This window comes from Scardinius erythrophthalmus, assembly GCF_964197995.2.
Source record: "Scardinius erythrophthalmus genome assembly, chromosome: 21".
Taxonomy (NCBI): Eukaryota; Metazoa; Chordata; class Actinopteri; order Cypriniformes; family Leuciscidae; genus Scardinius; species Scardinius erythrophthalmus.
This window is the reverse complement of record NC_138241.1, coordinates 13,829,702-13,896,696: the sequence shown is the minus strand read 5'-3', so window position 1 is coordinate 13,896,696 and position 66,995 is coordinate 13,829,702. Positions and strand designations below refer to the sequence as shown.

The following is a 66,995-nucleotide window of genomic DNA, read 5'->3' as shown; positions in this document are numbered from 1 at the left end:
GAAAAATGCAGCTGTTCCACTGGTAGAAAGTGCAAGAAAGAGAAAATATAATTCCAGTGGCATTTGTAAAGTAATAGATTTTTGCATAAAAGAACAAATTGTGTTACCAAAAATGGTAACCTACAAAACTCTAAGTAGCAGAAACGGTTTTCAATCATAATATAAAAGAACAAATTAAACACTAGTCCAAGTCTTGCCCATTGTCATCTTGCATAAAAACAAAATAATATTTCATTTAGCCCAAAATCACACAACATACTCTAATTTCAACATTTAGGGTACGTTTACGGTATGCTTAAAACGGAGAAGTTTTTCCTTTGAGTTTTCCATGTACCAATGACACCATTCTCAAAACGATCCCCATTTACATGGATCCGCGAAAACGATCAAAAACCCCTGTATTCTGCTGCTAGGCTGTTAGATGGCGATGAAACACTATACACTGAACACGTAATATGCATGTGCATGACGTCATCGTCTTCAGAGATTCACGTTTTTGTTGTTCACAGGGAGATCGTTAAAAAAACCTGGACTTTGAAACTTGTATTCAAAAGTCTGCGTTTTCAGGCACCCAAAACACTGTTGTCGTGTAAACGAACAGCCAAAACACTTACATATTGTTACGTTTTTAGTTGAAAACGGTGTCATGTGAACAGCCCCTTAGGCTGATTCCGAAATTGCATACTTCCCTAATCCCTACCATATGGAAGGCGAAAAAAACAAATTCACAGTACCAATAAAAAAGCAGGCAAAAAATGACCTACTTCTGGCGAGATTCTGAAGTGTGCATACAATGGACATTTACTATCCCATGAGACCACAGGAGAAGACTTGTGAATGGCAGTGATGCGACGCAACTGACGCTGGTAGGTCACATGATAGTGACAACCATAGATATCATATATAAACGCTAGATGTCTTATGGCGCAGTCACTTCCGGCATCACCGTTCGGCCATCTTGTCACAGGCAGGCTTAATGTAAAGTGAATGATCAGCACGCACACAAATCCTCTTATCTCGCTGAAATCTTGACGGATTTACAAACGGTTTGGTTTCTTACAAACGTTATTAACGTGGCTATATTTCCGAATGCTTGAACATGTATGTTATAATTATTCATATGTATGCAGTGTATGTATGCAGTGTCATAAATATATCTCTGACATTTATAACAAACCAAACCGTTTGAAAATCGGTAGAAAATTGAGCAAGTTATGGTTATTTAAAAGTACATGCACCATGTTACGAGTGAGCGAGCTGCCTGTGGCATGATGGCCGCCATGTGCTGACGTTGACCTCCATTGGTCAGCAGCGCGCACGAGACATCTAGCGTTTATATATGATATCTATGGTGACAACATGGTGAATGTAGTACGTCCAGATTACATTCATACTACACACTACATACTACACACATTCTAAAACAAACTTTTTTTGTTGTCGTGAAGTAATTACTTATTCAAAATAAGTATACTACTCAAGAGAGTTTGTGATTTCGGCCACAGACCCCCAAACAGCCCCACGCAAAACATTAGGAACCACTTTAAAATAATGTCAATAACAGTATTTCTGTAATCTCAGCACAAATGGTTTGAGTAAAAATCCCAGTTTTTCATAAGGGGACATTAAGCCTGAAAGGGTGTAAAGGGTGTTTAACACTAAGGGTCATAGAGAGAATGGAAAATAGTTTGGATTTAATACTAAATTAAATATCTAGATTTAGTTTTTGGCACAAATCTGCTAACATTATATGTGGATGATAATATATTTCAACATGATCTCCCGACCAATTCGTACGAATTCGTACAAGTGATAAAAAGGTGGCTAATTCGTATGAATTCGTACGAGTGAGGTCGAATTTGTACGATTTGTCTAAACCCACGTGATGGGTAGGTTTAAGGGCGGGGTCAGGGGTAGGTCATTCGTATGAATTCATACGAATTGGGCAATTCGTAAAAAATGTACGATTTAGCAAAAATCGCACTAATTCGTACGAGTGAGGTCGTATGAATTCGTACGAATTAGCCACCTCGTAGAATTCGTACAAATTGCCGTGAGATCAGGCTGTATATTTCAGTACATAAAAAGAGTGTCACTTACAACAGAGAAGACTGATAACAGTAAAACACTCTCAGGCTAAGTATCTTGTTCCCTGAACAAAGCAAGGCTTTTCAATTCATTAAACTTCAATTAAGGCTCCCAGATGTTCTTTCTTTCTTTCCATTTCATTGTTCATTTGTTGGCTCTATACACTTCAGTGTACACTTTGACCTGCACAACATCATCTGTCACTACAGGCACTGCATACATGTCGAGACCCATTCTTTCTCATAGAAGAACTTCTCAACCCCTACAAGAAACGACCCACAATGGCTCAGCCATCCTTGAACGAAGCCAATTACCTTTCTGAAGACACCTGATGTGATCCCATCGCCAATGAAATTCAAAGTTAGATCACAGCGATTAGATGTGGCATGCATTGCCATAACCCTTTCCCCCATGTGCCCCATTTGACCTTGCTTGCAAGCTCAGGGTTAGTTTGTGGTGTAAAGTGTCCTTTACTGCTGTTCTGATTTTCTGCGGCAGGGTTTATCTGCTCCATTAGGATTTGCTCTCTAGATTAGCATGAATTTGAGATTCGAAATGAGAAAAGCACCTGCTTGGATCTAGTATTCGGTTTAACCTTTAGCAAATCCATGCATCACCTTCTTCTGACAGCACAATACAATGTCCTTGGCAGATTCTCGTGGGCTTTCAGTGTACCAAACAGCTGATGGATGCCATCGTGTCTCCTGCTCTCCCCAAACGCACAATCAGCATTGGCTCTCGTAATGCATGACACTACAGGCCGAATCTATACAGAAGAACCACTGGCAAAATTAGTCCCGCCGGGTCAAAACCAGGAAATGTGACAAAGCCTTTTAAGTTAATTAGTGCACTGTGCTGCAACTAAACTATGTGCTAAAAAGCAATTAATGCATTTGTTTTATTTGAATGAGATGCAATTGATTTTCAGAAGGCGATTTTAGTGATTTAAGTACATTGTGTTGTTCACAAGCAGTGGCAGACAGTATATGAAGTAGAATATTTTTCATCTGCTCTTTATCTGAGGATTTTTATTTTGGGAAACTTTGACTTTTACTTCAATTCATTCCAAAGCACAATATCGTACTTTATCATACATTAAAGTACTTTTACTACACTAGTACTACACCTGAAGAGGAGGACTTATTACTTTTATTGGAGTATTATTTGAATAGGGTATCTGTATTTTACTCAAGTATTTGATTTGTGTATGTCGTCTACCACAAGCTATTGCATATAAATTGAACAAACTACTCATTTAAAGGAACAGTTCACCTAAAATAAAATTTTAACAAAAATTTTGTCAATATGTTGTTGCAAACCTATGTCTTTCTTTCTTCTGTGGATCAAAATAATTTGTTTACTTTAAGGTGTCATTGTTACAGTGTGATTATATATTTAAGTACTGAGTAATATTAGGCAAATACATGTACTTTCTATAGGGTTAGGGTAGGATTAGGATTTGGTTGAGGGTTAGTTGCATGTAATTATGCATAATTTACTGTTATTACTGTGGTAATGACACTGTAAAATAAAGTGTTACCAATAAATTTCTAAATATCTCTCATGACAATAGTGTGTTCATCAGAATTCATGGTTTGTGGATGAATCATTCTTTTAAGACAATTTTTTTCAATGAATCAGTTGATCCAGTTCATAAAATGGTCTGAACGATTCGTTGAGTTCAACTCACTGACTCGATGAAAAGGTTGCGTTAACAGTTCAATGGAGAGGATGATCTTTACTGAATAACAGCTTCATTTTTTTATAATGAATTTCAAGGCATGAAATAAAAGACATACTTTTATGATACTTGTATGGTTCTTTTTGTCACTAAAGTACGGCCAGGATATTCTTTAAAAAATTACCTTATTCAATGTTACGAGGAGGACAGAAAGTCATACAGGTCTACAACGACATGATGGTGTGTAAATAATGTCAAAATGTTCATTTTATGGCAAACTATCCCTTTACGTATTTTGCTCACCTTGTTTGCCCTTCAGTCTACTTAATGCAAAAGCACTGATTAGATTCTTATTTTATAGTATTTCAGCAAGTAAAGCACTCTAAAGTGGACAATGAAATGAGGAATGCCCTTTAATTGCCAAAGATCACAAAACTCCAAAAACGGGTTTAGACTTGTTTTTAATACTCATTCCTGTTTCTTGCACTAATATTTAATCTGCCATTTCGTTCCACTCTCTCTGTCTAAACACCATCATTCACTGTTTTAATTTAAACTATGAATATGTGATTTATTTTCCGATGGCATGGAGCATAAATCTACTTTGCTGTGTGATAACAGAGGTGATGTCCCCTATATTGATCAGGGGCTTAATAGTGTTTGTTCTTTATAGCTGATCACAGGAAATAAGGGGAATATACAGTTTTGAATTAACTTTCTCATGGTATGGAGCTACAATGGAACAACACACACTAATATATGACAGCACTGCATCGAAACCTCAGAGAGGTGACTTTGGTTCAAAATAGCAAACTCTAAGGAGTATTTTTCATAAACAAAAGAAGAAAATAAAAAGACGCAGTAATCGCGGAGAGTATCAGAATCTTAACAATGTCTCAAATTTAAGATTTGCCAAAATACTAAAGTCTGCAATCAAAAGTCAGCGATTTTAATGAGTATCTTCCAAAACCAAATCATGTCTTGGATATTCTCTACTCTTAGGCCTGGTTTCACAGACAGGGCTTAGATTAAGCCAGGATTAGTCCTTAGTTCAAATAGGACATTTAAGAAACTTTCATAAACTTGCCTTAGAAAAAAACATTACTGATGTGCATTATGAAACAAAAGAAATTGCAGTGAGATATTTTAAGATTTCTGTTAAAACAGCTCAAAACAGTCTAGGACTAGCTTAAGCTTTGTCTGTGAAATGGAGGGTTAATGTGTCCCAACAAATGTTTCAGTTTTATTTAAAATGAAGTCTATTTTTATCTTGATACATATCTAAGAAATCCTTTTCTCTCATAAATCGCTAGTAAATTCCAAAATTAATTATGAAGAAATGGCAAGTATAACATAGAATTAAACTTTTTTTTTAATATAATTTCCCCTTCAAACTGACAAGGAGAATGTGTCAGTTGATTTTAAATGCAACTGTCAAAAAAGTATGTCTTAAACGTGCCAGGAATCACCTATTCACGTGTCTAAATTTGGTCATGTTTTTCAAAATTTCCTAGAGATCAGTTTAAAATCTATATCTATGTTTTATATATACAGTGTATATATATATATATATACAGTGTATATATATATATATATATATATATATATATATATATATATATATATATATATATATATATATAGTACAATGGAAATGGTTTATGATTGCTCAATGTCAAGTTCAGTTGGAATTTTTCTTGAATTATTTGAAGGAAAAAAGTTCAGGATTTGAACTATAGAAAAAAAGAAAAAAAAAAACGAGTGCATGACAACCCTAGTCTCCTGAAGCTATGAAATAGCAACCTCTTCTGTGTGTTCCGTTATCTCTAAATCTGAAAAAGAGTCTTTGACAAATACTTTATTTCAGGGGAGATACCTGCTCCATTGAACACTGTATCTATCACTGTAGTGTTATACCATCATGCGCTTGATAAATGGATGAAGAAGGTTTTCTGCCATTGGCCTACAAGCTTCTTAACTTTCCTAATTATCTTTCTCAGTGTTTGTTGCATTGGCTATATTGCCTGAAATCCTGCTTGTTGAGCAAATAAAACACACAAGGCCATCACTCTGCCTCTGCTCTCCATGCTGGTGCTCCGTGGCCTGAGGATCTGTCAAATCAATAAGAGAAATCAAAGAGTGATTCCCACAGTCATGGCACAAGCAAGCTGGTGACGAATAGAAATGTTCCAGATGTCTCAGCACATCAGCATCACAGATAAACCCTGTGTGAAATGCCCTAAAGGTGATGTGTCATTTTTGTTCTATATTAATACAATCACAGCTTAATATGCAGAGACTATAACTAAGCTATTCATATAATTGCCCCAAAAAGATTAACACTGGATCTGTTGGTTAGAGCATCCTGACCAAAGCCCAACACAATACATTTTTAATATATAATAATACCAAATATTTTTTTAAATAAAATGATAATAAACTGTCTGTTTGCTGCTGACCAGTGGAAGAAGGATTGTTAAAGTCACTGTGAAATCAAAATTCATTGACACAATTCTTTTTTTTTTTTTTTTTTTTTTTTTTTATGGAGTATTGCAGTATTTATTATAACTGATTTATCCAAGCACATCATTATTTATTTATTTTAAATTTGTGTGCCCTTAACTTTCATAACTTTCCCTCACTCTGTAATGACATCTCTTCTCTGATGATGTGTTTACTGGCGTGAGGGCGGGACAACCTGTCACTCATATTAGATCGACCAATAGCAAACCACAACCATCTAATCAATTCCCGATGGACAAAATCAAGGCCCGCCCTACATTATTTCTCGTTCGAGAAGCCGTTTCACTCAGATATGTTCAGTAGGTAGACAAACAAAATGCTTATTATCACCGCGTGTAACGCCACCGCAATGATAGGCCGTTAAATACAACGCAGTTACATGTGACATTTGTTTGCGAAATCAACACCAGATGGCACAAAGGAACGTTCGCAATATTCACTCTCAGAAAAAAAGGTACGAAAGCTGTCACTGGGGCTGTACCTTTTCAAAAGGTACACTTTTGTTCCTTTTAGGTACTAATTTGTCCCTTTTAGGTACTAATATGTACCATTAAGGTACCAATATGCACGCTTTAGGTTAGGGTTAGGGTTAGGGTTAGGGTTAGAAATGTACCTTATAAAAAGGTACAGCCCCAGTGACAGCTTCCGTACCTTTTTTTTCTGAGAGTGTTCCTCAGTAAAGGCCGCAGTATAGTTTGTTTGTTTTTACGCGTATGGTAGGGTATGAATACTTTTCAAAGCGAACACGTAGCTTTTCAAAGTATACTCGATTTGAGAGTGTGCGCGAACGCAGCCGGTCGACACGTGCTCTGCAAAGTTCCATGACAAAGAGAATCCATGACAAAGTTTTCTCTAGAAGTTATGATCGGTAAAAATGCCTTTGTATTCTTTTATACTAAAGTTGCTTGCTACTTCATCATTACATTCAACACAAGTGATTGTCAATGCAGGGATCATCTCCGGTATTTTTTGTTGTCTTATATCTTTGTTTTCTACTGCAAAACTATAGCCCAGCCAGTGTTGCCACCTTAGTGCAACCAATTAGTGCAAAACAAATTCAATGCGCATATGCGACCTACGCATACAAAATACGCAGGGTTACAAGAATCAGGCAGTGCGCCTACTATTCTGGTGACGAAATTTGTGTCACATGCTCTGTACTCGGACCCGCGCATACGAGTAAAACTCGAAGTATACTTTGGCCTTAAAGGGATAGTTCACCCAAAAATGAAAATTACCCCATGATATACTCACCCTCAAGTCATCCTAGGTCTATATGACTTTTTTCATTCAGACGAATTCATTAAAAAATAAATTTATAAGTTATATTAAAAAATGTCCTGGCTCTTCCAAGCTTTATAATGACAGTGAATGGAGGATGAGATTTTGAAGCCCAAAAAAGTGCATCCATCCATCATAAACGTACCGTCTGCTGGAAGCTAGTTATTTTAGTTTTTAAAGTTTTAAATATTTTTTTCTTACACAAACGCATCGCTCTGCTTCAGAATGCTTTTATTAACCCCCCGGAGCCATGTGGAGCACTTTTATGATGGATTGATGCACGTTTTTGGGCTTCAAAATCACGTCCTCAATTCACTGCCATTATAAAGCTTGGAAGAGCCAGGACATATATATATATATATATATATATATATATATATATATATATATATATATATATATATATATATATATATATATATATCTCCAATTGTGTTCGTCTGAAATAAGAAAGTCATATACACCTAGGATGGCTTGAGGGTGAGTAAGAATAGAAGATGAGTAGAAAAGCAAGAGTAATAAATAGTTCCCCCAGTTAAATAAAGATAAATTAATGAATTACTAATAATAATAAGAGCAATAATAATAGAGCATCACAACATTTAATCTCAAGTGATTCGTTTTTATATTAATGCTTAATGTTCCAGCTATTTGACAGTCAGTGATGAAGTGTGATTACTGTATATGTCACGCTATGGAAAAAAAGACGGTTGCAACTTCTGTTTCATGCCATCTTTACATTTTTATTGTTGCACTTTGGTGGTGTAGAAATTAAACATGAGTTAGCACAATATGTAATGCATTGAAAAGGGAAGTATGAGCGTAAAATCGTTTTACATAGCACATGTTGGAAGACTCGCTCACGTGCAGGACATGAACAGGTGGGCGGGACAGGACAGATAAATCAGTGCAATTACTGATGGGAACTCGTACCGATGGACCCGCCCTCTGCTAAACCAAACACAACTTGTTGTGTTTAGACAAAGCGGGCTGTCAGCGTGAGGTAAAGAACTTTCTAGCATGTCATCTCTCTACTGATGCCTGCAAATTAATTTTCCATCGATTTGCAGAGGTCTCGGAGAGGAAACGGGGGGATGATGTCCATCTCCGGGGAAAGGGGAGTGTGGTGCGGTAGCAGGCTAGATATCCGTACGGATACCACGGGATGTGAAGTCTGGAGGAGGGAATCCATGACAATGATGAATCATTGTAATATCTGTCTTTCACAGAAGATGAGTAGAAAAGCAAGAGTGTCTACAGAGACCTTTGCTGACCTTTTTATATCAGCACAAGTTTCTTGTGAGAGGACATGCAATTAATACATTACAAGTTTGTCTAGTACACATAATATTCTAATTGACAAGAAATCAAACATTGCATTGACTTTACTTTTGCAAATCTGTCCTTCAAACTTCTTTAGTTCTTCTTTTAGATTATGGGCAATAAATAAATAAATAAGGTCATAAAAACAGTATTGACAATATACCTATTACAATATTTGATAAATCCAAGTATAATAGAATAAAGTTGCAAGACATCAGAAACATAAAAAAACAAGCATACATGTAAATAGTACCAGATAGAACCTTGTAATGGATCTGATAATTATTTTCCACTATGTTTACAAGTATGCATGCTATCATTAATGATGCCTCCAGATTCCTGCCACCTGCCTGCAGGGAATTATCAGCTTTCCGTGTGTATTTTGCTTCGCTTTGCTCTACGTGAATATTCATGCACCGTAACAGCAGCAGTGTGGCCTGCTAGGGAAATTTACTTTCATTTTTTAATTTCAGGATTATTGATCTCGACTCGCTTTATTGCTGTATGACATCCATAATCAGAACAACAGACCGACAGTGGAGATTAATAAGACAGCAGGAGGAAGGAAGGGGAGCGAGGGAGGGGAACTCGAGTCCATCTCTCATAACCTCGCTTTAATTACACATTTCCCTGATCTTGATGGATTCCACTCCATCAGCCATAAATTTGCCTCTTTTTTTTTTTTTTCGCGTGATATCTGTTTGTTTAAGAACACATTAGACTGAGGGGATTTGCCGCAGTTTAAATTAATCAGTTGACTGCTTGTTAAAATCATTAATATGATTATTCCTGAAGTTAAAATAAGGGAATCAGTATGTCAGAAACTACAGTCACCAGCCCAGTCACCTTGGCACACTACATTTCCCATCATCCCTCATGTTCCTGACCTGCCCTCACCTGATCCCCATCTTCTATGCAAATCACCACCTCAGTTCCCTCAGCGTCTGGCCTTAAACAAGGAATATGGACCTATTTATGTGATCTCCAGTGTACTTTCTCCAAGTTTGTTGTTCTCCACAGCGTTACCAACCTGCTATCCATACTCCACCAATATACTGAGGTGTGTGCTCCACTAGACTGCCAACCATCACATCTGTGAGACAAAGACTTTCATTTACATCATTCAACCATCCATCAACTGTCACAACCAATATCATCACCTGTTTGTTTCCTGCACCCACTGTGTGATCCAATGAAGTTTGTTTGGAATAACTACTCTTTTGCTCAGTGAGTATCATCCTGACACAGTGCAAGCTATTGTGCCATGCACTTAAAACATCTACAATTCAAAACTACTGATATAATTTCATAAATTAGGCAGGTAATTACAGGTAATTATTATTTTTTTTTTTCAATTATAAAAATGCAGTAATTTAAGTTTGTATAGAAATATAAACATGCTGAACAAAAGGGAGTGGCTGACCTGTAGCCTTTCTCTTCGCAAATGAAATTTCTTCTATTCCAGGTTAGTATGCAGAGATGACTAATTCATACCCGAAAAGTGTAAGAGGTCATCTTCAGCTTGCTTGTAAAATGCTAGCTCATAAACTGAAGGGAAGCCTTCCAAAGAGTAACCTGCCGGATCTGTTTTCCACTCTCTGCTCACAGTAGCCTGCAGAGGGTTTCTGCTCCCTGTTTAGTTGGTATGCAGAAAATACTGGCTGCAGGAAGCCATGTGTCACTATGCTTAGTGTTTGCATACGGTTAAGCTTATCAGTGCTTAAGATGAATTGAGACGCAGGGCAACAGTACTTTATCTTGGTCAGGAGGGCACGCTTATCTTTGCTGGATAGAAGACATAGCATCAACCCCATCTTAAAACATTTAGGTTTCAAGAACAGGTTCCTTTTATACAGTGTCTATAAAACAATGACTGCTTGAGCTATTTTTAGTACGCTAAAGTAATTTTATAGTTAAATACTCTATATACCCTTAAATAGAATATATATATACACTCACCTAAAGGATTATTAGGAACACCTGTTCAATTTCTCATTAATGCAATTATCTAATCAACCAATCACATGGCAGTTGCTTCAATGCATTTAGGGGTGTGGTCCTGGTCAAGACAATCTCCTGAACTCCAAACTGAATGTCAGAATGGGAAAGAAAGGTGATTTAAGCTATTTTGAGCGTGGCATGGTTGTTGTTGCCAGACGGGCCGGTCTGAGTATTTCACAATCTGCTCAGTTACTGGGATTTTCACGCACAACCATTTCTAGGGTTTACAAGGAATGGTGTGAAAAGGGAAAAACATCCAGTATGCGGCAGTCCTGTGGGCGAAAATGCCTTGTTGATGCTAGAGGTCAGAGGAGAATGGGCCGACTGATTCAAGCTGATAGAAGAGCAACTTTGACTGAAATAACCACTCGTTACAACCGAGGTATGCAGCAAAGCATTTGTGAAGTCACAACACGCACAACCTTGAGGCGGATGGGCTACAACAGCAGAAGACCCCACCGGGTACCACTCATCTCCACTACAAATAGGAAAAAGAGGCTACAATTTGCATGAGCTCACCAAAATTGGACAGTTGAAGACTGGAAAAATGTTGCCTGGTCTGATGAGTCTCGATTTCTGTTGAGTAGAGTCAGAATTTGGCGTAAACAGAATGAGAACATGGATCCATCATGCCTTGTTACCATTGTGCAGGCTGGTGGTGGTGGTGTAATGGTGTGGGGGATGTTTTTTTGGCACATTTTAGGCCCCTTAGTGCCAATTGGCCATCGTTTAAATGCCACGGCCTACCTGAGCTTTGTTTCTGACCATGTCCATCCCTTTATGACCACCATGTACCCATCCTCTGATGGCTACTTCCAGAAGGATAATGCACCATGTCACAAAGCTCGAATCATTTCAAATTGGTTTTTTGAACATGACAATGAGTTCACTGTACTAAAATGGCCCCCACAGTCACCAAATCTCAACCCAATAGAGCATGTTTGGGATGTGGTGGAACGGGAGCTTCGTGCCCTGGATGTGCATCCCACAAATCTCCATCAACTGCAAGATGCTATCCTATCAATATGGGCCAACATTTCTAAAGAATGCTTTCAGCACCTTGTTGAATCAATGCCACATAGAATTAAGGCAGTTCTGAAGGCGAAAGGGGGTCAAACACAGTATTAGTATGGTGTTCCTAATAATCCTTTAGGTGAGTGTATACCCTTAAGCGATTTCTGAGGATACGTTTACACGACAACGATGTACTTAAAACGGAAAAGTTTTTCCTTTGAGTTTTCCGCGTACTGACGACACCATTGTCAAAACGATCCCCATTCACATGGATCCGCAAAAACTACTAAAAAACCCTGTATTCTGCACCATACAATCAATGAACAGATTATGCATGGTCTGTGGACAGGCCATTTTGTGACTGAAACTATAATAAAGGCCTAAACCTTATCAGGCCTGAATGACCTTTGGTATAGTGAGTTATAATAATGTTTGTACCCAGTGTAGTTAATGTAATTGTAATATGTTTGGGCTGGTGGGCACATTGCAAAGTTAATTGAAAGGAAGAGGAAACAGCAGGAGTAATCTGAGGCAGGTGGGGGCAGTGACAGGATCCCGACAATAAAATATTGATATAAGTCATTTGGCAAGGATGGAGGGTTTTAAAGCTGTGTGGTGATGAGCTTTATTTTAATGTGGGAGAGGTCAGTCTGGCAGCAGGACAGAACACAACTCGATCTCACAACCACTCCAAAGAGCAGGGGAGGGGCTAAGAAGACCCCGCCCTCTCAGGGTTTAAGTGACAGCTCCATAATTCTCAATCATACAGTAAATGCACAGCTGGAAATTACAAGGCAATAACAGTAAATCATATACTTGAGATGTCTGATGAATGTGTAAACTGTATAAACTTCCTGGATTAATTTCCTGTCTTCAGTTGGCATCCTTGTTTGTTTACTTTAAAATGATTACCTTTGATTTTCATGGCATAGATTAAACAAGGTGCTAGAAACATTCCTCAGAGGTTTTGGTCCATATTGACATGATAGCATCACGCAGTTGCTGCATATTTGTCGGCTGTACATCCATGATGCGAATCTCTCGTTCCAGCACATCACTATGGTGGTCTATTGGATTGAGATCTGGTGATTGTTGAGGCAATTTGAGTATGGTGAACTCATTGTCATGTTCAAGAAACCAGTTTGAGATGATTTGAGCTTTGTGAAATGGCACGTTATCCTGCTGTTTGTAGCCATCAGAAGATGGGTACACTATGGTCTTAAAGGGATGGACATTGTCAGCAACAATACTCAGGTAGGCTGTGGCGTTTAAACAATGCTCAATTGGTACTAAGTGTGCCAACAAAATAACACACATTACACCACTAGCAGCCTGAACCATTGCTGCTGCAAGGTAAGATGGATCCATGCTTTCATGTTGTTTAAGCCAAATTCTGACCCTAACATCTGAATGTCACATAAGAAATCGAGACTCATCAGACCAGGCAACGCTGAGCCTGTTGCATCAGTTTCCTGTTCTTATATCTGACAGGAGTAGCACCTGGTGTGTTCTTCTGCTGCTGTGGTCCATGTGCTTCAAGGTTCGCTATGTTGTGCGTTCAGAGATGCAGAGATGTCTTTTCTTCAGACCTCGGTTGTAACAAGTGGTTATGAGTTACTGTTGCCTTTCTATCAGCTCGAACCAGTCTGGCAATTCTCCTCTGATCTCTGGATTCAACAAGGCATTTTCCCACATGCAGAACTGCAGCTCACTGGACTTGTTTTCTCTTTTACGGACCCTTCTCTGTAAAGATACCACCTTGGTTGTGTGTGGAAATCCCAGTAGATCAGCAGTTTCTGAAATACTGAGACCAGTTCGTCAGGCACCATGTCATGTTCAAAGTCACATAAATCATATTTCTTCCCCATTCTGATGCTCAGTTTGACCTTCAGCAGATAGTCTTGACCATATTTATGTACCTACAGTAAAAGAATTGAGTTGCTGCCATGTGATTGGCTGATTAGATATTTGCGTTAACAAGCAGTTTTACAAGTGTACCTAATAAACTCACAGGGAGTGTATGTATTATTTTTTTCAAACAGGATTCTCAAAATGCTTTCTGCTCAAACTTAGGCACATAACTTCACTGGGCTGGTCAAGATCTCTATGAATGGCTTCTTTAAAGTTGTCTTTTACATTAAACTGGAATAAGAAAAAGTATTCTATCATCAAAAAATGCACACTTCACCTTTAACATCAAGTGTTAAGTTGAAAAGCCCTTTTCTAAGAAATCTGCCCTTGAAATAATTTGCCATCGATATGCCATCTTGGCTATATCTTCATGCATAGGCACTTTCAATTATGCAGGCCAGTGGAGGGAGACAGAGTGTGACGTTTCCAAAGTTTAAGCCCAGCCTATACAAAACGTGTTCCTACAGGACCCTAGAGGGAACAGTTTCACACTTGAGAGATGGTTAAAGGGGAAATCTCTCCACTGCTGCCGCTTCCATTACTTTTCACTGAGTGAGGTTCGGAGATGAAGTAGGGTTATGAGACAGGACTTTTGGAAGCCTGCGAGAGAGAATATGTCATTTCATATTGCTGTAGTGATGCTTTGGAGGTGACAGACCGTGACTAAAGGAAATACCACCCACTATTCTCTTTACACTTGTGTAGGCTATTTGGGTGTTTCTTTTTCTTTTCAAATAATGTCTCAAAATGTGTGATAGTGGTGAAATCTGTCATTTTAGGGAACATTTAGTCACATCAGAATATTGTTTAGAACACCCATTTGGCAACCAAGCAGAACATCCTAACTGCATAGCAATGACCTGAAAATCACTCTGAACACCATTTATGTAGCAACTGCATAGGTTTGTTTTGACAACCACTAAAATACCCTTACATTCATAACATCAAATTCATAACATATAGAAATCTAATAGTTTAATAAGGGTTTATGTGCATGGCATGTGCATCCAGCACAACGCATCTCTGCTTGCCCTCAGGTGCTTGAATTTTGAATAATTGACCACTAGGTGGAGACATATTTGTAATAATCGTACTTTTAATTTATGCCTCACTGTCAGATCACCAGCAATCACATCTGAAGAAGTATTGATTCTCGGTATGCAAACCAAGTATTGTAGCAATGACTTAAACCATGGTAAAAGCAAACTAAAAGAAAGGAACCAGAATTTAAGTGACTTGCTCAGAGAGATAGTGATTTTTTAAATCAGTGGATCCTAATCCACACCACACACTCAAATATATTTTGCTTGGCGTAACTAGAAATATGTATAGACAAACCAAAAATTATTCAGACACCAGATATAATTTTTGATATTTTTTTACTAGTGGGTGTAGGACACTATAGTTCATTTATGTAAGTGAGGACAGAACAATAAAGGAAACTGTGACATTACATCCACAAATTCTTCATACAGTGGACTACCAGAAAAATTGATAAAAATCTTGGACCAAAAATTATTCAGACACTTTGACCTGACCGTTTTGTTTAAAGGGATAGTTCGGCCAAAAATGATATTTAACCCATGATTTACTCACCCTCAAGCCGTTCGAGATGCATATGCCAATCTTTTTTCAGATGAACACATTTTCAGTTATTTTAGAAAATGTCGGTAACACTTTAGAATACTGTATCTTACTTACTGCATAACTAATAAGGAATTATTGACGAACTAATAGGTAATTCTTTATTAACACTTAAGTCACTACTGTTAACTACAAAGGAAGATGTGTTAACTAATTAGTATGTAATAGAATTGTATGATTGTGTTAAGTTTCAGTTAGTTTATCAATAATTAATGAATTATGTCATAACTCTTGAAGAACTATTATTAATTATCTATTAATTAAGGTTCAAGAAAAATAACTAAGAAGTAACTACTAATGAACAGTCATACACAGTGGTTACTACAATAAACTGTTTTATTGTAGCAGTGGAGTTGTGGATGAAGTACACAAATCAAGTACTTGAGTAAAAGTACAGATAACCCAATAAAATATTACTCCAGTAAAATGATAAACTATTGGCCTATTCATTTTCAAAATTACCTTAGTAAAAGTACAAAGGTAATTACTTGAAAAGTAAAAAGCACTGATCAATGTTTTTTATTTTATTTTCTAGCCAGTTTTAGTCATTCTTCAGCACTAATAAGAAAGATAAGTGCAGACATTTACTAGGCTATATATTGATCTGCAAATAAGCAAACTTTTTATTTAATTAGCAAAATGTATCATAATATATGATAACTTATCTATTTTACAAAGGTTTAGATAATACCGTTAATAATGTGTTTTTTACAGTAAGTTTGATTTGTGTCAGAAGTATGTGGTAATTCTGTATTAATTACTAATGAGTTCCCTATATTCTCACTTTAGAATACGGTTCCAGGTTATAAGTAGCCTAATTCCTGTATAATTATTTGATAATTATTTATTAATTACTAATGGGTTCCCTATATTTTCACTTTAGAATACTGTTCCAGGTTTCAAGTAATTCCTGAAGGATTATCTAATAATTATTTGTTAATTACCAATTAATTTCCTTATATGTTCACTTTAGAATACTGTTTCAGGTTATAAGTAGCCTAATTCCTGGATAATTATTTGATAATTATTTATTAATTACTAATGAGTTCCCTATATTCTCACTTTAGAATACTGTTCCAGGTTCTAAGTAATTCCTGCAGAATTATTTGATAATTATTTATGAATTACTAATAAGTTCCCTATATTTTCAGTTTCCCTCAGTCATTGCCTCAAACATGAATTTACTCAATGGCATTCTATGCTGAGGAAAACAGACACACACAGTACTGTATATAAAATATAAAAACTAATCTGAGGTTAGTTTTGTATGACTGTTCATTGGTAGTTACTTCTTTGTTATTTTTCTTGAACCTTAATTAGTAGATAATTAGTAGTAGTTCTTCAAGAGTTATGACAGAATTCATTATTTATTGATTAACTAACTGTTACTTAACACAATCATAAAAATATATTACATACTGATTAGTTAACACATCTTCCTTAGTAGTTAACAGTAGTGAAGAAGTAGTTAATTAATAATTACCTATTAGTTGTTCAATAATTACTTATTAGTTATGCAGCAAGTAAGATACAGTATTCTAAAGTGTTACCAAAATGTCTTAGAACTTTCAGTGGTTATAATGTGAAGCTATGGGGTCCAAATATTTTCGTTTATAAAGTTTTAAATATGTATATTTTTACGACAAAACCGCACGGATTACCCTCAGAAGGCCTTCGTTTATCCCCCTGGAGCCGGATGGATTACTTTTGTGAAGGATGCATGCACATTTTGGGACTTGAAGGAGGTGGACCCCATAGCTTCACATTATACCAACTGAAAGTTCTAAGACATTTTCTAAAATAACTGAAAATGTGTTCGTCTGAAAAAAGATTGACATATACATCTCGAACGGCTTGAGGGTGAGTAAATCATGGGTTAAATATCATTTTTGGCCGAACTGTCCCTTTAAGTGTTTTTCTTTAATTGCTAATGCAACCTTTTTACACCACAGACTGAACAAAATTAAGCATTGCTTGGTAATTGGTTGAGCTAAATTGGTATTATCTAATTAATTTAACAGCTGACAGCTAAGGATGGCCAAAACCAGTGAAATATCAAGTTCTTGTCAATACTTCAAATATCAAGTTCTTGTCAATATTGAATTATCATTTTCTAAACTATAGCGAATACACTGTGATAATGTGAGAAATGTTGAAGGTGTCTGAATAAATTTTGGTTTGACTGTATCTAAAAATAACCAATACTAAGCAATGTCTTGAGTTTTAGTTGTTTTAGCTAAATTGAATGCTTTTTTTTACTTATTTTAAATCAATTTTAAGTAATCTTGAGACTCCCTCGGAAGTGTGTTGAGGCCCCCCATGGGGCTCGTCCTCCTGGGTCCGAACCACTGGTCTAAATAGAACCATCAGTTAGCTCTTGCACTTAATCTGTTATTTTTTTCCAAATAAAAAAGTTTTAAAAAAGAGTACCTTTGAAAAATATATTGTGAAGATAAATACTTTTTTAAGATAAATTAAGTTTTTGCATAAGGATGTTTTGTATATATTCCCACCTCATGCTGGCCGCCATATTGAGATCATAATACTATGCTTAAAAGCAGTTTAAATGCAAGCTACATAAATAGTATAATTTTCTTCAAACAAATTAAATGGACCGTCACAAGTGTAGGGCTCTGGACAATTCATGTTGTTTTGGTGCCATCCAGTGATGTTACGTTCGACACTGAAACTCCGCAGCTTGTCACAAAAACAACACATTTCACATTAAAGTGGGCTACTGTATCGGAGCTTGATTCGTTTTGCCAAAAGCGTGTGATCTATGACGTCCGAAGCTTTGTTCACCCAAGCCTTCGCCTGAAAACTTCATGACTGCTTCAGTATCTGGTTCAAAAGAAGCAAATTGTTATTTATATATGACTAGGCAGAGTTAAAATAGACAAATCACAGATTTAACTTTAATTTGCTTAATTTATTTAACTTATTTTAGTGCCAGCACACCAACACAAATTAATTACTCACTTCAACAATGACCATTATATATATACAATACAATTAATTGGTTGCAGAACCAGCAGCTGTAATGGGACTTTGATAATTATGGCCACAACATACACTGTGTTGAAAAGCTTCAAGCAATGAAGCATTTTGTGATATTGAGAGGAAAGCTTAATTTAACCACTACTACAATCCAGCATTGTCAGGCTGCCATTTTCTTCCAGTGATTAGTCACATTAGCCTATCTAGACGCACCCTAGCGGCAGCAACATTTATTTTGCAGCCAGGGTAGTCTAGCAACTCTCCGTTGACTTTCGGAGCTGTAAAAACCTAAATTGGGTCAGGCCAATCACATCGTGTATAGAATAAGCGGACGACAGAGTTGCGACGGTTCCCTGCTACTTGAAAACAAAGAACTGCTGCTGCTTCTGGCGAACAGTCTTTCGAATCGGCTTTGGCCGCGACTCTGGAGGACTTGGAGTTAAGTTTTTCTTTGAGAAAAGAGCAAAGAACGGCACTTAAGTCAATCTTTAAAAAGGAAGATGTGTTCGTAGTTTTGCCAGCCAGATTCAAAAGTTAGCTCCGCTGTTGGGAAAACGCTCTGGTTGGTTGAAGCGCTGTCCTATTGCGTGCAGGGTGAATTTGAAAGACGGCCGTTTATCCCGCCCCTCGGATTGAGCCGTGTCCATGGTGAGTTGCCAGACCTAACATCTTGATGTAGGTCTGGCTTGCCAGGCTATAGTCACATGGCAATTTATGGCTCATGTGATTGGCTCAAAAACACCAGCATCCAGATATCATTGGCTACATCCAAATATGCATACTTCCCTACTCTTTACCCTATTCTTTATTGGCATTGATGCCCATTGATGAACATTTATCATCCATGGAACCTCTACATTCCACAAACGGTTCTTTATAGTGGAAAAAGTTTCTGTGGATTATTAAAACATTCTTTACACTAAGAAAAATAGTTCACTGAGTAGAACTGGTCACTGAAAGATCCTTCAGGGAAGAATCGGTCTTCTATGGCACTGCTTCGGAAACCCCTTTTTGGAACCTTTATAGTGAATATTTTAGGCAAAAAAGAATAATGGCACATACTACTTCCTGATGGATACTTTATTATCCAATGAGGCCACTGGAAATATTTTGTAAATGTCAGTGAGGCGACGCAACTGATACGTTGACATATGACATGGCAAATTTATTATATCTGAATTAAATTCATACTACACACATTCATACGTACGATGTAGAACTTTTTTTTTTTTTATCGGTCATAAAGTAATTACTTATTCAAACGAATTCCCTACTACATATGTAGCCAATATGTAAAAAACAATTAGTGTGTCCAAGTTCATTGATATTAATGGGTAATATCAGATGCTGGCCCTGTCCCAAATAGTGGTGTAGGGATGACGTCAAAACCCAGAAGACAAATTCGCCACTGGTTCCCTTGAGATTATGGGGTTTTAAAATTGATTTTTTTTTCAATTTATGAGTAAACTAGGTCTGTGGTAAACATAACTTGACGATACTTTGACATTTTGTTCGAGTGAGTGTTTAGGGTGCCATTTGGGACAGGGCCATTATATACCTTTTTACAGAGCTTCTCTTCTTTCTCATGCCCCCTAATGGTGTTGCAAAATCCACCTAGCTATACCAACAATGCTAGGTTATTAGCACATCTTTAGAGTATTCAGTCCTTGCGCGTACTATCCCATAATCCATCTGTGCCGTGTGGGTCTGTGGAGCTCTCAGAGGAAGCCTCCTGGCTCGTCTCTGTGGCATGGGCAGAAAAACGGCTCTGTCCCGATCCCACCCTATAATCAGTGCTTTTAACAGCTCTCATTTTCTGCTGTATATATAACTGTAATTGTCAGGCAATACTCCCATAGCAATGCATATGTTCGGCAGTAAATTTCAGAGCAAAACTGTGAGGAACCAGACAAATTTACTTAAACACACACACGCGCATGCACACACACACAATATAACACAAAAGCTACATACAGTATGGCTAAATAATGTTAGCTGAGTATGTTTGCAGAGGAAAATCATAAAAAGCCAACTTTCATTTTTATGAATGAGTATAAGTATAATTCACAGAGATATATAATAATGTGTTATATGTCAAACATATGAAGTACAAATGAATAAAGAAGACAATATTAGCCAGAACAGATTCTGACAATATTTGACAGAATCAAGCCAGATGATTTTATGAATATGATGTGGTCTGAAGACAAACTCAAATGAAATGGTCAAAATGATTGCCATCTCTGAATATTTCCAAAGTTGAAATGTTGCTATTTTCAAAAATAGTGGCAGATAAAAAGCTGTATTTATTTTGTGGTCATTTCTTAGCTTTTCCTGACAGACTTTCATAATGATTGAGTTCAGATTGAACAAAATAACTTGGGCTTCATAAACTTGTCTGAAACTGAATGTATAATAGCTCGTAATATATTCTTGACTTCAGCTGCACTGGTTTTATTGCTTTCCTCTTCGATACAATAGTTTCTTCCCAGTGAACATAACAAAGCCATACACAAATGACTGTAGAACTGCCATACGCTCTCATAAAAATGTCACACATCTGTTGATCAAATACAATGTGTCACGATGTACAGAATAGACAAATGCATTAAAATGAGGGCTGAAATGTGGGATGTCTCATGTGTGTCCAATGCTTTCAGTAAGACATGTTGATTGTGCGCAATGTCCTAAGTGAAACTAGGTGACCCTACAGGGAAAATTTAGGGTACGTTTACATGACAACAATGAACTAAAAAGTTAGCATTTTCAGGCCACCAAAACGCTGCTGTTGTGTAAATGAATGGCAAAAATGAATTTTCAGCATAATTACTCCAGTCTTCAGGGTTTACATGATCCAAATCATTCTAATGCTGATTTGATGCTTAAGAAAAATTTCTTATCAATGTTGAAAACAGTTTTTAATTTGAAAACTGAGATGCATGTAAGGATTCTTTAATGAATAGGAAGTTCAAAAGAACAGCATTTGTTTGAAATAGATATCTTTTGTAACATTCTAAATGCCTTTAAAAACGATATAGTTCCCCCAAAAATGAAAATTAGCCCATGATTTACTCACCCTCAAGCCATATCGGTGTATATGACATTCTTCTTTCAGACGAATACAATCAGAGATATATTAAAACATGTCCTGGCTCTTCCAAGTTTCCCATTCACTGCTGGAAGCTAGTTATTTTAGTCGATAAAGTTTTAAATATGAATACTTACACAAACGCATCGCTTCAATTCACAAGGCTTTTATTAACCCCCCAGAGCAGTGTGGAGCACTTTTATCATGGATGGATGCACTTTGATGGACTTCCAAAAAAATATACCTATTCACTCCCAGTATAAAGCTTGGAAGAGCCAGGACATTTTTTAATATAACTCCGATTGTATTCGTCTGAAAGAAGAATGTCATATACACCTAGGAGGGCTTCAAGATGAGTAAATCATGGGCTAATTTTCATTTTTAATGTCACTTTTGATCAATTTATAAAATAAAAGTCGGTCTTGTTTACTATTATATAACTGATTATAAAACAGTTACAGAGATTATATAATTAATTACAATTACAATATAGTAGAATTCTAAAATATGAGGATTACTAAATTTTTATTTGCTTTGTCAAAGTAAAATGCTTCCATATATGCCGTCTTTTTTGCTACAGTGGTTTCAACTTTTTTCCCCCCATCTGAAGCAGCCACTTAAATGTATTACATTTATTTTTATTTGAAAACAAAAACAGTCTTTCACAAACACACATTATTCATAATGGAGTCCCTGTGCAATGGATCACTGTACACAATGAGCAGAAAAACAGAGTATAGGTAGCTAAATGAGACCTGATACGCCATATTTATTCACATTTGAGATCAGTTGTTTGCATTGACCACTGTAACACTCATCACAGAACAGTAACAAGAGTTTTACATCACGTTTGAGTTTCTGGAATGATTCTGGTATTACTTTCCCATTTATTTGTGTCCTGGCTGTCCAAATGATCTCAAAGAATTTTGAACACACATATTTCATCCCTGAGAGTATTGCAAATTACAATAAGAGCTTAAACTCTCAACTACTCCATGAAAAAAAAATCCCAGAAAAGTGCACAATTAGCACCAGAAGATAATAATATAAAAACAGTTTGCTGTGAATTATGGACTGAAATCAATTTATGCACTAATAATATTAAGATCATATGGTAACATGCAAATCATAAATAAAAGTATAGATGAAATAACAGTTCAAGAGAAACATGGTGAACATAAAGGTACACAATAGAGGCACAGAATAAGTCATATTGATGATCTTACAAAAACAGTATTTCGTGAAAAAGGAAAGTACATAAAGTTGATCTATGCACATACAATTGGCACAGATGATTCACTTAAGAAAAATCACTCGTGTGTTTATGAAATCAACCATTATGGATTATACTTTAAGATCAATACCATGAGGATTTGAGGATAAACAGTAGGAACAAATTACATATCAGTTCATTACATGCACAATAACCATTGTTTAACAGCGTCTTGTACTGTGCAAATAATTACAAACATAAAGACTGATACAATACAGCTCAAAAAAAAAAAATTGTTTAGATGTTTAGACTAAGACTATATGTAATGCTCTAGCCCATAAATATTATTCAAGCTAGATTTGAACTCATCATTAAATGCTGTAGTGAGCTCTTCATAGTATTCCCAGCATCCCTTTTATGCTTTACACTACTTTTTCTTTTTTTTTTTTTTCAGGACATTGTGACAACATACTCCTTTATACTCATAGATGTTAAAAAAAGCTTCAAGTACACGCTAGACTAAGAAAACAAGTTCCATTCATCCACAAATCAAATCTCCATGATGTTAGACTATTAAAGCAGTCAACCATTTAGTTAATACTATGAATTGTCAAACTAATAAAACTCTCATCCAGAAATTTTGTTTTTAACATTGTATTAAATAAATTAATCTTTTGCATATACAACATCCTTTATTATCTTTTAGGATTTAGGAAAGTCACTGAGAAAGAAGGTATAAAATACTTAATTTGTTCAAAGAGACAAACAAAGAGATGTGTGTTGAAATATGGTAGTGAATGAATGACCCATTTCTACCAGAATACTGACGGTTCTTCAATAAAGTGCTTAACTCAAACAGAAGAATTGAAGTTATAAAACTAAAGATATAAAAGTCATGAAGATATAAAACTCATAAATGAGCAGAAAAAGTGAACACACTGCATTTGGATGTCATATAAAATAGATCATATTGTAATTAAATGTAATGGGGGTGAAATGTAATGAAAAATTAAACATTATACAAATGCATTTATTCTATAACAACATATTTATTATTCTATAATTATTCTGTAATGTCAGGAAATAAATATGTGTACATGTAGACAACAATAAAAAAAAAGTTATTTTCTAATAGTCTTATGGTCCTAAGAACTACAAATTTTGCATGTTTTATTTTAAACTCGCAACAATTGCAACTTAGTCTCTGAAAACAATGTCCCAGTTCAATGGATAATAACTAAAGCATCAGTTCACCCAAAAATACAAATTCTTACTTTATTTATTATTGGATTCTACTCTTTTGAGTATAATGAAAGTGGGAAAAGACTGTGGCTATCAAGCTCTAAAATGACAAATAATGCACTATAAAAGTATATTCCATGTCTTCTAATTCAAAGTGATGTGTGTCAGGAACAGACTGAAAATTAAGCTATTATTCAATGAAAATTTTGACATCTGCGACTGCAACTGGGTGGAAAAGAACAACCAGTATGCAATTCAAAAAATAAAAATAAAATACAAGACTAAGACAAATTATGACAGAATTTTCATTTTAGGGTGAACTCCTAAAGTTCTATTCTTTCGATTGATTTTCAAACATCTGCTAGACTAAATTCAATTCCATGGAGAAAACCATTTAAAGGGGTCATGATATGAGAAATCAAATTTGCTTTGATCTTTTGAGATATAAGAGGTCTTGTTACCATTAAAAAGTCCTGCGAGTTTCATAGTTAAAAAACAAAGCATTTATTTAATCAAGTTCTGAAAACGGCTCATTTGCATATTGTGGGATTTGTTGCATCACACAAGCAAATACATGTGCATATGGCTGACTCCAGAGGAAGACACTAGCCGCGTTTCCATTACCCTTCAAATTGCGCAAATTGAAATTGCGAATTGAAAATACGCTCAATGGAAACACGTCAATTTCGCAAAAACTCCCCTTTATCGCAAAAAAGTTTTTACGCTCACATGAAGGTGGTTTTTCAGGCAATTCGAAAAAGAAATATTTCGCAAAACTGCAATGGAAACAGTTTTTGCGCATTTACAGGTCACCTGACGTAGACGACGCGGTGTGTTTGGACAGAATACGAGACAGAGTTCTTTATTGAATTCATAAAAGACAAAAGAATGACAGGAATACTGGATTCTAAACCTCAAAGAAATGCCACAATCAAGACCTCGAAGCAGATATGAGTGAGAAAAACCCAGAAACACTTCATATGTGCCACACACAGACACAGTATAAGGGTCTTTCCTTGTCATTTCCTTTCATTAATAATAATAATGTCTAGTGCGGTACGTGGCTGTGATATGTATATATAAACTTACCAACGTCCGTTGCCATGATTTATAGAATGACTTATCGCGAGAGGAAAAAATGACGTTTTAGTCACATAACATCGGTTAATGGAAACGCCGTCATTTCGCAATAGTTTATTATCGATATTTAGAAAAAAATCGTACAAAAAAGTTTTGCGCAAATCTTTAATGGAAACGCGGCTATTGATATAGTTATACATCATCACACCATAGGCCCCAGCCACTGGCGTTCAGTCGCTCAGTGGCTATATGTTTGTCCGGAGCATTTTGTATAGTACTTTTGTTGAAAGATGAAGCGGCCAACTGTTTTGAAATAGACAGCAGCTGCACAAACCGTAAGTAAATGATTTCATAATGCTTTGTCTGTGAATTACGGTTTTATGTGGATAAAGTTTTCAAAACACTTACTCGCGTGTAATAGCGAGTGGACGTTGATACTGTTTCCTATGCAATGACATTAGCCAATCATAACAGTGGCCAATTTCTGACAAACCTTAAAGGAGCCGCCCCTTAAAAACTGATCACTTCAGACAGAGGGTCAGAAAAAAGGTGGAAATATATATTTGTTTGTGTGTGTGTATGCGCAACATAACTTTATTAACATTATAAGTGAACCTCAAGAAACCTAATAAAAAAATAAAAAAATAAATCCATGTCATGACCCCTTTAAAAATGTAGCAGATCTCTTCCACTGTGGTGCTACTGGTAGACTGTTCTGAGATCAGATGACAAGATCTCTTTCTCTTTTACACAGTTTACTGTCCAGAAAGCCACATTTCCAGGACCCATCCCCTCCTCTCACCTATCTTTACTATAGGCTCAGATGAAGTTATTGCTGATCTGACGCTGATGTTCAAATAAATCCTCGATTTCAGCGCTGTAGGCATCACCTGTGAAAGAAGAGTGCGTCAGACAGGGAGTTCAGATACTATTGCGCTTGAGCATGCATGCATGTTGTGAATCATTCATTGACATGGGGATCATACCTGCATGGCAGCCGTACATAAACACTCTGTGTCCATCATATTTACATCGACAACGCATGACGTTGTTCATAAAGTCTGATTCGGCCATATCCAGGGACGGATTTACCTCAACCTGACAAAACACACACAAGAATGAATAGAATTGGTCAGTAATTAGGCCAATTTGTGGGGCAACCCAGAAGGACAATTTACCATGGGTTCCCTCTGGAATTGTTTTTTTTTTAAACCGTAAGTCTTGTACTTCTACACCTTGTACTTCTAGAGACTCCAGGTGGTTTGCAGTTCTGGAAAATGGTGGCACTGGAGACTTTAGGGTTAATATCTTTCAAATTAATATATTTTCTTCTCAACCTGTTTTTTGTGCCCCCCAATGAGCATTTCTTTCCAACAGACATAACTTAAAGTGATAGTTCACCCAAAAATGAAATTGCTGTCCTCGTGTTCCAAACCTGTATGAATTTCTTTCTTCCATTGAACACAAAATCATTTCATTTTTGGGTGAACTATCCCTTTAATTTAGCAATATCTATAGCATCCTTCCCATGGGCATTTAATCATTTTGACTTTTCAGTAAGAGTTTCAGAGTTCATTCTCTTTTTTGGCCCATTTTACCTGTAAAAGAAAGCCTGCTCAATAATTATGCACATCTGAATGTAAGGTGTTTTACGCTTACAGCCCTCGCTAACAATTATAGATCACTTATAAATGAATAAAAAAAAAAAAAAAAAAAAAAGTTATTGGGTTTGGAATTGGTAAAATGTACTTGGGGGAAAAAAAATCTGATCAAAATATCGACTTGCCTAATAATTATATAATGAATTAAAGATGAACTGTATTAAATATAGATGTTTTTTTACAATGCCAGCCTGAAATAATACTATTAGTATCAGTTGCAGACATGCAGAACCAATAAGGACGTGGAGCTTGTAAGGAAATGTTTTGCAAACAGATTGCTCATCAAACCACTTTACAAATTGGCTCCACCAAACCAGACTCTCAAATTACTGTTATAAAATCGCAATATAATAGTTTAATAGTCCAGAAAGATGCTGTAAGCAGGGTAAGATGTCAAAAGAGCAGCTTTGAGCAACAGTACGTTATAAATTGAATGTGATAATACCTACAAGGCTTGAGAACTTTTTAAACACTGATACAACAGTTCTTTTATTTTCAACACTGTTAAGATATTGTTCCTAGTAGCCAAAGGTAATTATTCTGTGAGCAACTTTAACTCTGGACTGTAGAGATCTGGGTCTGTCTGAGCATATGTTTGACCGAGAAAACGCCTGTAAAACTGGCGGGCGTAAATTACTCTGAACGTAATTGACCATGTCTAATAGAGGGGGATATAGCATGTTTTTCTCCTCCAGCAGGGAAAGCTTAGCATTGGGTTATTTTTGGTGTAAAATTAAAGACAAGCAACTCAAGGAAAGAGCAACAAGTTTGTCTGGTTCATGAAGTATAGATGCTTAATTTACACAACGTCTTTGCTCAGACGGGGTTGGCATGGGATAGCTGGCCTCATTCTACATGGAGATGGTAACTCTGACCTTTTGACTATCACCACGGCTCATTGCTGTGCCATATATAGCAGCAGCCCGATGCCGGTTTGTAATTAGCATCTGCCAAACGTGCTTAAAATACATGCAAATCTATCATGGCGACATTTTGAGCAAATAAATCTTCAAAAAGGTCAGAGCACGAAGGTACACTGTAATTAAAACAAAGCTTCACATCAACCTATATTTTACAACTGGGATGTATAAAAGGCCTCTTGATTGGCCCCTAAAGCGGCTCTTTGATTGGCTGGTTCTGCATGTGAAGCTCAGCTGCGGAAGTGCCCACAGTGATTTGGATGATTAACACGTTTCCAAAGTTAATGACAGAGAAAAAGTGGAAAAACTGCATCCTGAAAAGAGAATCTACTCTTGAAAGAATAGTGAAAAATGTTTTGTGCGTGACTCCCGTCTTCCACCGTTCAGATGTTCTGAATCATTTCACCTGCATGATGTAGTCTCCAGGTCTCACATCGGTGATGTCAATCCACTGGCAGTCGATGTCGTGGCGGTACGTGTCCCAGCAACCCACTGAAATGCCTTGATCTCCATAATTGTAGCATGAAAAGCGTTTGTGAAGTCCTGGAGATAAACACAAAAACGGTTTTATTTGCTCTCGTAAACCAATTTGCATTAGAATAAGGTTTAACATAACTAGGCTTTTACCCTCAGGACAGAAGGTGTCTTCCAGACAGAAACTGGCTTTGTGTCCTTCAGCCACTCTGCTTCCGTTGAGTGTGAGGAGGTCATAATGCGTGAACACTTCAATGCTGTGATAATGCCTGAATAAAAAAAAAGAATGTAAGTACAAGTAGCATTGTATAATTGGCAATCACTTTGCCAAGGCAAGAACCACAATTACTATTGCCCGTACATACCTTCACTGCTCGTGCTAAGCACATAAAATATCATTCAAATCATGCAGCTTGCTCGAGGACGATATTGAGAATGCATCGAATGCAAACTTGAGAGAATCGAACCGTTATAAATCCCAGAAGACGCTGCGTAAGATGTAAGCTTTAAACTTCTTGTACTGATCCTATATATACTAATCCTATAAGATCCTACAAATCACACTGTACAAAATGGATCTAATAAACTTTGTACAACATGTAAAGAGACTGAGAATCTGAAGACCACGCCCACAGGGGGGAAAACAATCCAACCGTCTCCATTGACTTTACATTGCGAGAGGCTGACTCCTTGTCATTTCTTGCTCTAACAAAAGACAGAATAATGCCTAAAAGCTGCTACACTCTCAGAAAAAAAGGTACAAAAGCTGTCACTGTGGCGGTACCTTTTCAAAAGGTACACCTTTGTACCTAAAGAGTGCATTTTAGTCCCTCAAAGGTACATATTGGTACCAAAAGTGTACATATTAGTACCTAAATGGTACATATTAGAACCCTTTTGAAGGGTACTGTCCCAGTGACAGCTTTTGTACCTTTTTGTCACATATATGTGACAAGGTCGGTGTACAGCAAACAATCTAAGAAACCCAGAAATAAGTTTTCATAAGCTGTCGACCCCAAAAAAACGAGCGTTTGAGGACATAAAAGTGGATATAGCCTGGAACGAATGGGTAAATTGTGGGATCCTGACACTACGTGTGCAAAAGTTAAACATTTGGTCACTGGTGAGTCAAATATCCAAATGTCTGTTTTATATATTATATTTCTGTAAGATAAACCCTGTGTTGCCGATTACGGTCTCCTCCAGCGGGCGTACGTTAGTTCTCAGAATTAGACACGTGTCACTCTGTCTCAACTGCCTGTATCCACTTTTATGTCCTAAACACTCGTTTTTTGGGGTCGAGAGTTAATAAAAACTTATTTCTGTTTTTTTTAGCTTGTTTGCTGTACACCTTGTCACACAGCAGCTTTTAGGCATTTTTCTGTCTTTTGTTAGAAGCAAGAAATGACAAGGAGGCAGCCTCTCGCAATGTAAAGTCAATGGAGACGGTTGGACTGTTTTCCCCCCGGTGTGGGCGTGGCCTAAATGCGCTCTGTCTCTATGTAGATTGTACGATAATGACACCTATTGAATCGTAGGCTACGACACAAGTTAGTATAGAAGAATAAAACGTCATCAGCATGCACTAGTGGTAAACAAATAGAACAAGATTAATCACACTTTGTCATTTGTGGTTTTTATGTGTGCTATTTCCAAGTGAAACGGAATATTGAATAGAGGGCGGGGTTTTATTTTAGTGCACCTCCTCTCCATCCCTCGCGGAGGGAGTGGTTAAAAATATTCAACCCAAGCAGTCAAACCGACGTCAGAGACGGAACGCCATTCCAGAGTGGAAGCAAGTTTTCATATCTTTTGATTAAACAACTTTTTGTTTTCTGTGTATTAACTTAATAACTTAACACAAATTAATTGTTCACCACAAGACCAGTAACAGGGTTCTCAAGTCTCACGCATTGGCTGTGAGACACGCAATTCAACCAGTTCACACGCTCACACTGTGTATTTCTCACGCTGAAAAGGCAATGCCAACCAAGTTGTCCTGCAAGCTTTATATATAACGTTGTATACGAAACGTACAATATGAAAATAATGTCTATAATAATATGAAAGAAATGTTTTAATAGGTTATTAAATTTGTTTGTGATGTTACTGTATGTTGTATTTATTGTGTATTGGACGCTACTTATAATAAGACGGTCAGTTGAGCAACAAGATCGCAGCACATCTCAATTCTCACAAGGATGCGTTCAGTGCCCTCGCGTCCTTCCGAGTTCGTTCTTTCAAGGCAACCTGGCAAGACAACTCCGTTCTTTGCGTTGTTGGATTTGAGAAACAGTCTAGTATTAAATGTGTTATATACCACTCCGAATTCATTAGCAACTGTACATAGTACATAGTAATGTTCTAGCAACACAGTATAATCATGTTAAATATGCTAAATACCACCAAAGACTTTAGATATACAAAGACAGTGCACTCATATTACTTGAAGAAAGTGCAAAGCACAATATGGCGGAATAAGTCCTGCCTTCTAAATAAAAGAGCCAAAAGCTAATTGGTAAATTCATTGCGCGCTTAGAACTGCACGTGCATTGGCTGGTCAAGCCTGGAAAATAAGCTTTTTTAACGCCATTTAAGCATAAGAAACAACCTTTATGGGACAGTTCATGTCTCAAATGTTCCTTTTTTTGCTGATTCAGCAAACAGTTTTTGAGATTTCAGGATTCCCCCATTCAAGTAGATAGGACTTGCTCTTGGATGCCCGAAATACAGTTGCTGCCCGGAGGCGTCGCAAATATTGGCGCAGAGTGAAGAGACTTTCCTTGAAAGAGACTTTGATACCACTCACCCACAACACCCTAGAAAAATGGCAGGAGTTTTCCATGACTCTATTCCAGAATATGTTAAAATGTAGTTGGCTTATATTTCATGCTGGCTTGTGAACATGGGCAGAACAAAGGTTCACTATGGACCACTGTCTGATGACCTCATTGCTCCTACATGAAGGTGTTGGCTGCAACCGTAACACCCTTTACAGGAAGTTGTTGTTATGCTGATAGGGTTACGCTTGCAGAGTTGTTTATTCAGCTCGTCTGAATAGACTGCTTTCAAATGCCAACTTCTCTGGTGTTTTTAAAAGATTAATAAAACAAGTTTGGCCTGTGAACACGCAAAGCCCACGACTCCTCCACAACAGAGTGCCTTGTTCCCACAGAATGGGTTTGCAATTATTTTCAGAACACATGTAAAGGGAGTGAAGGTGCTCAAAGCAACTAATAAATCTGAAAGATGACGGCAAGCTTTCTGACCACCCATGACCGGTTTTATAAACAAGAGTGTACGTTCCATTCATTGCACATTGAAATAACTGAGTGAACTCAACTGAAAGGAAATGTACCCACAAATACTCTTCTAGTCATACGTCAGGGTTATTCCTACATTATTTCAGTCAGGACCACTTTGAGAATGAAATTTATTGACAATCTTTGGATTTGGCGAGAGGCTTAGGCTCTAAGTTGCTCGAGCTGCCATACTAGACAGTTTGAGATACGTCCTTGAGACACAAATCCCCCAAGCCTTTTAATAACCAAATGTTTCTTAGCATATGTTCACAGAAGGAAATACAATGATCACGTACATAGAGTTTCTATACAGAATCCACTGCTCTATTATGAAGATGCTAGGAGGTGAAGGGGTGGAGGTGGGTGTAAATGTCTGTGCGAATGGCCACAATTTTGACATCGACACCATGGGGAAAAACTGCCGTTTAGACATTCTTAATAGTATCTCATAATTTGGCAGCAGGTATATTAGACTGCTGTCTCTTTAAGAGCTGACGCACGGATCCATTATACGGTTACACATGCATTTTCTTTCTCAACGGTTTACGTTCACTTAAAACATAAAGGATTGTGTTTATGTGAATACTCATCAAGACCTGCATTTTGACATTAATTTTCTGTTTGACTGACTGTTGAAGAGCAATAAGCAGCGAAAAAAGAAGGCAATTTAGTACAGAGAGGTGGATTTATGTGCCACCTTTGGGTGTGAGCACAAAATCTGCATGAATGAGTAAAATTATGGTAAATACGCGCAATCCCTTGTCGAAATTCAAGCCCTGTAACACCAACAATATTCATCCAGAGTGAGTGAGGGGAGGCGGGTTTGTGTGTCAACTAGCTGTCGGAGAGATGGGAGAACTAGAAAACGCAGCTGGTATAATGCATCTTTTCTGTGGAAAATTTGTATTCAGATATTTCAGTATCTATGTATTGAAAAATCAACATTTTTGATAACACTACATTGCATGTGGTTTATTATTTCAGATACCTTTTTAAAAGACTACAATTTAAAAATGTATATATTATATATAAAATTCAACCCGACAAAGTGGCTAGTAGGAGTGAATGCGTTACACGCCACTGCTGAAATGATTACGTCATGATACAGATGAAATATAAAATGCATATAAAAATCTATTTTAAAATCATTGAACTATTAAAAAGAATATGCAAAAAAAAGCAATATAAAAAGAAATAAAAGTAATAGACAGACAGGAAAAGAAAAAGTGAAACAGAAAAGAAAAAGAAAAAGTAAAAAATATTATATAAAATTATTATTAATAATAATAATATGAAGAGAATAAAATAACTTTTACTTTAACTAAAATAAAAATGTAAGTACTCATTGCAAACTGGATTACAGGTAGCTAATGAGTAAGATTCAGTTTTTGTCACTGAAGCATCTGTGCAAATGTTTCTTGGTCTTGGGGTCCAGTTGTATTGTACTGTATTCTCAGCAAGGGGAGCTTTTTATAAAACAAGATGACCAAACTATGTTTTCCCAGCAGCTCTCGGGCTGCTGTTTCATTCTGGATAGACATTAAAACAGAAGAAAGAAGGAAACCCTCACCTGTGGCACTGGTGCCAGGTCCAGGACTCTCTTGTGGAGCGTGGACGGAAGTCAGCTCTGCCCAAGTTCAAGATACGAGAGGAGAAACGCAGAAGCCGGCGGTGTCCGTAGGGCCACTGCATCCGGTTGGCAGAGGAGGAGAGACAGTTCTCCTCATGAGCACAGGTGAGCAGGTGCAGAGGCCTGTCTTCCAGGTAAGCGCTCTCCTGCACGAGCTGTGCATCCAAAACCAGGTCAGGTGCAGCTAAAACAAGATGTTGATTAATTCATAGGGATCATTCAGTGCAGATACAATTATAAAATGCATCAGATTTTGTCATTCCAATCACTTACTTTCAGAACAGGTGACACCTGCTGCTTTAGCCCCGCCTCCTCGAGGGCAGTGGACGTGATTATTCCGACGGCACTGCTGGATGGACATTTCTGTTCCCACACAGTGAGTCCCACTCAATGTCACTTCTTGTGCCGAAGGGTCTCCTTGCCAATAATATGTGTCCTATACACAGGAAGGCCAAATCTTATTTGTCTGCATATCGTATGCTATGCTTAATATGCAAGGTAGTTGACATGAAATACTTTTGGGAAGATGATATGCCCTCTAGTTTTACAAGTTATGAATAATCTTAACTATTTTAATTCAGCACTTCCTACAGTACTTTTTTATACCTAATTATGCTTTGTACTTAATTAATATGATTATACTGTATGTATGCACCATTTACTAGTTAAGTGAAGTAACAAGGTGAAGCCAACAAGTTAACCAAAAGAAAATGAAAGAATTAACTTCTACAAGACTTAGGATACACACACCTAATATTAATTCATATTCATTTTAACTTAAAATCTACATGATGATGTTAAACTACTTATTTATGGGTCCAGAACTTAGTCATTAGTATGGAAGCTTGTTTCCACCACAGAATAAAACATTTTAAGAGATAATTGTGACTTTTTATCTCACAATTGCGAGTTTACATCTCACAATTCTGACTTTATTTCTCAGAATTTCGAGATATAAAGTCAGAATTGCGTGAAATAGTCGCAATTGCGTGTTATAAAGTCAGAATTGTGAGATCTAAAGTCAGAATTGCGTGAAATAAAGTCGCAATTGCGTGTTATAAAGTCAGAATTCTGACTTTATAATACGTAATTGGGAGATATGAAGTCAAAATTGCATGATATATAGTCGCAATTGCGTGTTATAAAGTCAGAATTGTGAGATAAACTATTCTGAGGTCAAAAACAAAACAAAAAAGTCTGTCTTTTTTCCCCTTAGAATTGGAATTTATATCTCACAATTGTGAGTTTATATCTCACAGTTCTGAGAAAATGTCAGAATTGTGAGATATAAACTCGCAATTGCGTGTTATAAAGTCAGAATTGCGTGATATAAAGTCGCAATTGCGAGGAAAAAAAGTCAGAATTATGACTTTATAACACGCAATTCTGACTTTATATCTCGCAATTCTGACTTTATAACACGCAATTGCGACTTTACATCTCGCAATTCTGACTTTATAACACGCAATTGCGACTTTACATCTCGCAATTCTGACTTTATAACACGCAATTCTGACTTTATATCTCGCAATTCTGACTTTATAACACGCAATTGCGACTTTACATCTCGCAATTCTGACTTTATAACACGCAATTGCGACTTTACATCTCGCAATTCTGACTTTATAACACGCAATTGTGACTTTATTTCATGCAAATCTGACTTTATAACACGCAATTGCGACTTTATTTCATGCAATTCTGACTTTATATCTCACAATTCTGACTTTATAACACGCAATTGTGACTTTATTTCACGAAATTCTGACTTTATATCTTGCAATTGTGACTTCATTTCACGCAATTCTGACTTTATATCTCACAATTCTGAAAAATAAAGTCAGAATTGCGAGATGTAAACTCGCAATTGTGAGATAATTGTGAGATTTATTTTGTGGCGGAAACAAGCTTCCATACATTAGTCCTTATTACCAGAAATAATGCAATTTTACCCTTCTTCCATTTTTTGACGTGAAAATGAAGCACATTAATTGTCCAATTTTCCTCAAATATATTATAAATTATACAGAATTTGTACTGAAAACACACACTAATCCTGAATTTATTTACTGCAGATTTTTGGGGGGAAGAAAGATTAGATGATTTCCATTACAGTTTTAAAACAATTCATTTTAATGAAGTAACTGAATATAAATAACCCTAACTTCATTCATTCATTTATTTGGGGTTGCGATATGACCTGGACATTTCTTTATGAGATTTCGTAAAACAGTTTAGTTCTGCACATGTAATAACTGCCTTGATTCCTGTTCTCAACTATTTCTAAACCTGTCCCACCTCTTCATCTTCACAAAACAGCTACTGTATAACACTTATGTTTCCCAGAAGTATCCTAACCCCTAAACATGCACAGGAAGCTCTCAAATGCACACAGACTGAGGCAACCAAAGCAACATATTCAGAGCGATTACTGGAAAACACAACATTCTTTTCAGCAGTCTCACCTGATGGGCACGTGAGGCGAAACCAAAGCCCAGTTGCCTGCACACCACCATAGCTTCATTTATTCCCCAGTTTTCACTGCAAATCGTCCCCCAACGTTTTCTGCCCCCCACCTCCATGAGCACCTCTACACGACCCTCAGCCGAATCCCTGCCGCCTGCCAACCGCACCTGAAACACAAACATGCTCACAGGAGTGAAAACTACACACACAGTGGCCTCAAAGAATAAACAAACACTTTTGCAAACAGATGATGCTAGAACTTTTCTCAGAACTAACTTCACTTTCCTAGGGGATGTTTAGAGGATTAAGTGCGTATATTTAAAATAAATGCCATAATGCATTTAAATGTACATATTTACATGTAGCATTTGGCAGAAACTTTCATTAAAAGCTTATCTATTTATCAGTTTGTGTATTCCCTGGGAGACCAACCCATGACCTTGGTGTTTCCATCACCATGCTCTACTGTTTGAGAAACAGGAATGAATAACTACCATATAATAGCAAAGTCTGTATATTTATTTAAAATAAATGTCATTTAATGCACTAAATGCAAATAAAGTTTAAATAACGTATATTTAGACTAGGTCGATTTTTAGATAATGTGACCCCCTTGGGCATTTTCTAGTAAAAGTTGGCAAACAGACTTTTCTAAGGGTATTTTTTCTGCTGAATCCATTTTTTGCTGTTTGCCAAGCTGGATCTCTTATGTGAAACTCAGTAGAGCGCAAACTTCAAGATGACCTCTAAAATGTCAGGAAATTCTATATTTATAAACTTTACATCATGCACGACATCAATTAACGAGAAAGTTTATTTAGGTGGGAATTAAGATACTTGTATGTGACAATGATAATTGCATTATTTCTCATTGTAGTCATGATGGTGTCTAAATGGTCAGTGTTTTCCAAATGGTGCGCTACAAAGAGCCAGGACCCACGCACATGTGGGGTTTCGTGGGTGCTCTCCTTCCTTCTAGAGCTGTTGGACAAGGGCTGGTCCCCTTCCACGCTCAAAGTTTGCGTTGCGGCTATTGCAGTGTTCGCAGAGTCGACGCACGGCCGCGCGATAGGAAGGAACAAGCTCATCATCCACTTCCTTAGAGGAGCCAGGAGGATGAACCCCCGCGAACCCCTTCAGTTCCTATTTGGGATCTTTCTTTGGTCCTAGAGGCCCTGAAAGCATTTCCCTTTGAACCGTTAGAATCCGTAGACCTAAAATACCTTTCGCTCAATACCGTTTTTCTGATAGCTCTGTCTTCAGTAAAACGTGTGGGGGATCTACACACGCTATCCGTTAGCCCCGCGTGTCTGGAGTTTGGACCGAATGACTCTAAATTCATCCTCAAACCGAGACATGGCTGTGTCCCCAAAAGCGATTGGCACTCCCTTCAGAGCGCTGCCAGCATCCGATAGCGAGGGCGGTGAAAACCTCCTATGCCCCGTCAGGGCGCTGAGAGTTTACATCACACGCTCCGCCGCCTTCAGGTGTTCTGAGCAGCTCTTTGTTTCGTTTGGTGGGCGCACCAAGGGTCTCGCCGCCTCGAAACATAGCCTGTTCAGATGGATAGTGGTCGCTATCTCAGCAGCTTATGCGTCCAAACACCTGCAGTGCCCTCTGGGTATCAGGGCCCATTGCACCAGAGGCATGGCCTCGTCGTGGGCTTGGTCCAGCGGGATTTCATGACATTTGTATGGCGGCAGGCTGGGCCTCCCCCTCTACATTTGTTAAGTTTTATAACCTGGAAGTTCCCGCCTTGCAGGCTAGACTTTTATCAGTCTAAGTGGTGTGTATGTTCTGCCCAGTTTGTTCGTGTGCAGGCTACTCTCACATGACTATTAGCTCTTCTGGTTGAGCTGTACTAAGGGCGATAATCTCTATACATAGACCGGCGGAGCCGCTCTGTACATGTGCTGGCCCGCGTTGCTGGCCGCCTGTTTCCCACATGTTTTGTGTTCCCCGGGCTTCCCTGTGACTCATGCAGTGGATTCTCAGCGCGCACGGCGTTGACAAGGGGTTCCCGTAGCGTAAGCAACTTACGCAATACGAGAGAACCTCTCGTAAGAGAACGTACTTGGTTACCTAACGTAACCTCAGTAGTCAGACTACTGTTTGGAATTGATCAGCTGCAACTGCGCCTTAAGATGTATGAGTGCACGATGTAAATGTAAAAAGTCTCGTCTGCATTGCTCTGCTGCATGCAAGTGCAAGACAAGTGATGCAGAATGCAGAATTGGAGAATCTTGTTGTACCATTGTTTAAATAACATTACATTTTATATGCCATGCAGTTCATGTTTTAGTTATTATTCAGCTAATGTTATGTCCAACTTTATAAGGTAATTTTAGGCCAAGTTTACTGTGTTTATTTCCTTTATCTGTTCAAAGCTAATGTTAGTGGTGTGACACATTACCGTGATATGTTTTGGTAATTTGTTAATTTGTCTCAATTCTTAATATTTACAACCAATCTTTCTGAGAATATCTTTTTCATAAATAAACCAAAAGAGAATTTAGTTTGGTTAAATTTAAGTCCTTAAACTTGTTTACATGGACATGTAAATGTTGAAAAGTAATAAACACTCTTCTTAACATAATGTAATAGGATGATGGTTTAAGATATAGGCCTTTTGCTGCCACCAGCATGATGCTGATGTTCTTACATGGACATACTCAAATACACAAAATTACAAGTCAGTGTTTACCAGAAATATTGTAAGACAGAATGACTAACTTGTTCTGACTATTCTGTTTGTTTCCTTTACTCAATAAATGCTATAACACAATAAAAACAGATTATCTTTGAGCCAGTGCTGAGAAATTTGCTCATTTTGGTGTATGAGGCGGTCATCTTGGATTTTGCACTCTACTGAGTTTCATGTAAGAGATACAGCTTGGCAAACAGCAAAAATGGATTCAGCATTAAAAATAATTTGTGCATTATATAATGCAAAGACATTTTAAGTGTGGCCAAAGGGGGTACTTCACTGCTGGCAAAATGGCCTTTCAATCAAAAATTTCAATATCAAAAGGTGATTTTTTTTTATTATTATTATTATTATTGGTTCTTACTGACTATAGAAAACAGAGAAAAAATGCTATTGTCTTCACTTTTGCCAAATAGCTAGGAAAACTTAACTTTTCCTACCAAAAGCCACTTCCACCAGTCTGCTATGAATTTGCTTACGAGAGTCAAATACCGCTTTACTTTAGTAGGAAATACTTTTTAGCAAACTTTTAGTCACTTGCCTTGTATTGCTCCCGGATGCAAGAATTCAAAGAGTAAACATTTAGTAGGAGTGAGTTATTTTCAGATTCCAGTGAAAGATCCAGCGTGTTGTAGGCCGTGGCTAATTTAGGCTGCAAAGAATCGTGAATATGGAGAGAACGGCGCGACGGAAAATTTGTAAAACCTCAATGTTTGTAGTCAACATTTCAAACTTGATGAGCACGAACACTGTTTTAGGCTAAACGGAGGGGAAAACTGAAAGAACGCCCAACCCGCCAAGGCAAAACACTGTCGCATACAGGTAAGAAAGCTGTTGTCAGTGTTTCATTTTTACCATAATGCAACATAAAGTAAGACAATACAATAAAGAGTAGTAACACAATACCCTTACAATAACGGTTTTGTTAATGACCATCTGTTGATCAGACTGTCTGTGGCCAGGTATACAAAAAATGCAGAAAAATTATCTGTAGTTTTCACAAAAGCTCTGGATCTGTAAAAGGTCCTTTTGCTGACGAATAAACATAAATTTATCTCTCCAGGTAACATGGAGAACAAGTCAACATTATTCATTTACATACTGTATACTACCAACCGACATTGTAAAGCGGGTTGAAAATCTACAAAGCTACACTTTAAGTATCCAAATATTTTGGGGGACTACTGTGCAGATAACATGACTGATATGAGCTATCTGAAATAACCTGTGATCGTTTTGCTCACCGTGGTGTCCACGCCTGTCTTAGGAACATAGCATTTGACAGAAGCATCCTGGCTGTGTTTGAATGTCCAGGGAGGGACTTCCTGGAAGAAACAATCCAAAATGGAGCGCTCTGTGCCAGTGCACTGCACAGAGTTAATGTGGATTGGCCCCGTCCCTGTAGAACAAACAAACAGTAAATGTCACTGGGGAATCACAAGTTAAAAGTCTCATATATAAAACAAAATAACAAACACCCGGCCTGTTTGAGTTCTTTCTGCCACAGAGAACACTAGATACTCTCTAACCGACCCTTTCCAAAAATGGCCTTAAAAAACATAACTGACCAACTGCTGCCATTTGTCACTTTCTCAAACTAATCTTTGATCTTTACTGATGTAAATCTATTGAGGATTATTTCTGAGTAACTGAACAATTCATTGTTATAAAAATCCATATTCATCCAGCCCATGTAAGAATAATATCAATTAATTATTACCGAAAACCATGATGTAAATGGATTCATTTTTATGGGCAGTTGTACGCATTACAAGTAATGTGAGTAATCTGATTATGTAATCAGATTACTTTCAAGTAACTAGTAAAGTAACACATTACTTTTAAATTTACAACAAAATATCTGAGTTACTTATTCAAACAAGTAATGCATGTTACTTTGTTTTCCCATTTATAAACGGACACCTCTCTTGTCCCCATGTTAAGAGAAACTATGCAAACCAGTTATGTTAAATAACACAAATGTACTTTATGTATTTAATCTCACTTTATTAACCAATGTCTCTGCTGCTGACCTTCGATGATTCAATACTAATACTAATAAGCAAAAACTATTTTAGATAAACATCACATTTGTGTTTTTTTTTTTTATTATTGCTGAGGTAAATGTCGAACTTTATCCTGCGTCCTATTCTTCTGCAATCCAGAATGACAGCACAGCTGAAGAGTTTGTTTGAGCCGAGCCCTCTACTGTACAGACGTGCATTCACATTTCCTTCAACCTGAGGCTTATTCATTTCTTTTTTGAAATGAGAAAGATGAGAAAAGGTGATGCAAAAAGTCACTAAGTAACGCAATTTGATACTTTTTAGGGAGTAACGCAATATTGTAACACATTACTTCTAAAAGTAACTTTCCACAAAACGGGGACGTTCTAAAAGTTGTGTGTTTATGTCTAAAAGCAATATTCCTCACACACCAGAGGGCCACACATGAGTCTGATCAGATACAGAGAAGTGGACTTGTTCATGTGAAATCATTATCATCACATTCTTGAGGTTCTATGGAGATAAAAAGCTTGATAAAAAGTATCAGATGTCACAGTTCATTTCCCTCTTTGTTTACCGTGACGTCGGTCGAAATCAGAGTCCAATGTGAGCAGTGTGCTAAAACTTCAGATATGAATCTCACAAGCATGTGAAATCTGCAGCATAAATGTACCACAGAAACATTAGTGGAAGAGTAATTGTAAAGTTTTTCCCCATCTCAGAAATACATGCTGGGTAAATGAAGTAGAAATAATGACCAGCTGTTTAGTTTTGAAGCAAAAATGATAGAGCACAAAAGCAAACACAGCACCCTATTTGGCCTCGCTTCTGAAGCAAATTGCTATAGATTGGCTAAAACCATGAGGATTAATATGGAAATGTTCCCTCACAGAGAATATTATATATAATCAAGGATTTAAGCAAAGAGTGGAGACCAAAAGTAAAAGTTAAGAGTCATTGAAAAACCCATTGATCGACTACAGAAAAAAAGAAGAAATGCAAGAGACGTCTAATTATTGTTCATGTAATTTCTCCAGTAGACAGCATGATGACATCATAATTTGGACTCAAATGGCTCAATCAAAACATTGTCTTTGTGTCACGTGCTACTTTATAAATATAGATATACATATAAGTAAAGAATAATATATTGTTACAAAATAAATATACACTACCATAAAAGTTTGGGGTTACTAAGTTTGTTAATGTTTTTAAAGTAAGCCTCTAAGGCTGCATTTATTTAATCAAAAATACAGAAGAAAAAAAACAGTAATATTGAAAAATATTATTACAACCTAAAAAATGTATTCCTCTGATGCAAAGATTCATTTTCAGCATCATTACTCTAGTCTTCAGTGTCACATGATCCTTCAGAAATCATTCTAATAATCTGATTTGGTGCTCAAAATACATTTATTGTTATTATCAGTGCTGAAAACTAAACTAAACTAACATTTAAAAAAAATGTTTTATGAACATTATACTGTGATTGGATTTACGGTTACTTTTAATCAATTGAATGCTTCCTTGTTGAAATAAATGTTTTTTTTTGTTTGTTTGTTTACTTTTTTTAAAATCTTAGCATAAATATAAAACCGTGTATGCACAAAAAGGCAAGTAAATAAGTAAGTATTCCAGAAGTGGCTGAAGGAAAGGGAGTGGTTCTGTGACTGACTGCAGTGAATAGTTTCACTAGAGTGTGGTTTACGGAAAATGGACATTTTTCTTCTCCCTAAAATAAAACAACATATATATATTCCGCATTAATGGTGTTTTCCTTTCATGGAATGACTATAATCCCTATTTTAAGAGCAGATTAAATTGCTACATAAGAAATATTTCCTCTTAGCCAAGTGCATGTGTCAGCATCAGTTCCAAGCCAGAGGAAAACTCAGTGTTGTACTGCATACAAAACTATATTCTCCCCTTATACATTTTGCCAGTAAAGCAAAAGGTGAACCGGTGAACGTGGCTTTAAATCCCTTGTCTATAGTGTCTGACTGAAGTAAAAGCAGCTGATACTGCATTCAAACAAATCTCAAAACATGAAGTCATCGAGGGACTTCAGAAACGCTTACTTACTTCTTACTGGGAGGTCAGACTTAGAGAACGCCTCAACAGAATTTGTTGCTTCACGCCGCATTGGCCTTGAAAGATCTACACTGTCGTACAGGGTTCATGCTAACTCCACCATAAAAACATTTCTGAACAAAAAAAATCCAAAGAAAGAATGTGCTCCACAATGCAGCCACAATGACATCCAATTTTCAAACTTGTTTCCACCACTAAGCACATTAAAGGGATAGTTCACCCCAAAATGATGTAAATGACGACAGAATTTTCATTTTTGGGTGAACTATCCCTTTATGTTATATTAAATGTCTGGAAAAATCTGGCAGTGCAATAAGCACTGTAACAACACTATTATTCAGGATCATTTCTAAATGTGGTAACCACAGTCTGGTACATGTAGCCCATCTCAACAGATTTCCTATTTTTACTGCCTGTCCCAAACAGTCCAGCTCTGTTCTGTCATTGAAACACTAATTTGTGTCTCTTTTCACTCACTATATGTTTTTGTGGCCTCGGCTGCAATGGGAAAATTATACATGACATCTAAATACCTAAAGCCCTCGATGCTATAGATGGACAGAAATCATGAGCTTTGATCTCAAGTAGTCTTACATCCGAATGGGTGAATTCAAAAATCAGCAAGTGTAGTCACTAGTCACTTTCTAAAATATCTTCTTTTTTTTTTCTGCCACACCTGCCGATGAAGGGTGATTAAGAAAATTTACCAACAAAAAATATTTATTAACCAACATTAAACTATAATTTACATTATTTGTTTTATTTCAAATGTATGTATTTTTGTCTCAATGACAATGAGATTAAGCTGTTTTTCTTTGTGTGTTATAGCAATCATAGAATCTGATATATTAAAGTCACTTATGCTCACAAAGGCTGCATTTATTTAAACTAAAATACAGTAAAAACAGTAATACAGTATTACAATTTAAAATAACTGTTTTCTACTTTAACAGTAGTGTATATTAGCTTACTTACCCTTACAAAAAAAAGATGTTTATTAAGTGTGCTATTACTTCTTTAAACTAAACATAACATTATGTATTTATCAGAAATATACTTAAAACATGAAGTATATAAGTATACTTGACTTATACTGACAGCAAATTCAGTATATTTGACCTATACAGATATTTGGCCTCTACTTTTACTTGTGAATTTTGTGAAAATGTGAATTTTTGTGTAGTCCACTGGTAGTGTACATAGAAATTCAGTTCAGATCTTCTTAAAGTACAGTTAAGAAGATCAAGTAAATTCCAAGTATAAAAATTAATACGAACAGGAACATAGTAGTATACTCAGTGCAAAATGAATATATAAATAGTAAACTATAAGTATGATAAGTTCACTTAAAGAAAACTTACAAGTATACTTGCAGTATAAAACTACTAAACTAGTTGTTTACTGAGAGTACACTTCAGAGTGTACTTTCATAAACTAAAAAGTGTGCTACAAGTATTTAACTAGTAAACTATCAGTATACCTATAAGTTCACTTGTACTGTAGTTGCAGTACAAACGAAAAACATAGTTGTAAACTGTGTACACTCAACATTTACTACTGTTACACTTAAAATATACTTAAAAGTATAATTTATACGCTAAAAAGTGGGCCAATTTAGTAATGAAATAGTACACTTACAAGTATACTTCTAGTACATTGATATTAGTATACTTACTAATACTTTAAAATATACTTGAACTTTACTTAAATATACTTAATAAAATGAACTTGAAGTATACTTATTTTTTGTAAGGGTACTGCCAGAAATATTCCATCCATGTGTAAAAATAAGCCTAAAGTGGTACCACTTAACAGGTACTTAACGGGTTGCTTTGAATTTAATTTTGAAGTTGCCATTCCTAAAAAAAAAAAAAAATCAGCCAGTAACAGACAAGTAACACATTACATAGCCTGTTTGTACTTACAGAATTTGGCACTTGGCGAGTGTTAAATTAAAACCTTGATTGGATTATTTTCATTAGATGAAAGTACTCAACCTTAGGCAGATTCATTTCAAGTCTGTATTTTCATAGGAGTCACTACTGGTGCATTACAGCTTATATTTTTAAAGTAACAGACCCCTAAAATTATCATAATCCATAAATCAACATTTCATCATTTCAGTTCTTTGAATGGTAGCACCTGATAAAACATCATTATGAGTCAAACGTCATTTCACTTCCTTCCTTTAAAAAAATAAATAAATAAAAATAAAAAAATCTGCACAACATTACTGGCTGTGTTTTTCATCAGTGTGATATCTGGAAGTCTTCAATAGATTGCTACTGTCATCGCTTCGCTCTGACCGGATGAGATAATTGCTCTGCCAAAGAGAAGAGATGCCGCTCGGAATACAGATCAGCGTTGAGTTTTGTCTCAGTCAGCTTAAATAAACTCACATGCAGTGTGGATCTGAGGCAGAGAAAGTTCAGGGAAAGTTCCTTGGCTTAAAGAATCGTCATTCCCGTACGGTACATTTATGCTTTGCGTCTGGAAAGTGTGATTTCGCATAATGTAAGACATCCTCATGTCACGTCATAGACTGCTTTCATATTCAGCTGCAGACAGGCGTATCCCGCAGATAAGCAGAGCTTTCCAATTAAGCTCAGACTCAGACTTTGTTGGAATCATGTGCCAAACTCAGTATAATAACCATGTTTGTAGTTATGAATCACCTTCTTCCCAAAAACACCATATTGGCAGATTGAAGGAAAAAATGAAAAATCTGTCATTTACTTACCCTCAAGTAGTTCCAACTGGGATCAGAATGAGGGTACGTAAATAATAACAAATCATTTTTTTTGGGTCAACTATTTCTTTAAAGGGATAGTTCACTTTGAAATTAATTTTTGATATGTTTTAGCTTACCTCAAGGGCATCCAAGATGTAGGTGTCTTTTTTTCCGCAGTAGTTTCAATTTGGATATTTTTAGGTCAAACCGTTCTTGTCTGTCAGTCATATAATGCAGGTCGATGGTCACTGTATCAAAACACAAGCACAGAGTCCAAATTAAAACAATTCCCCATCGTCCAAATTAAACAATTCCCCATCGTAAGTACACATTGATGGCCTAAGACACGAAACGAGCGGTTTGTGTGAGAAAACGAACAGTATTTATATCGTTGTTATCTCTTGAAAACAGCACACGTCTAAATGATCTGACGGCGCGGGCAGGTATAGATATATATATAGATGTCGCCTTGGCTACTGCAGTTCATTGGAACGAAACCGTAGCCAAGGGACATCTAGTGTATATATCTATACCCGCCCGCGAGCGGGTATAGATGTATACACTAGATGTCGCCTTTGCTACTGCAGTTCATTGGAACGAAACCGTAGCCAAGGCGACATCTATGTATATATCTATACCCGCCCGCGCCGTCAGATCATTTGGACGTGTGCTGTGTTACAAGAGGTAAAAACAATATAAATACTGTTCATTTTCTCACACAAACCGCTCGTTTCGTGTCTTAGGCCATCAATGTGTACTTACGATGGGAAATTGTTTAATTTGGACGATGGGGAATTGTTTTAATTTGGACTCTGTGCTTGTGTTTTGATACAGTGACCATCGACCTGCATTATATGACTGACAGACAAGAACGGTTTGACCTAAAAATATCCAAATTGAAACTACTGCGGAAAAAAAGACACCTACATCTTGGATGCCCTTGAGGTAAGCTAAAACATACCAAAATTTATTTTCAAAGTGAACTATCCCTTTAAGCTTAAACTACTGCAATTCTCACCTTGACCCATGTATGCTCCGGAAAGAGCCTCTTTGGCAGAGCCGAAGCCCAGCTCTCTGCACACCACGCTGGCTGAGATACGGTCCCACAGGTGGTCAACCACAGTTCCCCACTTCCCCTCGCGCAGAACCTCGACTCTGCCTTCTCCCAGACGTGGCCCTGACTTCAGGCGCACTGACAGCTATGAGAGGAGAAAAGAGATTGACAAGGTTACTTTCAGGAAATCATAATTTTCCACCTCAGTCCCAAAGTACCAGGGTTATTATAACCGCAATAGACTTTTGAGGACCACCAGTGGGACTGCCTTCCCAAATCTTCAGATTAGTGGTCAACCAATATGTTTTTTTTTTTCAATGGTTAATTCTAATAGCCCCAACCCTAAATATCTGTTTATAACCCATGACAAAACGGTACATTACAACTGTACGCGTTTTTAAAAGTTTGTTACGCTCACCAAGGTTGCATTTATTTGATCAAAAATACAGTAAAATAATACTGTAATATTATGAAATGTTATTATAATTCACTGCTATTCTAATATATTTTAAAATGTAATTTACTCATGTGATGGCAAAGCTGAATTTTCAGCATCATTACTCCAGTCTTCAGTGTCACATGATCCTTCAGAAATCCTTTTAATATGCAGATTTTTTTCTCAAGTAAAAATTCTTATTATCAACATTGAAAACGGTTGTGCTGCTTAATGTTTTAGTGGAAACCTTGATGCATTTTGTTCAGGACTAATTGATGAATAGAAAGTTTAATTTCAATAATGGCATAATGAGGGTCAAATCTGATTATAGTAATTATTAGTGTTAAGTGATTTATTTGTGTGATTTTTGAGTTATGTATTCAGTATAACCATTAAAATGTAATGATGATGAGTGGGGACAAATCGGTTATTCTGATACAAACATTAAAAACGTATACTTTTTATTTCTAAAATATTAGATAATAGATTTTTTTTTTTATCTTTGGACATACCGTTTGAATACCATATTAATACTTTCGTAATTTCCATCACCGACTTTGACGTTATCAATGTGTCACATTAAAGGTGCAATGCGCAACACCTCATGTTAAAAATACCCGTTTTTCTAACCCATACATGCTTAAACAATTGTCTGATGGGCTGAATGAGCCCTTCTCTGATCACTGCGATTGCCTCTATAATCCTGTACAGTAAAATAAATAAGAGGGATTCAGGACGGAATTTGAGACTGGGCGTGACGTCATGAGCGTGCACACCTCTGGTTGCAGTTTCGCTTGTCGCCAGAGGGGGCATAGTTCTGCAAAAACTCAGAGACTTGCGCAATGCACCTTTAAGAGTGATGCAAAAGAAAATTTGAAATCCGATTTGAGCTGACAGAGTGTCCAGATTGAGACACATTCTGTAAAACTCTGATTGAAATCGCATTTCAAATCACCTCCAAATGTGGTTTGAATAAGGTTTGAAAAATTCAGGTTCATGTGTTTTTTTTCCTGTCTAGACTATCTGGATAAAATCTGGAAATGCAAAAAATTGGATTTTTGCTGGCAGTTTGAACAGTCTAAATGTTTCAAGGATTACCTGCACAGGGTGAGGTGCCTGGGGTCTGCCAGAGGACATACGAGCAAATTGCGGTCCTGGGACACAGCGGACCACAGCATGGCGACCGTTCTTACAGGGGGCGGGGCTTCGCGGGATTGACAGCTGGGCGTGACAATTCTCTAGGCTGGGCTCTGTACCCAGACAATGTACTTTCTCAACCCAGAATCCCTTCTTCTTTGTCATCTGACTCAATCTAGGAGACAACATAGTTCACAAGGGCATTAGTATATTAAGTTAAATTAAGAGTAATAAGATGTTCTGATGTAAAGAAATGTGCTTCAGTGTGCATGTAGATATTCAGAAAAGAAGAGTAAACTGAATTCACCTTGTTGTTGAATCCTTGACCTTTTTATCCCATATTTTTCTGTAAATAGAAAACATCTGACATGTGATACAATTCATGATGCTGTTAATAATATAAAATATTATTAATAATATAAAACATATTACACTCGAAATGAGGCAAAATAAATGTACTGACTGAGAGCCATAAACCACATGAGATTTTGTCGTTAGGAGGCAGTTATAGTGAGTAAAAACTCACTATTCTAGGTCTTGACCGGTTCATTACCATTGTGTTTTTATTCAAAATACTTCAAACTAAAGATTCATCTGTTTACATTGCTGTTATAATAATAAAATGTATGGCCCACAGACACAGACATCAAAGAACATGTGTTTTAACTTCATGTACCACTAAACTGGCTTTCAAATATGTACATTCTATAAACAGATATTTCCACTGGCATGTTGGTATCCCGGAATGGGCGCAGTAAGACTTCCCAAAAACAAACTGAGACAAACTAGAGAGAGAGAGAGAGAGAGAGAGAGAGAGAGAGAGAGAGAGAGAGAGAGATAGAGAGAGAGATAGAGAGAGAGAGAGAGAGAGAAAGCGTGTGAGAGAGAGGGAGAGATCCACCCATGAACACCTTCCCTCTAATGCACCTGTCATCACAGTGACACATTTTATAATCACTGTCATCATCCACTGTCTGTCCAACTAAATGTGGTAGTTATTAAAGATTCGTGCTGGTATAACCCAAAGGATTTTACTCTGATTTAGCAGAATCTGTTTTTATGACTACACACACAAAATAGTTTATCAAATGTCTACTTTAATAAGGACTTTCAATATGTAAATTCAATCCAGATTTAATAATCTCAATTTCCTGACGGACGCATCTTAACGAATAAAATTCAAGAGATAATATCAGTCAACAGAAAAGAAACAAGTCAACTGCTGTGTGGAATCTCCAGTTCAATGACCTCATAAAGTATTCTGGATGTTTCTTCCATATGACATTCTGTAGCCGAGTAACATTCTTGTAACTCGTGTCTAAAGCTACAGAACTCCATCTTAAAAATGATCATTTACAGCTGGAATTCAAATAAATAATTTCATATAATTTATATATGAAGTTGTCCTTTTACATATCAAATGTAGTTCTCTGAACATGAAAAGATGCTTTACAATAACTAATATACATGGCTGGCACTGAAATACCCACCTGCTCATGTAATTAGTCCAAGAGTTCCACCCTTGGTTTACTGCTGAACCAAGAAAACTTAATGATAGAGAGAGCTGGTCTGTTTGGAGACAACAATCATGCCACTGTTTTAAGCATTAGTCTACATACACACAAAACACACACACACACTCTAACCCTAACCCTAAACTTGCCTACTTGAAACTCAACATGAAACCAAATTGCCTTAGCAATTATTTCCTAAGTGCAGGTCATATATTTGGTCATCGCCTTTGATTAGAAGAAAAATAATTGTGCCTCATCCTGTACAATGTATGTGATATAATACAAAATATAAATAATGAAAATAATGAAAAATCTCTCACACCACAACACCGAATGTTGAATGCCTAAACTGATTATTGTGCTTGACCCTCAAAGGTGATTCTCAATGAACTGAAAATTTGTTTAAAATAAGTTTAAATCCTGCAATTAAATGACTGAGCCAAAAATGACAGTACAAACTCCATAAATATAGAAGGTCATTTTTCTTTCTGAACACAGTCTGACTGGGGCACTGCCTTAGACCGACGACCTGAATCCGAACCATTAAAATATTGTATTTCATTTCTTGAGATGCTCGTCTAAGGATATTTCCTTATTGTGGTTTAAGTCTTTCAGTTTCCTCGGTGACAGAGTGTGTCCTGCTGACACAGCAGCCTATGGGGCGCAGCTATAATTGTAATCTGTCTTTCCCTTACTCGCCAGAAACCTGGAAATCTTCTGAGGGACCCAACATTTAATTACAGCATCTTCAGCTGAGGATCCAGAAGAAGCAGTGTCAGGGCGGGGTGGCTCGCGATCTCTGAGACGCTGAGTGGGAGCGTGAGGGATCGCTCTTCAGTACATCTGCCAAGTCTGGTGCTCTTTGGAGACTTAACAAAATGCACGTAATACATGGTGAGGTCAGGTACTGGGCACGCTCGCAGACGAGGAAGAGCCAAATGGAGATTCTCTAGGACGTAAGCCACAAAAACCACAGCTAGCTCTATAAGCTCTAATTTAAGTTCAAACAGCATCTTCAAGTTGCTGTTTGTGGCATGTCTTTGAGTCATGCATAAACAAAAGCTTGCTTAGGTGTTCCTGTGACCTCAAGATTAGGATTCTCAGGAAAAAAGGCACACAGCTTTAAAAAAAAAAAAGATAACAAAAACCTGTCAATGATCTTATCTGCTGGGTAAGATATTTTTTTTTTTAGAGCATAACAAATTTAAAAGCACATTTATCGGGGCATTTTGTAATGCAGCAGCAGACAGACCTTAGAAGAATCATCAGCAGAAAGCACGTACAACACTTATAACGCCCCAGCACAAACCTAAAAAAGATTTTAGGCCGCAGACCCATAAGATTAAGGTGGTGCTTTTTATAATGAGCACATGGGATGGCATGCCAGCACGGCCAAAGTCCATTCACATGATGGGAATAAAATAGTTGTGCTGCGAGTGTGGTAACTCAAAAAAATGCTTCTGAATGCCTTTATTTCAAACCAAATTATTAACTAAACTAAGAAAACCTGCTCAGAGTTAAATGGATTTGCATGGTCATGAAATAAAAATGTGCTTGTGCAACAGACAAATAAGAAGGTTGATTGGTAGGTAGGTAGGAAGGAAGGAGGGGTAGAAAATAAGAAGGGAGGTAGGCAAATACTGTAGATTTGGTGGATAGGTGGATAAGTAGTTTGGGTAAAGGTAGGTAGGTAGATAAAACTGGTAAATATGTAGAAAGTAGGTAAATGATAGGTAGTTAACCAAGAAGGTAGGTAGACAGGAGGGGGGTGAAAATAAGTAAGAAGGTAGATAGGAGGATAAGTATTTAGGTAGGTAAAAAGGTAGGTAGGCAGTTTGGTAGGAGTGTAAAAAATAGGTTGGTAGAAAGGTAGGTAGGTAGCCTGGTAATACCAAACTCTGCTACTTCGCTTTGCTTCGTAGACAGAGTCTGGAATGGCATAATAGAGAAGTGTTTTCTTTCTCGCGGGGGGGCGCTTGTCTGAAGTTTAAAATCATTGGTTACCAGTAAGCCAATCACATAACGTTTGGTTATGACGTGTGTTATGCGCAGGCTCAGCCGCATCTAACTTCCACTGTAAACACATGTATGATGCGAAAACAAAACCATCGAGCAAAATACCGTAGTGAACATGGCTGTGAACGACTTTTGCAGATTATGTGAAGTAAATCTACGCATCCATGGTACAATCAGCGTCTACGTCACGGCTCTCAGTCCGCCCTCTGTTCGTTGATTGGCCGGCTGTTTTGAGGCCGGAGGGAAGAAAGGTCGCTATCTCAGACTGAGTACAGGAGCGAACTGAAATTGAGCGGAAGTATGAAGTCTGACGTAGTCAGGCTAGTAGGTAGGTACATAGGAGGGTAAAAAAAATAGGCAGATGGGTAGGTAAGTAGGCAGTTGACTAAGTAGGCAGGTAATAACAGTTAAAAGATAGGTAGGTACGTATATGATAGGTAGTTGACTAAGAGGTAAGTAGGTAGATAACTAGGATGGTAAAAAGATTGATAGGTAGGTAACTAGGTTGCAGGAGACAAAAATATGTATGCAGGCAGATGGATAATGTGGATAGGTTTATAAGTAGTAGGCAAGTAAAAAGGTAGGTAGGTAAGTACAAAGGAAGATTAAAAAAAATAGGTAGATATGTAGGAAATTAGATAAATGATAGGCAGTTATCCAAGTAAGCAGGTAGGATGGGAAGAAAATATATAGGAAGGTAGATAGATACTTTAGATGGGCAAGTACAGCAAGTTGGTTGGTGGATATATGGATAAGTAAAGTAGGTTAAAAAAGGGGTTGGAAGGTGAAAAGATAGGTAGGCGAGTAGGTGAATGATAGGCTGACAGTCACAAGTTGTTGCAGGCAGACAGATGAAGACAAGGCAAGTTTATGTATATAGCACATTTCATACACTATGGTAATTCAAAGTGCTTTACACAGAAAGGAATTAAAATAATCCCAAAATAAAAGCAAAGAAAATTAAAACAGTTATAAAAGGAATTAAAAGAGATATAAAGATGACACAGTTATAAAAGGAATTAAAAGAGAAAAAGATGATACATAGATCTTCTCATCTGGCATAAACACCGGTGTATCATATTTTTCACAGCTCCCAGTTTTACTCTGATATTTTCCTATGGTGATTACACTGTGTCTGTGGTATTCTTGCGGCGTGCCTAAGAAATCTATTGTATGTCTCCAATACACCCGATTTATCCCTAAAATCGGACAAGAGGAGCTCTGACTCACGGGGTAACCTCGGGTTCACTGCCCCATCAGTCCGCACCCCAAAGATTTGTTCAGAAGCTCTAGGAATGGAATCGGTCCAGTCCACACCCCACAGAACCTTGACTTTAATTACACATCAAATTCACTACTCCACTACAGACTCAGGTCATCAGCATGGTTTCATCTCTCAAGTTCCCCAATTAAGTAATTTATGTTTGTCTCTTACACAATTATCAGTGCCATTTGAGTTCAGTTTAGAATCAAAAAGAGGAATACAGTGTCAGGAATCAGAGGAATATCAGTTGGACGTACAGTGGATGCAGTTATAAAAAGTATTAAAAGAGTAAAAAGATTATACATAAATAAACTTCTCATCTGGCAAAACAAGTACATACTTTCCACAGCTGCTTGTTTTACTGTGAGATTTTCCCATGTTGATTTGTACTGTGTCTGTGGTGTTCTATCTATTTTGTACGTCTCCAATAGACCCGATTTGTCCCTAAAATCGGACAGGAGGAGCTCTAGGACTGACTCACGGGGTAACCCTGGGTTCACTGCCCCACCAGTCCTCACCCCAAAGAATAAGAAGAATAAAGTTCCAACATGAATTTAATAACAATTATCCAAAAGGTAAACAGAAGGTGGCTTCACACATAATCATAAGACAGACCAGACAAAGAATGAACGCGAGGGAACAATTTATATAGTGACGCAAACAAGATGATTAATATAACACAGCTGAACCAAACAAATTCATAATGACGGTGACCATGGTAACAAAGGAGCGGCAGGAAAAATCAAACAAAGGAACATGAGAATTAATGAAAACAAACAAAAAGTCTATGATAACTAAGACAAACTGTACATAACTGTGACAGTGACTATGTAGGTAGGTCTAACCCAATGAGAGTAAACTAAAAGAAAAGTAGGAAACCAGTCACAGTACCATATAAATATGTTATATGTATAAACCCATTATGCAGATAGACAACCTGTATAAATGCCCTTTTAGAATAAGAGCTGAAATTTAGCCCAGAAACTCCCAACAGTAATCTGCTCTTTACATATGTACTTAAAATAACTGATCAATAAAGACAAGACTGTGAAAATACAGCTTGGCTGGAAACACTCTGTGAGGAGGCAGGAGAAAGTCAAGGGTGACAATGTCAATAAAATCATTAAACAAACTTGAAACTCTTTCTCCAGCAACAGACACTTTGAAGGCTTTAAACTGATGTCCTTTTCCAATAACAATCAGCAGGAATATTAGACTTCTTACTTAAATCTAAGCGTTCAGAACAGACCGTTCATTTCACTAGCACTGGGGTCTAGATAGCATCAGTACGTTTGAAAGATCTTTTAATCATTGCTTAAGTGCTCAAGTTTGTGAAAGGTGCCTGGGGAACAGAGATAAGGGAAACAGACATGCTTTTCCAACCAACAGAGGAGGTGAATCTTTCACTTTCTAAGCGGTGTCCGCAAAATAATATAGGGTTTAAAGACAATTGGAAAAGTTTTTCATCACCTTTCATCACATCTCCAGTGCGAGCTGGAGGGAGAACTGTGGGAACAGTTTTCATGTGTAGGGGTGCGTACTTCATAGTGAGCACACAACCTACATTTATTACATCTCCCGCACGAGCTGGAGGAGAGGTTAATACTTTGGGAACAGTGCCTGTGTGTAGGGGTGCGTACTTTATTGTGGGCACGTGACCTACATATGACACAGACAGCAAAGAGCTCTTTTCGTGCTTTATTTGTGTCGCCGTAAAAATGGCGTTTGTTTGCAGGTTTGTGTGTGAAGGAGGCGTCCGGTGAACCCAGGAAGCCGGCGTCCTCAGGGCTGCGAAGCAGAGGGCTTGTTTCGCTGAAAGTTTGTCGATGGCGGCGAAGGCTTCTATCCAGAGATCAGCGAAGTGGAGTGTTCGCTGAAGGAGATAAAATCTGAGTTCCTTGGCAAAGAATGGGTGCTTATATAGCCATAAGCCACGGCCATTCTGACGGGCTCTGACGCGCTAGGGCGTCTGAGCCGCCTCGCCATTCGTGCAGTCGCTGCAGTTTTCCCATAGCGTAAGCTAGCCTTACGCAATACGAGAGACCTCTCGAAAGGGATCACTGTATCCATGCAACTGATAGCAGCGGCAACGAGCGCTCAGCTTGATTTAAAGAAACAACACATTTTAGCGGAAGTACCGCAAGCAACTAAATGAATGCTCTGCTATAGTTAACTGGAGATGTTTTATTTATTTGTATTAGGTACATCCGTGCCTCATGATGTTTGAATCCATGTGCTAACACACTATCGCTGTAAAGCTGCTTTGAAACAAACAAATCTGTATGGTAACAAGTGCTACATAAATAAAGATGACTTGACCATCATATATTCTGCAATTTAAACAGCATAAAGTAATTAGAGCACCATTTACTTGCCTCAAAAAAGTCTGGTATTGTTATTATTATTATTTATTGCTACACTTCAATATGTGAATTATTCCATCAGAAAATTAACACTTTTAACGTTGTCAGTCTTTAAAACAACGGAGCTGCGCACTTCAGTTGATTTCTCCAATTCAGAATCTGACACAGACTGATTCATGTTCCATACGGGTCAGTATGGAGTAGTGCCTGCCCGAAGGCCTACCAGCGATTTTGAAATTTTGTGAGCCCTGTTCATTCATTCAGGAGAGGAAGTATTGTCTAAACCAACAACATGTATGTTAGACCCTTTACCGACTAAGCTATTGAAAGTGATATTTTCAGAGGTCATAGATCCTCTTCTTAATTTCATTAATTCATCTTTGGCTATTTATACATCTTTGGCTGGCTATTATTAAACCTCTTATTAAAAAAAAACGCAACTTGATCGTACAGAATTTGTCAATTACAGGCCGATCTCGAATCTACCTTTTCTGTCAAAATTAATAGAAATGGCACTATCCTCACAACTATGTTCCTTTTTAGAAAGCAATGATACCTGCGAGGATTTCAAGTCAGGATTTAGACCATATCATAGCACTGAGACTGCTCTCATTAGAGTTACAAATTATTTGCTCCTATTATCCGATCGTGGTTGTATCTCGCTATTAGTGTTACTCGATCTTAGTGCTGCATTTGATACTATCGACCATAACATTATTTTAAATAGACTCGAAAATTATGTTGGCATTAGTGGAATTGCACTAGCATGGTTCAGATCATTATCTGACCATTATCAGTTTGTAGCAGTAAATGAAGAGATGCTTTATCGATCAAAAGTTCAGTATGGGGTAACACAAGGCTCAGTACTAGGACCGTTGCTGTTCACCCTGTACATGCTACCATTAGGAGATATCATTAGGAAACATGGCATTAGCTTTCACTGTTATGCTGATGATACTCAGCTCTATATTTCTACGAAACGCACCAATTCACAAAATTAACGGAATACATAGCTGATATAAAAATTTGGATGACTAGTAATTTCCTACTACTTAATTCTGAAAAAACAGAGTTTCAAATTATTGGGCAAAAAACCTCTGCACGTATTAAACCAGAATACTGTCTAACAATTGATGGCTGATCTGTCAAGTCTTCGTCGTCGGTTAGGAACCTGGGTGTGCTTTTTGATACCAATCTTTCATTTGAATGCCACGTTTCTAGCATCTGTAAAACCGCATTCTTCCATCTTAAAAATATATCTAAATTACGACGTATGCTTTCAATGAAAAATGCGGAACAGTTAGTTCATGCGTTCATGACCTCAAGGCTAGATGATTGTAATGCTCTACTGGGTGGTTGCCCTGAACGCTTAATAAACAAACTACAGCTGGTCCAAAACGCAGCAGCTCTAGTTCTTACTAGAACCAGAAAGTATGACTGTATTAGCCCCATTCTGTTAAACATTGTATACATTTTAAAATATTGCTGACTACTTACAAAGCACTAAATGGTTTAGCTCCGCAGTACTTGAGCGAGCTCTTAATGGATTATAGTCCTTCACGTCTACTGCGATCTCAAATTTCTGGCCAGTTGATAATACCTAGAATATCAAAATCGACTGCAGGCGGTAGATCCTTCTCCTTTTTAGCACCTAAACTTTGGAACACTCTTCCTAACATTGTCCCGGAAGCAGACACACTCTGTCAGTTTAAATCTAGACTAAAAACGGATCTATTTTACCTGGCATTCATAAAGAACATTATACATTTCTGTTATTCAAATCAGTTAAATGATTATTAGGCTGCATAGATTAGGTCAGCTGGAACCGGAGACACTTCCTATAACACCTGATGTGCTCGTTGCATCATAAGAAGAATGGCATCTATGCTAATGTTAGTCTTTCTGTTTATTCCGCGGTTTACTGAAGTCAGCTGGATCCGGGCCGTATCCAGATCAGATGGTGGACCTGCGCCTGAGGTGCCAGCCTCATCAGCCCTTTGAAGGCCTCATCGACACGACAGCCATCAGCACAGATCCTAAACAAAGTCGTCTCCATACCGGCGTGATGACTCCGACTTCCAACCAGAGGGAACTAGATAAATATTCTGAATGTTCTGATCCAATCTGAGTTCTGACCTGTAATGCTGCCTGAATCATAATCATTCACTGTTCGTTGGCCAGAGGACAACTGGCCCCCGACTTAGCCTGGTTTCTCCCAAGGTTTTTTTTTCTCCATTCTGTCACCTGATGGAGTTTTGGTTCCTTGCCACTGTTGCCTTGGCTTTTGGCTTGCTTAGTTGGGGACATTTAATATTCAACAATATTATTGATCTGCCTTACTTAAGGTGGACGATGACGCAATTTTCTTCTTGAAACAAACTTTGTTGTATTATTTTCATGTTTTCACTGTGAAGCTGCTGTGATACAATCTGTATTGTAAAAAGCACCATATAAATAAAGGTGACTTGACTTTCCACTACATGCAGAGACAAACATCTTTTTGTGCTTAGAAATGAACTTTTTCTACTTGCAATATCATCCTCACATCAACCTGTGTGGTCCAACAAACATAGCAAATCCAAACAAACAAAACAAGAGGAAAAAATAGATAAAGATAGGATCCCTTGAATAACAGGTACCAGTCTTTCTATATTTTTTTTTCTTAAATTATACTGAAATTGAAGTATCTTTTTTCAAGAAATTACTTTAATACTATCAAATATTTGGTAACACCTTATTTTACATTGTCATTTTTACACGTTACATGTAGTTACTGTAGTTATAATTAATAATATTTCACAATCTTACTCTTTTAATTATATTTTTTATTAAACAAATGCAGCCTTGGTGAGCATAAGAGACTTAAAAAAACGTTCAAAAACAAAATTGACCCTAAAATTTAGAGTTTTTGATTCAACATCAATATTTAACCAAATTTGACCTGTATTTACCCTTACTTAAACAGCATGTTAAAATAAATCTGTTGCTGGCTGATACAGTTCTGCTATATGTGAACCAGACAGTCTTTTCCTGTCCAAGTGGGCAGTTTTTGGACAGAATATGCTGCAGTCTGGGCTAGATTTTATGTTATTAGTCAAAAGTCTGGGAAACCCTATACTAACACAATGAAATTCACACAACTAATATCATCCAATAACAGGGAATTAGCACTAAATGTTGGATTTTAATATAATACTAATTATCTCAGGACCAAAATCTCAGAGAATAATGCCAGTGCACATGTTGTATTTTTCATTAGAAGTGCAAAACTCACTTGTAGGTGTTCATGTTGGGCTGCTCCGCGTCAGGAAAGCCAAGCATCCCACACACAACTCTGCTGCTATTCAAACTCCAGCCTTTATCGCACACCTGTCTCCATCTCCCAGCATGCTTTACTTCCACCACACCCTCCGTGACAAGAGTGCGCCTCTTTGTAACCGTCAAGACTGGCTTGAGACGGACTTCCTCAATCCTCACCCTACTGGCAGACTAGAGGAAGATTGAAAACACAACATTTTCTCATGAGCATACCTGCAAGTTTGCCCAACAATGAAACATCTCATATTGATTCAAACCCTTTATTCTTTCATGTGTCATGCATAAAAATGGCAGAAAGTACTATAAAAGAATTGGAAAAAGTGGCCAATTGCAACAAGTGCACTAGATTCCAAGTAGGATATTCTTTAAAAAGTATTATTTTGTGTTCCACCGAAGAAGGAAAGTAAGATGAGTTTGGAACAACATCAAGATGAATAAATGCTTTGTTTAATTTTCCAACTAAATGAAGAAAATGCAGATGAGATTACTTATGGATTAAAACGTCAAGGTCAGGATTCGGTTTAGAGTTAATCATAAGCATTTCAGATCTACTTCATTCTCTGTTTACCGGATTATGAAACTGCTGTCTGGAGAACTGATCCCATCCGGTATGATCCTGGGAATGTCCATTGCCTTGCCTGAGATGTGCATGTGTTCTTGAACTGGAGTAAATGTCCTGCCAACGGTTGGAGGTGACTGCGTTTGGTCTGAGAGCGATGGTGTGCCCTCTTCTGGTGACTCCAGGATGCACTTGGTCCAGCCTTCTCTCTGGACTACAGACCACCCCGAGATCCTCAGTGTGTTTGCAGTCATGAACACCCCACCCGTTCGACTTGCAGTCTTTCAAAGTTTTCTCTGTTCCTTCACACCTCACATTATCCATCCAAATGGGGCCTGTGGCAGATGTTACAGGTTACAAAAGCACTAGATGAATAAAACATCAGTTATGGGTCTTAAAATGCCCTTATTATGCTTTTTTGGATATTACCTATGGCTGGTTGTGAATATAAAATGTCTTGCAAAGTTTCAAAGATCAAACTGCACAACAAATGGAATTATTGTCTCCCAAACCATTTCTGAACTGCCTGAAACAAGTCGTCAGTGATTCCAGTCTTAGGCCGTGTTTACACCTGGTATTAAGATGGGTTTTGATCGATCAGATCATCAGTAGATGAGAGAGACACATTCCCGTTTACACCTGCTGTCTTTTGGTCTTTTTTCCACTTTCAACCACTTCTGTCCTGATTTCTTCGAGGGGAGGGTCTATTGGCAGGTAAATGTATGTGTTTTTTTGCGCAATTTACATATGAATGTGACCGGAGATGACGGAAAAAAACACGGAGAGCAGCCGATTTCGTTTCTATTGTGATAGCCGCAAGCCCACGCCGAACACAGTTTGTGTTAGAAATCAAGAATGGTGAGAGAACATGTGCTTGGTACGTTTTTCGTTTTTAAACCAAACTTGGGTCTTCATCCGACAAAGTTTCAATCCTTTCTGTCTAGCGTGCTTCCCATGTTTACGCATTAGGTCAGTAGAAGGAGAGAAGGCGGTCTTTTGTGGCTGTTCGAACGCATTCAACCACATGAGCGTTAAGACAACAAAAGCAATGTGGTCGAATGTGTTTTTGACTACCACTGGAAGTGGTTGAAAGTGGACAAGCTCAAAATGTTTTAGACCCTGTTTACATCTGTATTTAGCAACATCCACTTGTGATCCGATCAACCAAAACGCATCTTAACATCAGGTGTAAGCAGGACCTTACTTCTTACTTTAACCTACGTACTGTAAGTTTGTAACAAATTTACATAAAGCCATCTGTTAGTCCTCATTAGATGCCACAAACAACGTCTACTTTGATCTGCCCTCCAACACTGTAGCAGAGGCCTGAAAAAGTTTGGTTCGTGTTGTCAACATGTCAAGAAGACACTGTTTTCTGCGCTGCAAAAGCAATCCACTTTGCATGCACTTCCAAAGTATGTGGACTCGAATTGTTCGAATTGATATGGTAAAATCGATGGCATCAATACTGGTATCATTATATGGTAAAGGACGTTTTGTTTCCAACATGCACTGTAAGTGGTAGACCAATCACAACAGACTGGGCCATCTGACCAATCAGAGCAGAGTAATCTCTTGGAAAGGAGGGGTTTAGAGACACCAGACTGATCGAACCATTTCAGACACTGTGAGAAAAAAGGTGATGCTGCAATGTATATAAGAGAAAAAAAAATTTTTTTTTACCTTGGATGCTTGTAAACCTATAATATGAAACCCCAGAAACAAAAGTAGGAATAATATAGGCACTTTAAATGAACAGTTCAACCAAATAAGAAAATTATATCTTTCCAAACCTGAATAACTCTCGTTTCAACACAAAAGGTGAATTTGAACCAAAAAAAAATATGACAAAATTAGTCCATACAACTCAAATGTATTTTTGTAACAAATGTAACAAATATATTACAAGTCTTCTGTAGTCATATGTCATACGTTTTGTGTAATGAACAAAATTGAGATCAAAATTGAAGTCTTTATTCACTGGAAACCCTGATATTTGAAAGTTCATAAGAAAAATAAACTAATCATTCTTAGTCAAGTAAAATATTTTCAGTGAATCAGTTCAAAACTGGACTGAATTATTCATTTTAGTATCAGATTTAAGAATCAGAATATGGTTCTCAAGTTGATTAACATTCAAGGAGAAAATTATCATTGAATAATGACTTTAATTTTGTTCTGTTCATAGCATACAGTTATAATATCTGCTTGGAAGACTTGAAATACAACATACAAGTTGCACCGACCACTTCTGTGAGACATTTATGGTTCTTTTGACATTTTTTTAAGTTTAAAGCTTCAGTCTCAAATCGTTAAATAAAGCAATCACTATTAAAACTTATTTTGTGTTAAAAAGAAAGTCATAAATGTTTGGAACGACATGAGGATGAGTAAATAAGGACAATTTTTGGGTGAACTACTTTTAAGCGAGACACTACCAATAGTTCAATTATTGTCATAAAAGACATTTTTTAAGAAAAGGTACATAAGTATACAGTAAAAGTCTGCAGACTTCATTTACACAAAACTTCTTTAATATGGGAAAGAAGTTTCACCAACAAAAACATTACAAAAGAGCTCTGGTGAAGCTGTCTGAAGGGTTTGTTTTAGTTTTAATGACAACGTTGTCCTGCCAACTAAGTGTTATACATGCTTTGGGTTAGTGGCTATCTTTATAGCTGCCTTAAAGTGAAATTACAGGGAGCGATTTGGGCGATGTAAAGAACTGTAGCTCTGTGCACTTGCACTAGTGTGAAACAGCTATTTAAAACAGCAATGCGCCTTCATACGCAATTGCGCTCAAGCCTTTCACATAATCCACAGTTACTTGTGAAAATAACAGAGATTAAAACTCTTAAACCTCAGCTACTCAGACAGCAAGTGTTTAAAATACTTAAAGGGATAGTTCACCCAAAAACTCAAAATTGGAGCATGGAGGCTTTCATCATTCATTTTTATTGTATGGAAAGAGCAGCACTGACATTCTCCTTAACATCTTTCTAAATAAAGAAAGGCATACAGGTTTGGGACAACAATGAAGGTGAGTAAATTATGACAAAATCTTAATCTTTGAGTCAAAAAAGATTCATAACCCACATGCCATGTATTTTAATAGAGAAATTCACTCACCCTCTCCCTCTCCGTACTTGGCACTGTGCGCCCATGTTATGCCACTTTGGAAACCCAGTTCCCTGCAAACCACGTTAGCGAGTTTAATGTCGACCTCGTCGTCACAAACAGTGCCCCACGTCCCGTTGTGCAGGACTTCAACTCGTCCCTCGTTTTCTCTGTGGCCGATACCTGCCAGTCGCACTTTGGCAGCGGGAGCACGCCTTGACCGGACAGGCGATTCGGGACGTGCATCCGTGCACAAAAAGAGGAGTGTGATGGTAAGAACACTCAAGGGAAAGATGGCCTGAATCATGACTACACACAGATGAGGCTTCTGGAATAGAAAACAACAGGGGTCCATGTTAGAAAATGAACTACTAAATTAAATTAACAGTAATATTAGTGAGTGATAGAGATAAATTGAGTAGTAGCTATTCGGCTGGTCATGTGATCTCAATATGGCAGCCTCCATGAGGTGACCCACTACATGTAAAATGAAACTGCTTTTATTAAGCTACTGATATGACTGGAGTCTTTGTCTAAACATCTTTTGCAAAAGCAATTTTTAAAGAATTAGCAGAACATTAAACAACTCCGTTAATAAGATGCACATCGAGTCCGAAATTTTCGTCCGAAATTTTCGCACGTTAAAAAATAAATACAACCTCACGTTGTGTCAATCACGTTTACACACTGCCTCCGAAACTTTCATCCGTCATAAAAAAATGGGATCGGGTTCGATTTTCTGTGTTTTTCACATCCGTAGCTAGTAGCAAGCATTTTGAGGGACGTTTTAAAAATTCAGAACCACCGAATGACGAATATGAAAAAATGCATATGAAAATTTTAGACTTAGTGTGCTAGGCCACATTTCACTTCAACGTCAAAACAAAAATGTAACAAATTATATTTTGTATAAAGACAAATCTATTTGAAGACCATTAGGATTTTTTGCATTATGACAACTAAACAAAAAAAAAAAAAAACAAAAAAAAATTAAATCTTAAGTTGCATCCCAAATGCACTAAACACTGCGAATTAATGCAGCATTAATCGTGCAATCAGAATTATCGTAAATACAAGTTTTCTAGTTAAACATTTAACATTAAGTTTTCTCAAGTCATATCACTGGGTAGCTTGGGAATAATTTTAACACCCAAATTCACAAGTTTGGCGGGCCACAAACTTTAAACATGGCGGAGGGGAGGACTTTTGCTGCTGTGACTGGAATTATTTATTCGTTTTTTCTACAACAGCTATCGCCTTGTCTTGTCGTTAAAGTAGTGCATATTTACAATATGAATAACAATTTGAAGCATATTGTATGTTTTATACACAACGAAAATTTGACGTATTTGACTGAAATTCCAGAATTGTCAGCAAGCTGACTCTCTACATAGCATGGTGAATGTTTATATGGTTGTCAATGAATGGGAGCTAAATATCATTTTGGATTCAATACAATTTTCCCAATAAATAGGCAAGAATAAACCCGGTGTCCTCCATGATTTCTGTTCTTTCCGACAACAAAGCACTTGAATGCGACAAGCTCGTAATCACAACTTCAGAAGTGGGAAGTAGGACATTTTATGCAACTATGTACTCAACCGTGTAGTGTATGAATTTTATAAGGTTATTTTGTCAATCAACTTCGAGGTCTGATAGCCCCTCCCCCTCCACTACGTAACAAAAGCTGCGCCAGGTGAATGCGTGAAGCGTCCAACATTCCAACTTTTGCTTTTTCGGTTAATTAATTGCATCTTCAGGATATTTAAAGCGCACTTTTTCTTTTGGGGATTTTCTGTGTGAAAACACTACTCACACTATTACTACAAAACGTCATAGAATAGCACATAGTGAATTGGGATGCACCTTTAATATCATTTTTTCTTTCTTGTTTCATTTTGCAGTTAATTATGACTCAGTCATGCTCTTTACAGGTTTAGTGAGGTTCACCCAACAGATTTGTACATGTTGCATTGGGGCATGTTAGATGGACGAAAAGTTTCAGTAGAGGTGTGATAACAGTAACCTTGTCTATGCAGGCCTAAGAAGAAACATGATTTTATAAGTATCCAAACAACAAACAGGAATAATAAGCTATTATTTCTTAATATCTATATGGAGACACATTATCAGAGATAGAAATAGAAATAGATATCAATGTATATACAAATAGATATCAATGTATATCAAATGCACATAACATTTCAACCTCATCCAGGTAAGTGGCCAGAAATCATGGGCTTAATTCATGAATCAGTCAATAAAACCCAATATAACATAAAGCATGCACTAAGAGAAGAAGAAGAAACACATATTCAATCATATCATTAGGAGCCAAGCAGACGCACCAAAGAGTTAAAAGTCAAATTTCACTCACCTGGCAGCCACACGCAAGTCACGTCAGTCACGGACTGGATGAAAATGAATGAAGGAGAAAGTTGAACATACACTCTGTCCCTCTCTCTCTCTCTCTCTCTCTCTCTCTCTCTATCACTTCTACATCCCTCCCACAGATGTCTCCATCTTTATCTCAATGTGTTTCACATCAATGCCTCTCCAGCAGAATTGTGAATTTTTTTAATTGAATTGTTCGTATTGTGATATACTTGCACTCAATTTTATACAGTACATACATTCATATGACAATTTACCTTTTAAAAGGTTCTAATATGTAACATTAATGTACCGCCCCTGCAGCTTTTGAACCTTTTACATATACAAGTGTCTGATCATTTTCTTCTAAATAACTCATTATTAGTAAAGAAACCAGGCATTTGTAATTATTTGACTATAGCGTTTAAGTTTGTTATAGAGCATATGCATGTTGCTTTTTATGTCAATGAGACTCATCTATTCATTCTATTATCCTTTCATAAAAAAATACATTTAACAAAGGGTTTTATGTAACGCATCAAATAAGAAGCTGCTATTATCGTTTGACATTTTTTATCATTTCACAACTTTTTATGGCCAACTTTGTTACACAAAGCCACAGAAAGATCTCGAGTCCTGAATAACTCCATATGTCACAATTCCAAGTAACTAAAAGAAGCTGCATAACCACATAGATGTTTCTTCAGTGAGCTGACCACAAACCTCACTCCCAAAAAAGCAAGACATCCTTCTCTTTAAACCACAGTAAGGATTCTCTTAAATATCTCAAGACTCATTTTCACCTCATCCACACATCGTTCGGTCACTCTATAGATAAACCGGACAGCTACTTGTTTTTATTTGTACATACTTTAAATGTTTACATGTCTGTGAGCTTTATGAGAGAAAAGTTTGTGACAAAATTAGCATGTTCTGTTGATAGTGTATTTCAGTTTTACCTCAGAAGGACTGTTTTAGATTCACCGGCATATTTCTAGCAAATCACATCCATAACCGTGCGCAAGGTGGGCTGCACCTCAGAAACAATTACCGTAACTTCCATGCACAGATTTAGAAGCAAACAAGAGAAATTTTAAAACGCCCACATGCAAAAAATGCCCTACCATCAAGAGAAAATATTTAACAATTTCCGTAATTACCTAACCTCTGTTCACATATTCGCTGTCAATTGATTTTTTTTTTTTTTTTTTTTTTTTTGCCAAAGTTGGTGTGACTATGTGCTTGAATGCAGGTCCTTCCCACTGGGTAAACCAAGACAGGAAGGGGGGTGGGGGGGGGGGGGTACTGTTAGAACAGCGAATCAAAGAGAAATCTTGCCAACTGACTGGAAGAGAGAGAAACAGAGCCAAAAATATACATCAGCACCTCAAATCAACAAGATTGCTATTTCTACCTATATACATATACATTATATGTGACTCATCATGGGTGGCATACGTGACATACACTGGCTGCCAAAAGCCAAAAGTTTGGACACACCCACTCATTCCTTATTATTACTGTTTTTCCACATTTTATAATAATGGTAAAGTCATAAAAACTATAAAATAGCACAAACTGAATAACGTGATGATTTATAGTTTATAATGTGTGTGTATATAAATATATATATATATATATATATATATATATATATATATATATATATATATATATATATATATATATATATATATACACTCACCTAAAGGATTATTAGGAACACCATACTAATACTGTGTTTGACCCCCTTTCGCCTTAAGAACTGCCTTAATTCTACGTGGCATTGATTCAACAAGGTGCTGAAAGCATTCTTTAGAAATGTTGGCCCATATTGATAGGATAGCATCTTGCAGTTGATGGAGATTTGTGGGATGCACATCCAGGGCACGAAGCTCCCGTTCCACCACATCCCAAAGATGCTCTATTGGGTTGAGGTCTGGTGACTGTGGGGGCCATTTTAGTACAGTGAACTCATTGTCATGTTCAAGAAACCAATTTGAAATGATTCGAGCTTTGTGACATGGTGCATTATCCTGCTGGAAGTAGCCATCAGAGGATGGGTACATGGTGGTCATAAAGGGATGGACATGGTCAGAAACAATGCTCAGGTAGGCCGTGGCATTTAAACGATGCCCAATTGGCACTAAGGGGCCTAAAGTGTGCCAAGAAAACATCCCCCACACCATTACACCACCACCACCAGCCTGCACAGTGGTAACAAGCCATGATGGATCCATGTTCTCATTCTGTTTACGCCCAGTTTGGACTCTACTCAACAGAAATCGAGACTCATCAGACCAGGCAACATTTTTCCAGTCTTCAACTGTCCAATTTTGGTGAGCTAGTGTAAATTGTAGCCTCTTTTACCTATTTGTAGTGGAGATGAGTGGTACCCGGTGGGGTCTTCTGCTGTTGTAGCCCATCCGCCTCAAGGTTGTGCATGTTGTGGCTTCACAAATGCTTTGCTGCATACCTCGGTTGTAACGAGTGGTTATTTCAGTCAAAGTTGCTCTTCTATCAGCTTGAATCAGTCGGCCCATTCTCCTCTGACCTCTAGCATCAACAAGGCATTTTCGCCCACAGGACTGCCGCATACTGGATGTTTTTCCCTTTTCACACCATTCTTTGTAACCCTAGAAATGGTTGTGCATGAAAATACCAGTAACTGAGCAGATTGTGAAATACTAAGACCGGCCCGTCTGGCACCAACAACCATGCCACGCTCAAAATTGCTTAAATCACCTTTCTTTCCCATTCTGACATTCAG

The 66,995-nt window shown here is 37.3% G+C and overlaps 1 protein-coding gene across 1 annotated transcript; it reads right to left on the bottom strand.

The window, feature by feature from the left end:
- Positions 1 to 25,465: 25,465 nt before the first annotated feature.
- On the bottom strand, positions 25,466 to 64,269 carry loxl4 (lysyl oxidase-like 4). The gene is made up of 15 exons (XM_081350150.1): positions 64,230 to 64,269; positions 61,865 to 62,180; positions 58,745 to 59,070; positions 58,133 to 58,347; positions 48,009 to 48,047; positions 47,663 to 47,876; positions 46,093 to 46,273; positions 39,491 to 39,645; positions 35,539 to 35,706; positions 33,347 to 33,509; positions 33,014 to 33,257; positions 28,295 to 28,410; positions 28,074 to 28,210; positions 26,073 to 26,184; positions 25,466 to 25,976 (listed from the first exon to the last, which is right to left on the bottom strand). The coding sequence occupies exons 2-15, from the start codon at positions 62,157 to 62,159 to the stop codon at positions 25,906 to 25,908; spliced, it is 2,436 nt and encodes an 811-aa protein (XP_081206276.1). The 5' UTR covers positions 62,160 to 62,180; positions 64,230 to 64,269; the 3' UTR covers positions 25,466 to 25,905.
- Between the last annotated feature and the right edge of the window lie 2,726 nt (positions 64,270 to 66,995).

Coding starts and splice junctions, on each gene's coding strand:
- loxl4 (XM_081350150.1), bottom strand. CDS start 62,159: ATGATTCAGGCCATCTTTCCCTTGAGTGTTCTTACCATCACACTCCTC. Junction 59,071..61,864: donor CAAGTACGGAGAGGGAGAGG/GTGAGTGAATTT, acceptor CATCTGCCACAG/GCCCCATTTGGATGGATAAT. Junction 58,348..58,744: donor GACAGCAGTTTCATAATCCG/GTAAACAGAGAA, acceptor ATCTTCCTCTAG/TCTGCCAGTAGGGTGAGGAT.